The 71,791-nt window shown below is 33.3% G+C and overlaps 6 protein-coding genes across 6 annotated transcripts in view; 5 read left to right on the forward strand and 1 right to left on the reverse strand.

The window, feature by feature from the left end:
- Positions 1-1,328: 1,328 nt before the first annotated feature.
- LOC110714108 (DNA-directed RNA polymerases II, IV and V subunit 6A-like) lies at positions 1,329-5,408 on the reverse strand. The gene is made up of 6 exons (XM_021892582.1): positions 5,257-5,408; positions 3,011-3,044; positions 2,755-2,924; positions 2,612-2,663; positions 1,937-2,004; positions 1,329-1,829 (listed from the first exon to the last, which is right to left on the reverse strand). Exons 1-6 carry the CDS (start codon positions 5,289-5,291, stop codon positions 1,760-1,762), a joined length of 429 nt encoding a protein of 142 aa, XP_021748274.1. The 5' UTR covers positions 5,292-5,408; the 3' UTR covers positions 1,329-1,759.
- Positions 5,409-10,827: 5,419 nt separating this feature from the next.
- Positions 10,828-16,711, forward strand: LOC110714126 (probable methyltransferase PMT16). Its single transcript, XM_021892598.1, has 6 exons — positions 10,828-12,081; positions 14,282-14,492; positions 14,809-15,106; positions 15,239-15,631; positions 15,833-15,910; positions 16,010-16,711. Exons 1-6 carry the CDS (start codon positions 11,407-11,409, stop codon positions 16,239-16,241), a joined length of 1,887 nt encoding a protein of 628 aa, XP_021748290.1. The 5' UTR covers positions 10,828-11,406; the 3' UTR covers positions 16,242-16,711.
- A 653-nt stretch (positions 16,712-17,364) lies between these two features.
- On the forward strand, positions 17,365-23,253 carry LOC110713945 (COP9 signalosome complex subunit 1-like). Its single transcript, XM_021892396.1, has 6 exons — positions 17,365-17,912; positions 19,632-19,952; positions 20,520-20,636; positions 20,728-20,813; positions 22,361-22,595; positions 22,712-23,253. The coding sequence occupies exons 1-6, from the start codon at positions 17,517-17,519 to the stop codon at positions 22,886-22,888; spliced, it is 1,332 nt and encodes a 443-aa protein (XP_021748088.1). The 5' UTR covers positions 17,365-17,516; the 3' UTR covers positions 22,889-23,253.
- A 1,572-nt stretch (positions 23,254-24,825) lies between these two features.
- Positions 24,826-30,584, forward strand: LOC110713918 (probable methyltransferase PMT13). The gene is made up of 7 exons (XM_021892363.1): positions 24,826-25,550; positions 26,560-26,763; positions 26,855-27,065; positions 27,160-27,421; positions 27,654-28,028; positions 28,864-28,959; positions 30,107-30,584. The coding sequence occupies exons 1-7, from the start codon at positions 25,116-25,118 to the stop codon at positions 30,318-30,320; spliced, it is 1,797 nt and encodes a 598-aa protein (XP_021748055.1). The 5' UTR covers positions 24,826-25,115; the 3' UTR covers positions 30,321-30,584.
- An 8,202-nt stretch (positions 30,585-38,786) lies between these two features.
- Positions 38,787-45,243, forward strand: LOC110714638 (homeobox-leucine zipper protein ANTHOCYANINLESS 2-like). The gene is made up of 9 exons (XM_021893189.1): positions 38,787-39,710; positions 39,811-40,067; positions 40,194-40,311; positions 40,410-41,102; positions 41,208-41,309; positions 41,402-41,614; positions 42,973-43,147; positions 43,252-43,619; positions 44,205-45,243. The coding sequence occupies exons 1-9, from the start codon at positions 39,447-39,449 to the stop codon at positions 44,568-44,570; spliced, it is 2,556 nt and encodes an 851-aa protein (XP_021748881.1). The 5' UTR covers positions 38,787-39,446; the 3' UTR covers positions 44,571-45,243.
- An 18,022-nt stretch (positions 45,244-63,265) lies between these two features.
- Positions 63,266-71,791, forward strand: part of LOC110714645 (shaggy-related protein kinase eta-like) — an 8,967-nt gene continuing 441 nt past the window's right edge. The window contains exons 1-13 of the mRNA XM_021893198.1: positions 63,266-63,668; positions 66,475-66,729; positions 67,046-67,138; positions 68,524-68,583; positions 68,677-68,949; positions 69,041-69,115; positions 69,636-69,692; positions 69,776-69,916; positions 70,453-70,503; positions 70,599-70,694; positions 70,840-70,923; positions 71,444-71,546; positions 71,624-71,791. The exon at positions 71,624-71,791 is cut by the window's right edge and continues 441 nt beyond it. Coding sequence (XP_021748890.1) covers positions 63,609-63,668; positions 66,475-66,729; positions 67,046-67,138; positions 68,524-68,583; positions 68,677-68,949; positions 69,041-69,115; positions 69,636-69,692; positions 69,776-69,916; positions 70,453-70,503; positions 70,599-70,694; positions 70,840-70,923; positions 71,444-71,546; positions 71,624-71,685 — 1,410 coding nt within the window. The 5' untranslated portion in view covers positions 63,266-63,608 and the 3' untranslated portion in view covers positions 71,686-71,791. The remainder of the gene's footprint in view (positions 63,669-66,474; positions 66,730-67,045; positions 67,139-68,523; positions 68,584-68,676; positions 68,950-69,040; positions 69,116-69,635; positions 69,693-69,775; positions 69,917-70,452; positions 70,504-70,598; positions 70,695-70,839; positions 70,924-71,443; positions 71,547-71,623) is intronic.

Here is a 71,791-nt window from a genome sequence, read left to right on the forward strand (position 1 = left end):
CCAAAGTTTGTAGTCCTCAAGAGTACTAAAAAATCGTCTTCCTCAATACCCAATTCTTACAATTCATGATGCTTGAGCAAGTTCAAATAAGTGTCACTTTCATTATAAATTAATCGAAAACAAAATATTTGTGTCACAATCTAACAATAAGAGTAGGTCCAATTATAGCAAAAAGAAACAACAAACTTTATTATTATCACAAAGAAAACTTAGGGTTATGTATAACCAAGATCCCCAACCAACCAAACGTAACATACTTGTTAGAGTAATAAGCTTGTTGAAATGGATAAGTGGATATACAAGAATTCTAGTCAGAAGACTAATTGAGAGCCTTACCAAACATACAAGAGGCAAGCAACGTCTTCTCGTATCGAATCACAATCATACGATCTTTGAATTATTATGTATAGATTTTTATCCGTATACGTATACAAATTACAATTACGAGTAAGATGTGTGTAAATGAATTATTTTTTATATACAGCTAGTACAAACCTTATATTTTTTTGGTCTTGATTGATTATTGATTGAGTGAATTCAATAATAATAACAAGCTCTAACAATCGTTTAGAAATTGAATTCTTGAACAATAACAATCAATTGTTTGAGATAATAATTCTGAACAAGTGAACAACTTGTATATGCATAGTTACATTACTTACATAGTAACATTTTAAATAATATCATTCTGATTTCAACCTATCTTATCTCAATATCATTCAAGATTTTCTATCAAAAAACAATATAACATTCATGAGTAAATAAATCTTTTTTTATAATATTTTTATGTCTAAGTTTTCTCCTAAACAAATTATTGGATTTTACATTCAAATTACAGTGACCAAAGTCAAGGAACTCACTTCACTGAAGAACTCGTCAAAGAATGAATATACAAATGATTGCTCACGTTGTTTTTAGGGAGCTAGGCTGAAAGAAAAGAGGCTCATAATACTCAGATCAATACAAAGGCAAAGAGTCTGCACTTGAAGCCGGCTCGAAATATTTGATCTTAGGTGCATTCTCTACCCGCCTTACCTTCCCCCTCCAAAAAAGAAAAGAAAGACTTCAATGTAGTAGTGTATGCGTATTGATGCCAATTACGAGTATCATATTTGCACATCAATAATTGGTGCGTAAACAAAGTTGGATTGTTTTTGTCAATTGCTACACAGCCAACCAAATTTTATTTGGCAGTGTGGTATCCAAATGGTAATGTAGCCAAAATTCGGCCGACCTCGGACATTAAGCTCATTTAAAAATCTACAAAGATCTGATATAAGTGTATCTTATAAGTGTAGATCTAATTATAAGACCAACCCAATAATACATGCTACATATTTACTGCTTTCATTATCAAGCTACCTTGACATTCTAACGAAAATATATTTGCATCTCAAAATCAATAAACAAGAACGAACTGTCCATGTGAATATATGATATGATTGCAGGTTCACTCAGACTCCAATTCTTTGGTAGCTTGAGCACTTAGATAAGCACCATAGAATCCAGTCATCAAACTGTCCCCTTGCACTCAAATTGATCGCAAGGATCGATGATCTGATATCAGACCCAAACACGTTGATGGCAGCAGTAAATTATTAAGCTAATAAATCCACAGCTATTACATTGATCATCTTAAGTTAACAAAATATTCACAATAGCATTCCATGACTGATGTTTTTAATTCCATATATCCACAAGTCATCTCAGAGCTAATATTACCCGCACAGCAATGACTTCAAGAGTAGCTCTGCTCTCATCAGTCACCTCCCACCTGCCTCTTCCAAGAATCTTCGACAATTAATTCATCCACTCCCCAGTCTTCATAACTGTAGAATATTTACAAAGCGATCAAATTAACCATTCAATGTTTCTCAATTAAAAACAGGTGGGATAGCAAACAGAGATGACACATTGTATTCAATCAAAGATGTACCTTCCATCAGGCAAGTAACGACGAATAGTAAATGGTATCTTGCGTTGTCGTAGTTCCTTCATAGCAATCTGATTTCCCACAAGGAAAAAAGATATTAAACATCATCAATGCACAAAGAAATTTGATTGCATCTCAGTCCCCACAAAACAAAATTTAATGAAATGAAAAACTACATTTTGGGAAGAGATTATTCACGGTTTTGCATGATTTGAATTCTTATGAGAATATATTCCCTCTATACATAGCTTTAGCTAAGAATTCTGTTGGAAGAAGGAAAAAGAAACAACTGACTAACTGAATCCATACAGTGATACAACCAGAATAATCCCCTGGTCCTCCCATATCTCAGAGACAAGGACTTCGTATACAGAAAAGAAAGCAAGTTTAAACCACACTGAGAAGGCTGAAGGCTTATGCAAAGAATTTCCCACCCCACTAAATTCCTTGTTACAAGTCATTGCACCAAGAAGCAAAAACGCAATGCCAGGACCCCAACATGCAGAAATGGCTAACCATCACATCTCTGAATAATTTGTTGTAAATTGCCTTAAAAGTCGAGAGCTGAAAGCCTGAAAGAGCATTCCACCCCCACAGACTTTCATAATGTTTAGCCCTCAACCTTGGCATATGTTAGGGAAGTGACAAGAAACAATAAAGGGCTAAAAAAAAAATCACCTCGAGTGGGTCAGTTTCACCTTCCAATTCAACCATGACCGGGGCATTCATACTGCATAGCCATAAATATTCAATTGATCAGTAAATGCAGTGTCTCTATACCACATTTATTATTAATGAATTGACAGTCTAGTTCTACAAACCTGATCTGAAGTGCACGTGTCCCTAGAATTCTAGCTCGCTCATATTTTGTCATGTATTTAGATGTCTTCCTCTGCTGCTTCTCTTTTGCCTCCCCTTCTCTGTCTTCACCTTCTATAAGAGGATCATTCAAGTCATCATCTGGCTGTAAAGTCTCTTCTTCCTCCCCTTCCTAAATACAGTGGCAAATGAAGATGACTGGGCTATAAGCTATAATCATGAAACAAGAATTAGATCATATAGTTAAAGATCTTTTACCTCAATTTCAGGCTCTGGGGGCTCTTCCTCGTACCTGTAAAATCAAACCCACCATTTTTGTATCAGTGAACATGAAATTTTCAACTTTTGTTCAATATAGTCTTGAGCACAAACAAGAAATACATATCAATAGCCCCCAATTAATCCAAAACATCAAACTTCATTCATACAATAAGTGTATTTACTAATTAGCATTGCAATTGAACCTGATACATTACTATCCACTTGTTTCCCCTTTTTTAATTCTTATGCGGAGAATGGTGAGTGGTATGTGCAAATAAATACAACTCAAACAAAAGAAAACAACCACTTCTCAGATCTTCATGAGACCTCAAGGGCTGGGATACGATAATGTCAAATTAAAATCAACTCAAAAAAGAAAGAGGATACACAAGATCCTCTAATTTCATGTTAATGTGTTGGAGGAGATTTGTTTGTTATTTAGATAGAAAAACCAGGCAGACATTCACTTGATCAGATTATTGCAGCAATTTTGTGACTTGTTAAAATGAATTTCTTTGTACATTTCAAAGCTCAGACAAAATGAACAAGTATTTTCCCGGACCTACAAAAGATCTCAAAGAGCTGGGATTAGACATTTGTCATCATCGCAACACAAAATCAAATAAATAAAGGTTACTGACAGATATTAGTTTGTAGTTCCTGAGTAATGCTTGTTTGAAGATGTAAGCAAAAGATCGTTAATTTAATTGTAAAACCATGAAAGAATTCACATATTACCCTTTTCTACCAATTTTTCTTCTCTTACAAATATATACATTCTAAAGCTCAGACAAAATAAACATATCTATTTCCCGGACCTACAAAAGATCTCAAAGAGCTGGGATTAGAAATTTGTCATCATCGCATAATGATATCTAAAAAAACAACTAAAAATGAAGAGAGTTAGAGGACCGCCCTTTGCTAAATTTGTCTTCTAAAAAAGTGAGTAAAAGGTGTTTATTTAAACACAACTACTGAACATACATTACAAAAATAGTTTCTCTAATTGTTTCCCTCCAATTTTCATCTTTTGAGAAAAGGTATGTATCATTTTCGCAATTGGATACTTATTTAAAGCTCAGACAGAATGAACAAGGTATTTTCCCGGGTCTACAAAAGACCTCAAAGAGCTGGGGTTAGACATTTGTCATCATCGCATTGCAAAAAATAATCAGGAAACTAAGGCAACGAAAAGTCGAAAACAGATTAAAAGGATCTCCAATTTTGTAATGTTTGATCAATAAAAGGGGGGAGAGCAAGGAAAAAAAAAAAACTGACAAACACACATTTCAACAAGTGGGTTTCCCAATTCTTTTACTCTATTGCAAGGGAAATTGTGTGATTTGTAAAATGGATACATTCTATAGCTCAGACAAAATGAACATATGTATTTTCCCGGACCTACAAAAGGTCTCAAAGAGCTGGGATTAGACATTTATCATCATTGCTACTAAAATTGTCCACAACAGCTCAAGACTTAACAGCTCAAGACTTAAAGAAAAGATTGTGAAAAAGGTCTTCCTTGGCAAGTTTGTTCATTAGAAGGTGATATAAGAGGCAGTTACTATTATTACATAAACCATGAATTAAAAACACAATTCATTGATTCAACAACCTAAATTTCTTGCGTCTCGCAACAAATGGTGGTTCACAGATACGTCGAGCTGAAAAGGATAACTTCTAGCTTATATAAATTGAGGATAACAATGACCAACAAGTCTTCTTATTCTAATAAGAATTAACAAAACCAATTAATACGAAAACCGTTTATTGGCAGAGCTACTTCGGTCATTCCCATTGTGCAAATACTACTTCTAAATACTCCTGTACTCTCAAAACCACATCTTCTTCAATAATTTGTATACAACTGCTATAAGGTCAATAATCCCCCAAAAATTGTAGGTTTTACAACAAATTACAAAACAGACCTAAAAAAAAGTAAATATTGGGAAAAACAACTCTAATCGAAGTACAAATAAATCAACAAACACCAAAAGCAACATTACATTGTCGAATATAAATTAGCACACTCCAATTTCAGCTCAAGACTCGAACTATTATGGGAATTAACAACAAACAAATAACAGAATATATGATAATCAAACATTAAGAACAACAACATCCAATAAACTAATGCATTCAATTCACTCAAACCCTAAGCTAATAACTAACACGAATACATGCAATTAGAAGAAAAAACACGATAATTCGCGAAAATATAAATTGATTAAAGGAAAAATTACCCCATATCAATGTCATTGTAATCATCGTCCGCCATTGAAGATTGTTGAAGCTTGCCTGAAGCAAACACAAAAACCCTAAATTGGTTCTTGGTCGGAAGAGAGAGAAAGAGAAAGAGAAAGAGAAAGAGCAGAGAATTGGGAGTATGGAGAAAGAAGAGTATTTGTTGGGCTTTAATAATAACAAAAATAGTAAGACCGACCTAACCCTAAAAAAAGGAACTAATTTTATTCATTGGGCCTTTTTTATTTTATTTAATTTTGGGCTGGATTTGTGTTGTTTTAAACGGGCTTTTATAATAGTTTTTGTGTTTGGATTTGAAATATTGAATTCATGTCTAGTAAAAGGGACCATATTACGTTTGAATTTGATTTGGTGGAAATATTTTCAATTTTTAATTCAATTCAGCTCTAATTAGTTCTGTTCAGTTTTATTCCATCATAAACAGTACAGTTTAACTCAATTCAGCTCAGTAAATCATAACAGGCCCATAGCTATATGTGTAGTTGTTAGTTGTCGACTAACGATTATATGTGGAAATAAATAATAAAAGTATGAGTGTTTGGTAAAATAGCTATTACTTTTAGCTGTGAAATACTACAAAAATGATGAAGTATAAGAAAATTCCAAAAGCTAATAATATTAACTTTTCACAAAAGCTAATCCAACCACTAAATTATACACCATCACAATATTACCAAACACTAATATTTTTTTACTAAGTAATGGTTTGAATAAGTCAAACCACTAAAAGTTACACAAATGCTAGTGCCGAATACACTTTATATCACCCTTGATCATCCATTCATCCAAATATCCAATCAGTTTTAGCTTTCACCTCCTAAATTAAAGGTATTCTTAATAGTATATAACTTGATTATTATTTCTCTAATATATTATATATAAAAAGCTTAATTGCTCAAATGGTTTATGGTTAAATGGTTGCATCATACGAAGTATATAATATACAAAGGTTGTATATTTTATAATCGTCCCAACAAAATTCAATAAAATAAAATCCAATGTTTTACAAGGCTTATAGCTACATCCTAATTCCTAAATCGATCAAGTATATCCAAGATTTAATGACAAAGGAGGTATCACTCCTTATCAAACTAACATCTAGTTGTATGTTGTATTATCTACTTGTCCAAAGAATCACAATAATTATTCACTATATAAATACTACTCCGTACTTTGATAATGAGTTGATGATAGTCACACATCATAAAATTGCTCTTATTAGCTTTTTTTTTTTTTTGAATAGTTGCTTTTATTAGCTTATCTCACGTGAATTTATGCTCCTTATCTATTACCTCTGATCAATTGAATGATCCATTAATGCCTTATTTTAAAAACATAAAAATTAATTAACGAGGATTATCATTAATTCATGACATTTTGACATAAACATAATGAAATATTCTACTCTAACAAAAATAAAATTAGAACAAAATAATGTGAGCAATTTCCTAATTAAGTAATGGGACCCATTGTCACGTAAGAGATGGCCCACATTTATGCTTACCAAATGTCTTTTTCATCTTGGAAACATTCTTTGATTTCAAAGGAGACCTTCCAATGCAAAGATGCATAAATTCGAACCATGTTGGAAGAAAAGTATTTTCTTTTCAAGGGTAAATTTTATGAATGATTTTATAGTCTTGCTACTTGTAACTTTTGTGTTTAGGGAAATATAATAAGCAAATTGGAAATAAATGATCAATCAAATGATGTATTATTGCTCGAAACAACTTGAGTTGGGTAAATAGCTAGTCAATGTAGCAATCTCATTAATCAATGTCTAGCAATATGAAGTTTCGTGTAAGATTATCCACTAATTAGACTTTCAAGCAAAAGGAGAGAATGGTAAGGTTTGATGATAATTAGTCAAAATTGGAGTGAAATTGCGCAACTTTGCATGTGGAGGTATTGGAGTAGAAATGGTAATTCCAACTTGGGAAAAGTCACTACACAATTGACACTAATACTACACTAGTGAGATATTATTCCACAATATACTTTAATGTTTTTATTATTCACTTGTTATGTCGTGTATGTGACACAGTGATAGTAGTAATATAGTCTTAAACAAACGTTACACTCAAATATAATATATAATAATTTGATTTGCTATTTAATAAATCTTGTGAACGACTTTTTTTCACCAAGAGAAAAACTATTAGTAGCGTAATTTAAAGACTCAACTGGCTAAAAAGTTGGAGTTTATTTGCTTTGTTATGATGAGTATGATCCTACCATGTAAGAGATACAAAAACCTCTTGAGAAGCTATCCTAGATTCAAGAAGTGTGAAGTGTTTCAAAATTTTGATACGCGCGGACTTTTAAATGCGAACACGTAATATATGAGCTACTCTTAATATTCAGTAGAATTCCTAAAGCAAAAGCTACCTTACTTGTCTAGCTACTACTAGCTAGTAATATTATGTAGTCCTACTACTTAATCACTATCACGAGAAAAGACATGGGAATTTCTATTTTGATTTTACATGTTTTTGTTCTTATTGAATGTACATACTCCGTGTTAATCAATAAGTTGATACATGTTATGGGGTGTAATAATGGTGTATGTACATAAGACAGAACGGGATAATTGTCGAATGTTGCCAGTTTAAAATGCCAATGCAATATGATTTTGATTTAATTAGTATAAAAAAAAGTATGGATTTTTCATTGTTTCACAATGTTAATTTTTTAATGTTTTCAAAATTATCATAACTAGCATAGTGCCCGTGCGATGCACGGTTTATAAATCAAATTATTAAACCCGTAAGAAAAATAAAAACAAAAACAAAGGTAGTTCATTTACTATTAAAGGACTTGTACTAATGGTCAATAAAAAAAAATTAAAGGAACGTTATTTGAATAGTATTTTATGTTATTTGAATTTCTTTTAATTTTTTATAATATTATTTTATTAATTGAAAAATAATTAAATAATACTCCACATAACTATATAAGAAGTGGACTAATTTATTTATATCTCCCGTTGAGAAAAAACTAAATTTTTCTTATCATACCATCCTCATTAGTAACTACAATCAATCTAATATATACATGTTTTATTTACCCGTCGCACTGATTAAATCTATAGACACAATAATAACCTTATATTTGACCTACGAGAACATATATTTTCCTAAGTTAAGCATTGTGCCAAAAACTATATATTATATAATAGTCATATATATAACCAACAACTGATTAAATATAGTATATGACACAAATACTTTTTGTATATAGGTATGGATACTGATAGTTTTATATAAATAAAATATACGGAGTATATATTACTAAGATTTATCCCTAACTTAATTATAAAAAGGTTAACAAAACTCTTATAATAGTGCATGGACATTTATATATCTAAAAATGTTCTTGTTACATACATTTTCCCCCATTTAATTTTAAATGCCTTAAAATTGTCTCTTGAATTCGCTAAATTGATTTAAAAGGTTGTGTTTATTCAATATTTAAAGCCATTTACTATATTCATTTCCTTTTGTTTTAATTTTTCTATTTAGAATTTATTAGACTATTAGATTTCAAGATCGAAGTCAATATTTTTTTACCGTACAATCACTAAATCAAAGTCGCTCATTTAAAGTTTTGGACATTGCATAGCTACACAACATCCAACACATTTAATGATTACATGCAAATAATTTTAATAAAACTACGCATTCGATATAAGTTATTAAACAATTTAATTAACTATATATACATTTTGATAGGTTTATATATTTCATATTAACAAAAATTTACAAATGTTATTATCATATTTTGAAAAAAAAAAATTAGACTTTGGAATTTTGTATAAGATAGATAAAGTATAAGTTAATTCCCGTCATATATGCATTGAGTTTTGGGTGTTCTATCCGGTTCCCTTTGGGCTAATCCAGATTTGAGGATCAGTTCTAGGTTATTAGGTTCTACTCCCCTTTCGATTGTTGTTGCAGGGTGCACACAGGTCCTCCCTACCAAGTGTAGTCTCAATCACCACTACACCAACAACCAATTGGTGTAGTGGTGATTGGGACTACACTTGATATGGAGGACACGTGTTATAAAATATTATATTATATACATATACTTTTTTATATTATAAAAAATATTATATTATATACACATACTATTATAGTTAAAAGTATTATTATGTATAAAACAACATAAATTATTGCACATGATTGTTGTATATCTAGTATAGTACATGAGCAATGCACGATTTTTAAATCAAAATGTTAGTTTTTCTAAAAAAAATTCATAAGTAATAGCATTGTTAATTTAAAACATAAGTAATAGTTATAATACATTTTATATCTATCCCTTTTCCTTCAAATGTCTAATTCAATTTAACTTTTATTCTTCTTGTTTAGATTGGTTATTGGTTCAGTTTTTTTTTTTTTTTTTTTTTTTTAATGCAAGAAAAACAAAAGTTCATTGTAAAAAACATTGTATAGAAAATGAAAGGCCGATTAAAATTAAATTTATGTTCAAAATTATGTATTTTTTTCCAAGACAACATTTCGGCTCAACATTCAGTATTTGTCAAGGAGTACAACAAACGATAAAAGTAATTTTTACACTATTTTGTATCTTTATCAAAAACTTTTGTATTCATCCGATTACTTGAATTGAATTTAGGATAACTTGTAGACTATTCTGGGTAACTTTTATCAATAAAGCATAAATCACTTTCATTCATTACAGGGTAACTTTTATAATAGGTGCACAATATTTTATTGTACATCTGATTTTTTTTTTAAATGTTTGTATTGATTTCATAATTGACGTCAAACTAAATATTATCGATTTTATTTAATTTTCATAAAAAAAACAATATTAGCCTTTCAAAATACGAAATATTTGTTTTCTTAATTATGTCACTTTAAACATATTGCTTCAAATTAGTTATTATTCTGTAACTTAACTATAAATAAAGATTGGAAAGATTTTATGGATTATTTGTAGTATTGAAAAGTATATATTTATTATAAAAAATTAAATCAATATTTATGTTAGGAAATCATGAAAATCTTATGCATGTATAGAAACTTGCTTTTAATGTTTGTAGTTTAACAAAAATAACTATGCTTGGATATGTAAACAGTAATTATATAGATATATTTTATACATAAGATAAGCCAATGAGAGAGTGACATTTGTCATCCTCACATTGAGGCGCTTGTCTTTTAGTGTAATATATAGATAGATAGATAGATAGATTGGGCATTAAAACTAATAGCGTCATGTAATTAAATATATTGTTCTTTAATTAAGCATGAGAATTGGGCTTTTTTTTAATACATATTTCATATTTGGGTTTGTATAAAGATTATGAGGATTTTATTACCATTATTTGAAGATTATGAGGATTTTATTACCATTATTTTATATTAAAACATGTCTAATATGGAAGTAAATCATGCTATTTAACATAAATCCTTTATGCTGATAGCATACATCTAAGAATGAGATATTATTATTTTTTTTTTAAAAAAAAATATATATTAAGCAAATGCTAATTTATACTAATCACCCAAAGTAAAAATTATTCTCCAGACATTATTAATAAGTCATAAATTAAATCCAAATAAGAATTACGGGTACAAATTATTTTATACTCACATCTATAATAGGAAAAGCCGCGTTGTAATCTTGCAAATCTTGAATTCTTAATCACTCTTCTTTTCCTTCTCAGATAAATATACCTCCCCTAAAAGTTTAATAATTCGTAATTTCCATTTTTTATTTTAACATTAAGTCTCGTGCATAATATCTAACCAACTGTGCAGCAGATTATATGTTGCATCACTGGAGCCTATCAAAAAATAAATCCTTTTATAGATAGTACGTAGTATTTTGAAGAAAATTATTTTTTAACGTTTGTAAGATTTCTTCATTACAAAAAAAGACTTTTAATACGAAGTAAAATATACGGTATTATACTATTATTACATACTTACATTATCTGTATTTTAAAAAGAAAAAAAAATTCATTAAAAAATATAGCACAATCACACTTTTCATTTTGTCAAACCCACCAACAAAATAACATATACTCTTCCATATATATAAATATCCCCCCCATAAATTTCATTTCATTAATTTTCTCCCTCACTTCCAACACTATGGCACACCACCACCCTTACTACCACCTTAAACACAAACTCTTCCTCTTTTTTAGCCAAAAATTAAACCTTTATTACTTACTATCACTTCTCCTCCTTTGTACACTCTCATATCTCCTAGGCTCTTACCACCCTACCACCCCACCTTCGTCGCTTTTCCCCGTAAAACTCTCCACCTCATGTTTCACCTCCACCACCAACTCCACCAATCCGCTACTGATCCCCCTCGACTTCAAACCCCACCATGAGATCCCTTCACCAGCGCGTGTACCTCACTTCCCTCCATGCAACCCTAACTTATTCGAGTACACTCCATGTCACGATGTCGATCGTTCCCTACCATTCCCACGGGAACGCCTAGTGTACCGTGAACGTCACTGTCCCTTGGAAGAGAGTGAGTTTCTACGGTGTCGTATTCCTGCACCTAATGGTTATACGACGCCGTTTCGATGGCCGGAAAGTAGGGACATGGTATGGTACGCTAATGTTCCTCATAAATGGTTAACCGTCGAAAAAGCCGGTCAAAATTGGGTCCGGTTCGAAGGTGACCGGTTCACTTTTCCTGGTGGTGGTACCATGTTTCCTCGTGGTGCTGATGCTTATATTGATGAGATTGGAAGAGTTATTAACCTCGACGACGGATCGGTTCGAACCGCTATCGATACCGGTTGCGGGGTAAGTATTTCATTTTTAGACCGGCCGGTTCATTTTGTGTGGAATAGTGTTAACTCTTTAGAAGATGTGGTGTTAGGAATATTTAGGATATGCTTTGGTAGAAATTAGTATAACAAACAAACAAATCAACTTTATTCAATATTGACTAGTTTTAATTCGTACTACTTTTTTATATCCAAACACAGTACAACTCCGTAATCATAAACACGCAATAACACAAATGAAATAAGAAATCGAACTAAACTTGTTTTTGCAATGGATTTAATTTAAGCAACTACTTAAATTAATTTGGTACTTGAAACTTATAAAGCTAAGGCTTAGAGTAATTATTACGGACTAATTTAATTTCTAACTAATTAAAGTTTGAATTCTATAAAACCATCCAATTATTTATAAGACTTTATATTAAATATGATGTTTTTTCTATGGTTTTGAGTTTTGACGTGTGATATTCGTGGAGGCCTATACATGAAGTTTGGTTGACTTTTCAATGGAATAATGGAGTTACGTGTTTGGGTAAAAAAGTTGATCGGTTTAGTTGAACCGGGAATGAACCGGAATTTGAGATTTGAAATTAATTTTTTGGGATTTTTGGCGATCAGTTTTTTGGATTTTCTTAGGTAGGTGAAAGAGGGGTCAGCTCAGATTATGGTAAGTATGATTTTATGCAGCAAATAAGAGGATTCATAGTACTGTTTCCTTTTTGGTAGATCACAATAATATTAATTGCTGGCAAAAGTTGATAAATGCAACATTTCAAGTATAATAATTAATCTTATACTTTCATTCATTCAAAAAAAAAAAAACTTTTAATTGATTAATCAAAAAAAAAATCGCCATTATTGAATGAAGAATTACTCTGTATTATTTTTATTTAAGAAATAGAATTACAAAAGATAAATAATGTCGGGCAAATTTTAATACTTTGTATAAAGTTTTAGTACCATCGTCTATATTTTAACCAATTAAACTAATTGATATTCATAAAGTCATTATATTTGAAATATCATTTTGAGTTCGTTTAAAAAAAAAAAAAATCATTTTGAGTTACAAATTGTCAAATTTACAATGACCTTCTGGATGTCAATTAATTTAGATGATTAATATCTTAAGGATGGTCCAAGTCTCCAAGACTTGTCTAGCCTAGATCTCTTTTATTGAGTTTATATTCATTGATGATAAATTATTGGATGATAACAAATACCATTAAATTGTTAATATCGATCTTTTAATAATTTTAATGTACTCCATCTGTTGAATCAATAATCACAATACATATAATGTATTATCAAACAGAGTAATTATAAATTATCTAACAGAGTCCAACTTTAAATCATACCAAGTATCAAGTGATTATGAGAAGAAAATAAACTAAAATGCTTTGTAAATATATACATACAAGTATAGCATAATCATGAAAGGCATTACTAAATTTAATTATAATAATGTATTTTATGCTTTAAACAATGTTCTTTCTCCTTCACTTAATTAGATGTGAAAGTTATTAAAAAAAGAGAGATAATGTTGCTAAGAAAATGAGAGCTTAATAAATTAGAATGTTTAAAAAGAGATCTGTAAGTTTGTCATTGTCTTTCATGCGTTAGATATGTAAGGGGACCATAACTTGTCAGCAAAGTAAAGATTCCACCTCTGTTTGTGCATGTAATAGGGTAAATCGAACTTCACAAATTTTGCCATTTGTACACTTTTTAATTATAAATCAAAGATAAACTTAGAAAATTATGATAACTACAACAAAATTACGGCTAATAACTTTAATCAATTGTTAACATTGTCTTTTATATACATTGATGAACATTATTATAATGTATATTATAATATATCTTCCTTATAATTATTGTCAAATCTTGGAATTTAACCATTTATATTAGCTAACAAGTAACAACTCTTCACAAGATGTATAGACTATAATGTCGTTTAATGGCTTTGATTAAGGGAGAAGATTGAAGCAAAATATATCCCACAATCACATAGGAGTAGTTAGTAGCCTGACCTCATATGGTCCAGCTACAAATTATTATACTCCCTCTATTTTTTTTTTCACGTGATTTAACAAAAAATTGCCCATATATGTTACAAGATTTATAATATTTAAATAGTATGTAATTAAAGATATGGAGATTGTGCGAATTGTGAATAATGACTTATTGAGGATTACTTTTGGGTAATATATCTGAAGGTTGCAAGTTTTGGAGCTTACCTTTTGTCACGCAACATCCTAACAGTGTCATTTGCACCAAAAGACACACATGATGCACAGGTTCAATTTGCCCTTGAGAGAGCTGTACCGGCATTGATAGGGATCATGGCTACAACCCGCCTTCCTTACCCTTCGAGATCTTTTGACATGGCTCATTGTTCGCGCTGTCTCATCCCTTGGGGTCAATATGGTAACTTAACATCTTATTGTGTTCTGTTTTTATGAGCTGCATTATAAGACATCGAGGTTGTAAATAATTGTGATTCGTGTTTGTTTTAATGTTTTCATACCATAACATTATTAATTATTGTTACGGATGGAGTACATTATATGATTTTTGTCTATAATAATGTATTCATTTAACAGAACTTGCAATATGTGTCATGACACATAGCAAGTTCTGTTACTAATTGACGTTTATAATGTATATGTGTTTATTGAGTGTTCATGTTTTCATGAATTCTACACATTCACGAGCTAATTAGTCACTTGCTTTGAACGAGCAGACGGACTTTACTTGATTGAAGTGGACAGGATCCTACGGCCTGGAGGTTACTGGATCCTTTCCGGGCCACCCATCAACTGGGAGGGTCATTGGAAAGGTTGGGATAGAAGCAAGGAAGATTTGAGCTCTGAACAAAACACCATTGAAGCTGTTGCTAAAAGCCTTTGTTGGAAAAAACTGAAGCAAAGAGGCGATATTGCAGTATGGCAGAAGCCTTCTAATCATGAACACTGCAAGAAGAGCCGCAAGGTTTTTAAGAAACCGCGATTTTGTAATGCTCAAAATCCTGATCTTGCATGGTATGTATACAATCTTTTATCCTATAGTCTACCCTGTTACCTATAGTCATATACTCCCTCCGTTTCATTTTATTTACACACGAGTTTTTTTGAGTATTACTAAAGTTCATACAATTTGATTGGTTATTGTAGGTATACAAAAATGGAGGACTGTCTAACTCCACTCCCTTCAGTCTCTAACATAACTCAAACAGCAGGAGGGGAAAGAGCGAAATGGCCAACTAGACTAACATCAATTCCTCCAAGGGTGAGTAGTGGTAGCTTGGAGGGTATAACCCCTGATGTTTTCACAAAAGATACCGCGATTTGGAAGGAGAGGCTAGCATACTACAAGTCCTTGAACAATGCACTAAATGATTCAGGGAGGTATCGCAATCTCCTTGACATGAACGCGAAATTAGGAGGCTTTGCAGCTGCCCTTGTCAATGACCCTGTTTGGGTGATGAATGTTGTCCCTGTTGAGGCTAAGGTTAATACTCTTGGAGTAGTTTTCGAACGTGGTCTTATTGGTACATACCAAAGCTGGTAAGTCCATTATTATAGTTGGTTTTTGTAACAAAGTTTTCCTTCAAACTTCTTGCAACAACTAAAAACTTTGTCTCTTGCTTATATACTAGTAATCAAGTAATAACTACATATAAATGTACACAAATATTTGATTTACACTCCAAAAATTGCATAAAGTTCAATACTAATTAATGGTTTTATTTCGAATATTTCTGCTAGGTGTGAGGCAATGTCTACTTATCCAAGAACGTATGATTTGTTACATGCTGATTCTGTATTTAGCCTTTACGATGGCAGGTAATATATGTTTTTTCCCTTTATAATGATCCAATTAGCCTTCAAATTAACTGATTTAAGTAGCTGATTAAACTTCGTGATCACGAAAATATGCTGTAGGTGTAAGATGGAAGACATTCTACTAGAGATGGACAGGATTTTACGGCCTGAAGGTTGTGTAATATTCAGAGATGACATTGATGTTATAGTGAAGGTGAAAACTAACATCGACGAAATGCAATGGGATAGCATAATATATGATCATGAGGAAGGTCCAATGCAAAGAGAGAAGGTCATGGTTGCTGTTAAACAATATTGGACAGCTCCTTCACCTGCCCAAACTGATTCTTAAAGATTATTAAGGTCCAAATCTTAGGTTTTTTACCCCTTTTTTTTGTTCATTTTGGCAATCGATTCTTTTGTAAGCTCTTTTTTATTTAACATTTGAAGTAACCTTTCTTCGGAAACATACTTAAGTCTTTGGGTCGTCTTCTCTCAAGAGTCAAGACTCACCACTTCTTTGGTGAAATGTGAGTATTGGTGGAGGAAAAGGAAGATGCTACTACCATTATACTCACTAGCATTACCCCCGGTCTATTTTAGTTGAAATTTATAGACGATAAACATATAGTATATCTAATTCTTTTATTATTGTTGTAATTGATTGATTTATAGAGTTAAAAAAATCACAGGTAAAACATTTCTGTGATCATCTCATGTGTATGGAAATGTCAAACTATTAGAATTTTCTTTAAAATGATATATTATCTCTTGGATGTCTTGACAAGAATGAATTTGTTCATGAGCTATCTATTATTTGTCATTGACAATTTCGAAGAGAGTTTTTGACTATAAGTTCCCTCAATTTCTTTGCTATAAGTAGAAAATGCTTCTTGTAATAAAAATTTTCCATGTATGGGCTTCCTTCATAAGATAAATTGTCTCAACATCACCTATCCTTAATATTATAAAATGACAATTGATTAAGATAATTTTTCAAGAGTCCATTAATTTAACTAGTTACATTTCATCATAGATAATGATAATAATAATGATACTCTTTAACTTTTATAAATTCCTTGTAATTCCGGTTATAATTTTTATACAAATAAACTTCAGACGATTTGGATTTGTTTTAAATTTTGATAATTTATTAGGCTAATTTCAATATTCAATCTATACTTCGTATTGGATTATAGCTTGTCACAAGATTAGGTGTCAATACAGCTAATTAGGATGAATCAGGTCAAGTCTTGTTAGATCAAATCTAGTTTAGGTTTGAGTCGTACTAAATTATTACGTAAGTCTAAATCTAAATTGGGTTATTTTTAAATTAGGTTGAGATAGGTTAATTTTTGACGGATTTTGTATCAACTTGACTCGAAAAGGTTGGAAGTCTGACGTGGTGTAACCTTTCTACTCCGGCCCAAAGAACGCACCGTGTTTCTCCTCAATTATTCCAAGTAGAAGACTAGAAGTAGAACTCCACACTTTCTGTAAACAAAATAGAAAGAGAAAAATAAGAACACAGAAACTCAATTTTCGCTAAAACCCCTTTCTCTCTCATCCTCACCCCCAAATTGATCGCTAGGGTTTTTCTCATCCCAGAAAATCCCCAAATTCATCAATGGAGAACGACGAAGAAACGAGTTCAGGTCAGATGATGGACGAGATCTACGCCAACGGTGACGATAAGCAGCCTCACAAACCAATCATAAGCAGCGGAGAACAACTCGACGTTGAAGCCTACGCTTTTCTCTACTCTGGTAGGACGAAGATCATGCGGCTATTATTCATCGCTGATCGATGCGATACTAACCCTTCGATGCAACTCGAAGCCCTAAGAATGGCGTATGATGAAATCAAAAAGGGTGAGGATACTCAGTTGTTCAAGGAAGCGGCGCAGAGGATTGATAATCGATTAGGGCCTAATTATGGCTACGATTCTTCTTGGATTGAGGCTGTTGAGCGTCGTGCTGAGCAGAGGAAGGAGAAGCTTGATAATGAACTCAATGCTTATAGGGTATGATTATGTGTTTTTTGTTTTGGAATTGTGAATTGAATTTTTGATTGATGAATATGTTATGATTACTGATTAGGTTTATGTATTTGGAATGTTGAATTATAAATTTGTGTGATTGGGAATTTTGGGTTTGGAGAGAGTGTGTAGTGTGCTTAGAAGTTAATGTGTGACTGTGTGAGGTTGTAATGATGAAGTAATGGTTGTAATTCGATTCCCGGGACCTCGGTAGTGAGGGACTTAGGGTGGTTGTTGCGGTTTCTTAGTTGGTATGGTGGTATGCTTTGTGGTTGGTCAGGGTGTACAAAGTTTAGAATTACATAGAAGTAACCTATTACTTATATCTCAAGGAGGGATTGGAAAAATGCTTCTGGATGATAGGATAACGAGACTTTGTAATTACAAGCAATTGCGAGAAAAGCAGCCCTTGGGTTAGGGCTATAGATCTATAGTCTGTGGAGCTTTGGTATTTGTGGACCTTAGGTTTTTCCTGTGCAATACTTGTGTCAAAGGAGGTTTGATTGTGGTTATGAAGTTGGATTTTTATTATTTTGTTGAACTTGTAGTTGCGTCTTTTTCTTTTAGTTTCGTTGATAATTAGTTTTTGTTTTATTCCAGTTGCTAGTAGTTGCTGGTTTGATTTGAGGAGGTTCACAATTTAGCTCTTTAATTAGTAATGGGCTTACTGATTCCATAAAGCTTTTTGAAGAGGATGTGATAAAGTAGGGTTTTATTGCTGGTGGGATGGTGGAGGTTGGAGAAATGAGTGTGTGCCGTGTCCTCTATCTAGTTCCATCTGTCCATTTTTTATGGGCTTTTGTGAAGGGTGAAATCTCAACTAGTCAATTAATCTGAATCTAATAAGATGTTATTAATTATGTGGATCAGTTTTGAGCCCTTGTGTTATACCTTTTCTAATAAGTAACTATTAGTATTTTTTGTATTTTTGTCTTCTTTATATTTTGGCTTCTGTAAGTTTGTGAATCAATGGAGATCTAAGATTTTCTTATGCTTTTTCATTTGTTAATGCACCTTCCAGTCTCCGCCTTACATGCCCAAACCAACGTTCATGGTTTTCCCTTAGTTTGTCTTCAATGCCTGTCACAAAGTGGTTGTGGCAAAGGGAAAATCGCCTATGTTGGTTTGGGCGTGTAAGACAAAAATCAAAGGGTGCACCCGATACGAAGAGTGGAAGAGTGGGACTTTGGAGGGGTTAAACGAGGGAGAGAGAGACCGAAAATGACTTGGTTGGAAGGAGTTAGGAAGGATATGATATATATGGATTTGCATGAGCCTGAGACCTTTTTTTTTTTATGACAAAGGAGCATGAGACATTTGATCATAAAGGATGGAGGAGGAAGATTTTTGTGGATGACTGTATGGAACAATTATATTTGGCTCATGTAGCCGACCCCACTTATGGGATTAAGGCTTTGATTGATCGGTGTTTATAGCTTCGAACTTTATAAAAAATCTGGATGAAGTTTATAACTTTATATACTAGGACAGCTTGAAACAATGATTTGTTTTGTTTGATACAATTATTTTGTTGTATTGGTTATCCTGTTGACTTGCATTTAGATTTTTAATTCTTGTACAAAACTGATTTTAGTTCTCCAGGTGCACTTCTTTTATTAATGAGATCTTTATCTTATTACTGGCTAGTTAATTTGTTTCTTCCTTTTGGCGCTTATGCTAATTCTATAGCCTTTGTTTGTGCAGACAAATTTGATTAAAGAAAGCATTAGGATGGGATACAATGATTTTGGCGATTTCTATTATGCTCATGGACAGTTTGGGGATGCCTTCAAGAGTTATGTTCGCACTCGTGATTATTGCACCACTGCAAAACATATTATCACCATGTGTTTAAATGCGATTCTTGTTAGTATTGAGATGGGTCAGTTTTCACATGTTACCAGCTATATAAGCAAAGCAGAACAGACACCAGAGGCTCTAGACCCTGTCACTATTGCAAAACTTCGTTGCGCAGCTGGATTGGCTCACTTAGAGGCTAAAAAATACAAACTTGCTGCCCGCAAGGTTTGTTTACTCTAGTCTCTTTATTAAAAGGGAGCAATTGGTTTTGAAAGTTCTATTGCAGTACTGCTTATTTATTTAAACCTCTGCCTTCCATCACTCTGGATTTAGGAGGGATGTAGTTAGGGTATTCAAACAGTCACATGGAAAGATCTAGTTTAGCTATTCTTGGTTATAAAAATTGTGCTTATGGATGGATTAGAAGTGCCTAAATCTGAGGAATCTCATGTTAAGACAAGGAATACATCTGAGAGGTTTAGTGCGCTAGTATGTAAATCTGTGGTGTGCCAAGAAAAAATGGTCAATGTTGAAGTTTTGTTATGAATCATTATTATATTGCATAATTCATCTCTCTTCATTTCTTTCTGAAGTTTGTTCATTCTAAAGCAGATCTGTAATGTTTATATCAAGTTGTAATGTTCTTCTTCCTGCATTTGGTTTTGTCAACCTTGTCTGACATTCTGATTGCTATTTGCACACATGGAATTTTAGGTCTGATCATGCATATTTGGCAAAACTTTGCTGCTTGCTTAGCAAGTTCTCTAGATTGACGTGCTGATGTTTCTGCAGTTCTTAGAAGTTGGTCCTGAGTTGGGTAATAATTATTCTGAAGTGATTGCACCACAAGATGTTGCAACCTATGGTGGACTCTGTGCACTTGCTACATTTGATCGAACTGAACTCAAGGCATGTACTGAACATCTGTCTTTCTGATAATTCATGATTTCATGTTTGCTACTATATTAAAGTGTTACTTTTTATAATTGGTATTTTGCAGAATAAAGTTATTGACAACCTCAACTACAGAAATTTTTTGGAATTGGTTCCAGAGATTAGAGAGCTAATCAATGATTTCTACTCAAGGTAATTGAAAAAAAAAATAAAAAAATATATATACATTGTTATAGACTGAATTCTACTGATTTAATTAAGCATAATTAGTATTTAATTAAGGCTAAAAGCTTAAACATTTGATTGATTAAAGGTTGGATTACATAAGGATAGTCATAACTTGAGGTTATGAATCTCTCAGTAGCTTTAGGCTACAAATCTCTCTAGTAGCTTGAGGCTACAAGTCTCTCAAGAGGTTCACTCAATTTCTGCCTACCTTCTATGTTACACATACTAACTTACGTATACTAATGGTCAAGGTTGACCTTAAAGCTTACATGTGACTACTAAACGAAAATGGAAAAACCATAATAAAACATACTAAAAGCTGATTGCTTTCTTTCCTTCTCTTCTTCTTAATTAAATTTGTCTTTTACTTAATTACCCCCTAAAGTTGGTCTATTACATTACCGGCCCCCTAAAGTTCCACCTTGTCCTCAAGGTGGTTTGTAATCGGCACTTGAATCTGGGTCCCGGTAACGTTGATCTCTACTCCAATTCTTGTGGGCCAAGATTGAGAATGAGCTGCCATGAGGGTTGTTGACATTGGTAATTGTAACAGAAAAGCTCGGCAGTTTGCAATGAGAGATGATTGAATTTTGGGTGGAATAAGTGGTGCATGCCTTGAAACAGTACTTGTGCAAGTTAGGGAGAACTAAAGTGTAGCTTGGTAGGGAATAGAAGATGATGGGCTTAAAATGTGGGAATAGTTCATAATGTTCTGGTTGCTAAAGGATGGCAGGGTAGATATATATATATATATATATATATATATATATATATATATATATATATATATATATATATATATATATATATATATATATATATATATATATATATAATAAGCCCCTTTTATTCTCTTTATTATTACTGTGGAATGTTCTTCTTCCTCATTCATCTGTTGCTTCTTCGGGCTATCATTCAATTGGTCATTTATTATCTTAGTTGTTGAATGGGTGTGTGTGGTGATTTAATTTGTTTTGATAAGGATTGAAATATGATGCATTCTACTCCTCCACACACAACTACACACCAAAGCATGCAGCCTTTGGCCTGCCTGAGTGAGCTGGCTTTTATCTTGTGGTATTTGGTCGGACAGTATAGGATTATTATTTTCATCTCTTTTACAATATGCTAGTACTTGAACAATGGTACATATTGATAATTTGATATCAACAGGTAGTGTTCAGTTTGTGCTGGAATTTTTTGTTGATATCGTGTTTTGGGGTTATCTCACCCTCGCGGGAATTATGTTGTTACTCATTGTTCTGGTCTGTTGTGAGAAATACTGATTAAAAAGCATAGTATTTTTTTTAAGGGTTGGGTGGGGTATGTAATTTTTTTTTTAAAGATGAATGCAAATCACAATTTCAGTTGAGAAGCTCTAGAATCCAGATATGTAGTTTTAATTAGCGTCTTACTGGTTACCCTGAATTTCATGGCTAAGCTTTTCTAACCTCATTTTGTGATTCAATAATGTTGAAATTGTTGATAACCTAATATGCTTATTGTCCCAGCCGTTATGCATCTTGCCTCGACTATTTGGGAAATCTCAAAGCCAATCTTTTGCTTGACATTCATTTACATGACCATGTTGAGACTTTATACCAAGATATTCGTCACAAAGCGCTCATTCAATATACACTTCCTTTTGTGTCTGTGGATCTGAACATGATGGCAAATGCTTTCAAGACAAGTGTGTCAGGCTTACAGAAGGAGCTTGAGGCTTTGATTACAAGCAACCAAATACAGGTTAGGACTGAGAGTTTACGTGGAAAGTTTTAAAACTCGAGCATTCATATTTTATAAGCTGCCTAGTTTACATTACTTATGATGATTGGTATTGATCTTGTTAATGCTCTATGCAGGCTAGGATTGACTCCCATAACAAAATCTTGTATGCACGTCATGCAGACCAGAGAAATGCTACTTTCCAACGTGTACTACAGACAGGCACTGAATTTGATCGGGACGTTAAGGCAATGTTGCTCAGAGCAAATATAATTAAGCATGAATTTAATTTGAGGCAGACAAGAAAGATATGATCTAGCGTTTTTCAACATTTCTGGGGCCGTTAATGAAGAAGTATGGAATACAGAAGCATTTTTGAAGGGTATTCAACAATTGAGTTGAGATGTTTCTGCTTTGCACAGTTCTTATTTTGCTCATTTTGTGCATACTTGTACACTTAAAATTTAGTAGGCGAAGTTTAGATATTTGCTGGCACCCACCCTTCTGTTTCCGAGATCAGTAGGATGATATTATTATGGAAATAGAAGTGCTTATTCATGGAGATCATTTCTTTTGCTATCTTTGATTGATTTCGTGGCAGCCACTTCGCCCACTATACACTATCTGTTTTGAACTGTCCGTTGGATTATATAAATGAGAAAAACTGTCTTAATAGATACTTCGTAGCACTTGATGGGAGTTGCCATTGCCTTGGCTCTTAGTTTGATTGGTAGGTGTTGCACATCCCCATCCGAAATTTGCGAGGAAAAAAAAGATCTGAAAATGGTCATTAGAGAGTAGGGATGGCAATGGATCTGGACCCGACCCGGATCCGTGGATCCAGATCCCTTTTTCACGAATCTGGGTCTTCAAATTTTGGACCCGACGGATCCGGTCGGATCCGGGTCCTGCTGACAAAAACGGATCTGGATCTGGGTCTGGGCCCTAGACCCGGATCCGGATCTGTGGACCCGTTTTTTTATTTTTCCTATTTAAAAAAACTAAAATTGTTTGTTTCTTTATTAAAAATGTTGATAATTTAGTAATGATAAAGATTAACCCTTTCAATAGATGAATTTTGGATGCTCATATTATATACATCATCGTTGTTTTTTCACTAGTTCATATGTAACATCGTATTTTTTTTGTTGTTTATAATTTTAGTTCAAAATATGAGTGTATAAGTTGGTTAATTTGGGGTTGAACTTAATAACCAACAACGTAAGTTTGAAATAAATTTTTTGACCCGAACATTACATATATTGCAAAAAATTAGGCAAAATATATTGGACCCGTTTTGGACCCGGATCCGTTGGACCCGACGGATCCGGATTCGGGTCTTCATTTTCTAGACCCGACGGATCCGGGTCGGATCTGGATCCTATATACAAAAACGAATCTGAATCCGGGTTCATCCGAAACCGGTCCAAATCCGACCCGTTGCCATCCCTATTAGAGAGGTGTATCCATTGATGACTTTGTGATGATGTACTATGTTATACTTGTTCTTTATGTAATGCATCATTACACTACAGACTCCACATACCTCCCGTCTTCCTTAGGTCCAGCCCATCACTTTATTTGTGTGCAATGTTGGTGCATGGTGCATGTACATTGTGAAGCATGGACATGTTACCCCAAGTCCCAAGAGGTACTTGGTACTTAAATGAATTTATATGAACATGATATCGTTTTCGATACATTTTTTTTTTTTGGAGTAATTTCGATACAATTACTTCGTATGTAAATAGGTCTATTCTACTCTTAATTTAGCCATCTTTATATGACATTTTGACATGGGTTTTGACAAGAAAGCATAGTCATTTTTGATGTATTTTGCGCATGCTTCGCGAGATTATATTGTTTGAGTAGTAATTAAATGGATCGGATCCAACATAAGCTCACCAAGATTTTCATAGGTTATTTTAAATTTCATAGGTTAAATTAAAATATTTTCAAGTATTTTTTTTGATGAAAAAAATTTGTCAAGTTGCTCAAATGCTTGATTATTAAGTCTTAATTGAAAGTTATGTATTACCTATCAATATTTTAGTGAATCTATATACTTGTATTGCTTTATAGTTCAAGATGAAGCATTTCTTTAAATTATGAAAAAAAAAAACTATATTTTTTTAAGACATCTGTTTTTTTTAAATGTAATTTTTTTTTTTTTTAACAAGATCTTAGTTTTTTTTTTTTAAAAAAAAAAACAACAATTATTTATGGAGCTTTTTTTTTTTTTTTAATTATTATTATTAATTTTATCCTTTCTAAAATAAAAAAGATTCGAAAAGAAAAGAAAAAACCGGTTACCAGGAATAAGCTGCCGCCAATATCATCAGTTCTCTCTCATTTTCTCTTTCTCTCTCCTCTCCACTCTTCACACTCACTGCATCTCACCACTGCTAATCCCCCACTTTCTCCGCCATTTTCACACTTCAATTTTCCCCCAAATCTCATAAACCCTAAATCCCCTCATTATGCCCAATTAATCCTCAATTTCCCCAGATCTAGCTCAATCAATCCACCCCCATTTCAATTATGGGTCATCTAAATCTACCCTCCTCCAAAAAACCTGCTAAACAATGGAAACTTCTAGACTTAGTCACCGCCTTCTTCTTCGGAATCGTCATCCTCTTCTTCCTCCTCATCTTCACCCCTCTCGGCGATTCCCTCGCTGCTTCTGGTCGGCAAACGCTGCTTCGAGCCTCCGCTTCCGATCCCCGACAACGTAAGAAGCTTATTGTCTCCTTGGAGGAGACATCCTCCGGTGGTGGCCACATCATCGATACTTGTCCGGCTGAGTTTGTCGATTATATGCCTTGTGAAGATCCTAAGAGAAATAGTCAGTTGAGTAGAGAGATGAATTTTTACAGAGAACGTCATTGCCCGTTGCCTGAAGATTCTCCGCTTTGTTTGATCCCTCCTCCTGAGGGTTACAGAGTTCCTGTTCATTGGCCTCAAAGTTTGCATAAGGTTCATTTTCTCTCTCCTCCCAATTTTTGTTTTTGATTTGTTTATGTTTTGGGATGATTTGGTTTTATAATATTGTTGAACTGATTTTGTTTTGTTGTATAAAGATGGGGTTTTTGTAATGTGTTGTTTATGGATTTGGTTTTGATTTAGTAATTATTGGTGAATAATGGTGATCAAATTGTTTATGATTGGATATTGTAAGATACCCTCATTTGAATTGAATGATTTGGGGGGTTTTTGGAATAGACTAACTGATTACATAGGATCTTTAGTGAAATCGTAGGGTATTGTTAGTTATGAGAGATTAAGAGAATGTGAAAACATCTTAATTACCGGATTTATAAGAAATGAGTGAAACTCCATGGCATCCTTGGGGTGATCTTGTAGTTACTACGGGTAGAAATGATGAGGTCGGTCCATGGATTTCCCTTCCTTTTGCCTCTAAGGTAGACAGTGCATCAAGTTGTTCGCAAGGTCCAACTTGATCCTTTTTCCCAGGATCCAAGATTGGGGAACCCCTGCAGAGCCTTCGACTTCGACTACATTCTCACTGATACAATGACTGCTAGATTGAGAGTTATGGGGGAGTTGTTAGTGTAAAGTCATTGGTTACTGAGCCATACTTTCTAGATCATAAGGATATGGGTAGGCAAATTTGATCGGAGTATCGCACGTTACATGGGTGCCTGGTTGATACAATGCAGTGAATTGATGTAATGCATAGAGGTGTTGTTGCATAGTCGCTGGTTGTCACTACAATCATGATGATGAGTTGATGTCAACCTGGTATGATGGATCTCTTGAAGTCCAATTGTAGTTAATTTATAAACTAGTAGAGAGGTTTTTTTGAGGATCCTTGGTGAAAATAATGTGGACAAATGGTAAGTAGATGTAAGTGGTAGTTGAACATGTGATGAAACTAGTGCTATTGATGTTTGGACTCTTCTTTACTCATATGCATGTTTGCAGGTGATTTTCTAGTATTATTTATTGTATTGTTGTTTTGCAGATTTGGCACTCAAATATGCCTTACAACAAGATTGCTGATAGGAAAGGCCATCAGGGATGGATGAAGAGAGAAGGTGAATACTTTATCTTTCCTGGTGGGGGAACAATGTTTCCTGATGGAGCAGTACAATATATAGAGAAGCTTAAGCAGTATATTCCCATTTCTGGCGGATCCTTGAGGACAGCTCTTGACATGGGCTGCGGGGTACGATGCTTTTGATTGATTCATTCTTTCGATAAAATACGGGTACTTTTGTAGGTATGTTTAAGATTAAGCAGCTCTTTCTTTCTTACAGGTTGCTAGCTTTGGGGGCTACCTTCTGTCAGAAAACATTATGGCTCTCTCTTTTGCTCCCAGAGATTCACATAAATCTCAAATTCAATTTGCTTTAGAAAGAGGACTACCAGCTTTTGTTGCCATGCTTGGGACACGTAGACTACCATTTCCTGCCTTCTCATTTGACTTGGTGCACTGTTCGAGATGTTTGATCCCATTTACTGCATACAGTGAGTTCTATGTAACATGTCACCTAAGTCTATATACGCCCCTGTTTTTCCTTTCAGCAACCAACTGATCTAATGTGGTTGACTTGGTTTGTAGACGCATCTTACTTCATTGAAGTGGATCGCTTACTTCGCCCAGGGGGTTATTTTGTAGTCTCTGGCCCTCCTGTGCAGTGGGCCAAACAAGACAAGGAATGGGCTGATCTTCAGGCAGTGGCTAGGTCATTGTGTTATGAGCTTATTGCTGTTGATGGGAACACAGTCATCTGGAAGAAGCCTACAGGAGATGCATGCCTCCCTAATCAAAATGATTTTGGGATTGGTATGTGCGAGGAATCTGATGCTCCAAGTTATGCATGGTAATTTGACGAAGGCAATGTGTTAAATTTTGGAGTTCATGACTGAAAATAGATACTTCTTTTTACTATGATAAGCATTAAGCAGTGACAAAAACTAGAATGAAAAGAAAACCTTGTTGGGATCCATTCATCCATCCTTGAGTGGCGTACTTTTTTTCTGTCTTCACAGACCTTCAGGTAGTCTTTTCTTCTGGAAAAAAAAGTGATTCTGATGCACGTGGCCTTTCTGCAGGTACTTCAAACTGAAAAAATGTGTGAGCAGAATGTCTTCTATTAAAGGTGATATCAGTGTTGGGGCCATACCCAAATGGCCAAAGAGGCTGACAAAAGCTCCTACCCGTGTTACTCAAATTAAAAATGGCTTAGATGTATTTGAAGCTGATGCTAGGAGGTGGGCAAGGAGGGTTTCTTATTACAAAAATTCCTTAAACTTGAAGCTAGGGTCTTCAGCTGTACGCAACGTGATGGATATGAATGCATTCTTTGGTGGATTTGCGGCAGCTCTCGTATCTGACCCTGTGTGGGTAATGAATGTAGTGCCTCCACATAAACCTTCAACACTAGATGTGATATATGACAGAGGTCTTATTGGAGTATATCATGATTGGTGAGTCTTTGTGGCATATTTATGATGTAATGCATTATAAGTTCTGTTGCCTTTTAACTAGATGTATGAGTTGACTTCCCATGACTAGAAAGTTGGCGGTGATTGCTAAAATGAAAAGGGAAAGACAGATGAATGATGAAACTTGGTATAGATTCCTTATTTGCAAAAGATGCTATATGGCTTTGACATTATAGTTAGTAACAGGAACCCTTGATTTTAGATATTTTCAGTAGAATTTCCCCCCTAATTAGCATTGATGCTCTGGAAAATTGCAGAAGCTCACCCAGTAACTCATCCTACCTTCCTGAAAAGGTTTCGAACATGAATTATAGAATTTTAGACCATCACTTGATTTTTCTAGAATCTAAATAATGCAAAAATTACGTCTAAGTTAAACCATTTAGGTTGATTAATGGTGCAAAGCCATGCTTAAGTAAGGGAGTAAAGGCACATTATTAAGACTTATCTACTTATTAGACATAAAATGCAGATTATGTAAGTACTTGGACTTGTTTTAAGGTTCACTATAACTCTTGAGCTGCCGGATGCTTAAAGACTACTTCCTTAAGGTGGTTTTCCAATGCAAATATTTTGCAAATTGGTCATATCTTGTTTGTAGAAAGTTGTCAAGATTGTATTCCTCAACTTATTTGATTGCTGGCCAATTAGCAGAAGCTTTTTTTTTTAATGCACTCATTTGTACAAAATCTGTCCATGCATTAAATTTAGCAAGGATGATCCTTGTTTATGCAATAATGCTTCTTTTATCCAGTAAAATCCTTGTACACCTCTTTGGACCTTTTGAACTGATATACTTTTGTCTAATGAAAAACAGGTGTGAGCCTTTCTCAACTTATCCTCGAACTTATGATTTTCTCCATGTATCTGGTATTGAGTCACTATTAAAAGATTCAGCATCAGGCAAGCAAAGGTAGGGTCATTGGATGCTTTGTACTCTTGTGGTTTTTCATCCATTTCATTTTCAACTTATTCATGAATTTCATGCTGTTGATGTGTTGTTCGTTTTAAAGGTCATCATGGTTTACATAACCTTCAATGCTTCATGAAACATATTTGATTCCCTTTTTGTTTCTCTGCACATTCTTTCTAATTGAATTGACTATTATTGTTTGAACATTCATCCAAGATTTTCTGGGCATGAAGAATATACTTAAGATCTGAATTGTAGAATTGTATTTATGTTAAATTGCTAATTGGGTTGCTGTCAGTGGATATAATATGTGCTTACTGAATTATTCATTTGTGGACTTTATAGTATTTCTCCTGAATTTATTCCTATTAAACTTGGACCTTGTCAAACACTTCGACTAATGAAAATCCTGGTCAGACTATTTACACTATTTTGTTAGACTCTGAGGGTCCTGCAATTCTGCTAGGAGAGCTAGTGAGAGGGTTTTTAGATGGTGCTCCTATCCTGAACAGCACTGTACTCTTACCACCTTTACTCTACACCTTCCTCTCTCTTAATCTTCATGCCCTATCTCAATGTTGACGGGACGAAAAGAATATAATACAGATTTTGTAATTTTATTTGAGAGGTCCCAGAATTTTGAAAACATGGATGATAGATTGGCGGGGAAAAAAAAAGGTATTTTCTTACATTGTTTATAAGTTCTAGTCATGACTGGTTGATGTGATCTTAGTAGGCTATTGTTGGAAGATGTTTATGTCAACTAATTTCACTAATCTGCACAAGAGAATTTTAAAGATATTTTAGAAAATTCTAACTCAAATCTTGAATTTATTGCTGAACCTATGATGGGTTGGCCTTCTAAAATTGACTTCAGTAGTCAAAAACAGTGATTGATCTCTAATTTGGCTTGTTGTGTTCCTCTGTTTACACAGATGAAAGAAATTTCTAATGTTTGTTTTCAATATACATATGGTTGATTTTACATTGCTTCATGTGATATAAAGTGGTCTGTTGTCCTCTAGAAGCAATAATATGGAATTTGGCTTGTTATGTGTTCCTATGTTTACACAGAGGAAAAGGATACCTTGTTTATCAAAACTTTTAGGAAGCTGACAATTCGTCTTTTGCCATTGACCTGTTGCAGATGTCACCTAGTGGATGTGATGGTAGAGATGGATCGTATATTACGTCCAGAGGGAACGGTGGTGGTAAGGGACTCTCCAGAAGTCATCGACAAAGTAAACCGCATTGCTCATGCAATGAAATGGACTACCAGCATCCATGAAAAGGAGCCTGATTCAAGCGGGAGGGAGAGAATTCTCGTGGCCATCAAAAGCTTGTGGAAGGCAGATCATTGACACAGATATAGCAACTAGTCCCTGTAGTGTATCATTTTTTTTGAGAATTTTCTGTTTATTATGTATTTATATCTATCTATCTTATGGCAAACTTACATATCTATGCACAAAAGTGCATCCAGCCAACCTGACTACTAAACATTTTCGCATTTCTCCCTAAATTCTTTTTTTTTTTTCTCTGTTTAGTTAGTGTTATGTAGGATTATAATTGAAGGAAGATATATAGTCCCATTATACTGGAGAAAATTGTTACCTCTGTGTTCATACGCTGGTCTCTTTTGATCGATTATTTTAGACATTATATAATACTTCCACACTTTGTGTTAATTAAACTTGTAAAATTATGATCTTGGAAAAAATGGTTCAAGTTTGTACATATAGTAATTATACCCTTTAAGAAATTTAATGTTACATTTGAGTAATAATTCTACATTTATACTCAAATTTAACATTAATGTATGGAGATCTGTTGTTTAGAAGAAGTGTGAATACTAATTAGGCTTATTTAGACAAAATGATGTACTCCCAATTAAGTCCGAATGATATTTTGAAGTAGGGCAATTTGGTTCCCCTTCTCGTCATCCCCTTTCAAAGACTCCGCTAACTTAGATTGGGTTGATCCGTACAGGGTTTCGACCTAGTCAGAGTCTCCTCTTTACATACCAATATACGGAGTATAATGTATATAATGAATAAGTCAACATTGAAAAGTTGAATAAAGAGTACTTAGAAAGAAGAAGAAAAAAAATCAAAACGGTCTTAGAATAAATCCACTCCGAAAGAGTAGTCAAGTCTTTCTCAAAAGGTATGTGTTTGAACAATCTAAATGAAGTTCATTTACAAGCGTCAACATCGTTATCGCTTCGATTTCATTCTCCAAGCCTCCATGTCTCAAATGGGACCATTCGTAGTAAATTTTCATGTCCCTAAAAATGAGTTCATTCATCATTTTCAGGTAATTTTATGTCAAATTTATGAACCACTACTCCAAACCTCTTGTTACTACAAAGCCAAGTCGTGGTCTATCCTATCCCCTATCATTTTGAATTTTGATATATACCATGTGACTGGTTTGGGATAAACTTAGCTAATCTAATGGGATGTTCCTACTACAATCTAACATGCCTTTGTTCTTCTCTTATATATACATCGCTATGGTTTGATATGAATTGAATTGTCCTAAATTGATTCTATACTCGCCGATATTTTGATAATTAAGTTCTTTAGATTGAGATTGCCCTTCAATGTTACACATCTTAGGTTTGCTAGCACAATCAAAGTTTGTTGAATGGTACAAGTTGAGCCAATTTCCGGCATAGTAACATGCATAAGACGCTTACATGTTATATGAAAATCTTGATTACGTGCTGTCTGAATGTATGTATATCTGATATCGAATGAACTGTTTAACATTATTGTTAATTTTCATGGTTATATATTGAAATAAAAGAGTCAATAATATCTTTATTCTTAACTAGTATTCCTAATCAATTCTCAATTTTTGTGAATTTCCTCAAAATTTATACTCATTCAAAATTCTTGACTTGGAAAGGGTCTATATCATTCAACTCGACGTAGAAACAAACAAACAAGCAGTCAACTTCTTATGAATTTTTATTTTAATTTATTGTATTTATTGTTAACTCAATTTTTGGCAAGGACTTGTCATGAAAAATAATCGAAACAGATTGATTTCTGCCATTTATTGTGAAATCTGAATTAATGCACTGCTTGAGACATCTCTAATCAGTGTTATTTTCAATGGACAAATAGTTTATTTAATTCTTCTTTCTTAAAAAGAACCCAAAAAAAGGAAAGATTGGACAATTGTCTCACCAAAAATAAAAATAAAAAATAAAATAAAAATAAAAAACGAGTACAACACAAGTTTAGAGCACCCTGGTTGCAGGGACAAATACCCGCTTGTCATGGAACATTTTCCTTGATATTAAGATATCTCCCTAATTTTAATGCATGATCATCAATTTTAATGCATGGTAATCATCAAGACTTTGAATTTTGGAATAAGATTTTTAAAAAACATGGTAATAATTCTTTATTATTACAAATTTCTAAACAATCATTATTATTATCCTCAACTTAAGCTCACTAATAATTATGTAAAGTGGCTTCTTGTATACCTTGCATTTATGTAATAATGTGAGTATATTATACTTAGGTTATGTATGTTCTTCGGAGCAAAACTAAAATGATCAAATTGAAATAGAATATGAAAAGAGTTGAACAGATTGTATGGTGGTTATTACGGTTATTATGTTTTTATCCATCGTAATAAGATACAGAGTACTTATCTAAAAGACGGTGTTTCCCTATTCTCATCTCGTCTGATCAACATCCTTAGCTTACTTTATACGAGTACTTCGTATATGTAAGACGGAAAATGTGGCAAAGTTAGGTAACCGTAAACATATGTTTGAATTTAATCATTTATATCAACTGAATGGAATTAAATAAAGGAAAATAAGTGGATTAATAAGTGAAAATTAAGAGAGAAAAGAATTAAGGGAGTAAAAGGCAAAAGATTCGAAAAGCTGTATGCAATAGATTCCAACTATATTGAATATTCCTCGGTTGAGCCGTTATTAAACTCGTAATTAATTAGTGGTAAAAGTATAGTTAAGTACACTGCTAATAATTACTCTATCCAGCTGTCAACCTTCAAAACACAAACATTAATGCTCCTAAATTTTGAAATTAATGGGATTAGAGCCTATTTAGTGAACTAATGACTAGTTGTATTAATGACCCTTATTTACAAATTCATCTGTCAACTCTCAAAGTTTGTGAGACTCGTATTAATGAAGAAGCTTCTCTTTTAAGATCCATATGTAATATGCAAAGTTTTAATGTCTCAACCCTAAAAAATTGCTGCTGTAATTTAATCTCAAAGCTACTTACTTCAATTCATATTAATTACAAAGTATTTTCTTTGTGTCTTAATGATTGTTTGATTCGACTTTATAAAGTTTTTTAAGACTCATCTTACTAAATATCTTTGTTTCTAAACATGCCTTAGGGCCTGTTCTCCTCAGCTGAATTTCAATTCAATTCAGTTCAGCCCTAATCAGTTCAGTTTTTAATTTTCTTCTCTTATAAAATAATCATTTTATTTCAGTTCGGTTCAATTTATTTGAATATTTCAAGTTATCCAAGTATATATTTGATGTAAATTATTGTAGTGTAATCTTTAAGGGAAGAAGGGAGTGATAATGGTACTAGTCATGAGTTTGGGAGGCTTTGAATTTATGCAAGATCTTTTACATCGAGGTTGGTGAAACTACATCATTGGCTGCATGTGATCATTTAGCTCAAAGTTACAAAGTCACAGTGTAGTTGTTGTAAGAGACCTTTTAAAGATCGAGTCTTTAATTTGCATCATATATTCATTTATTTGATTAAGGTTATTTCTCTAGTTCTTTATTTTGTCTCCTTGATCTAAACCAATTCAATTTGAATCCCCTTGCGGAACCGTTATAACAATGTTTATACATGTTGTTGGCCCTCATCTTCTCTATTGATAATTAATCCGTAGTTACGTTCTTATATGAATCATTAATTTAATACTCGTAGATAGACGTACAATAACAACATAAATGAGTAAGAAGAATCCAATTTAGTCACTGAATAACAAACATTAATTAGTATGTCTTTTCTAAATTGATTGTACATATTAATCGTTATTCGTATGTAAGTATTCAATTAACGTTTAAGATGTTGTATATCATACACCTCTTACAATTAGGATTTAAAAGATCAATAGCGCATGCATCCTTTGTACCTTTATTGTACTTGGTCAAAGCAAAGTTGCATTACAGAGTTGCACATGGTTGTATTAAGGATCAAATTAGCAAGGCTATTATCAATAATCTAGTAGCTAGAGAAGCATGCAAAAGGAAATTAATGCTTACATAAAGTATATTATTATATAATCTTTATATAATATCATATGGGTTAGGCACATTGTTAGCTAGCTGCCCTCTGGCCCAAACTTGCTATACAAGGTTTTCTCAATATTTTTTTAATTTGTAATAAAAAAATAAAAAAAATAATAAAAAAGTAATAATATAAAAAAAAAAACTATAAAATGATTGTATAGGGATTTGGAATAATAATTATCCTGTTTGAACCTCTTATGATCTTTCTATACCGGATTACTTCTATGTTCAATTTTGATGCTTGAATAATTCTAGGGATCTGAAATTTGAGTAAATACTTTGTTAAGAGTTTTGGTCCTACAAATTAATGAGTCAAACTAAAGTCCTTCAAAGATTCTTAATTATCGCTACACCCAAAACACACAATTTTTTGTACTTGTGTACTTTGTGTTTTAGTTTTTACTTAATTAGTTTTACTTTTACACATATAATCCCTCTAGTCTTGAAAGCAATAGTTCGCGTTTGTTAATATATTACTGTAATTATAAACAATGTTAATTGCATATTAGTAAAAATATATAATAATGGAATATCATATCAATAAACTACTGAAAATGATCAAATAAGACTTAACATGGCTAATCTATGTTGTACGTAGTGGTGCCAATATATTTCAAATAAGAAAGAAAAAAAAGGGATGGAATAATTAATATGGTCTTGCTATTTAAGGTATTAATTAACTTTAATAGTTGAAAGAACAGTGTTGCTTTGTATTATGTATTTTGGTGTTTTGGACTCTAAAGTTTGTCTCTTTTCAATTTGTAGAAGATTCAATTGTTTATGAAAATATTCTTGCTTTTAAAGCTATGTTTGTAGTTCAATGGATACATAATTTCAGAGTACTATGGTGGATGATCACAATATTGATTAATTTAAAATGACAACTATTTCAATCTTTCAGTAATTTAAGCGATAATACTATATCCTATTACAATAAAATTGGTTAATTACACCTTTAATTTGTTAAAGTCTAATGGATCCAATTTCGAATCCCTCATATGAATTTTACCAAGTAGATGCGAATCAAGATGCCTTCTAGCTTTTAATAATTTCTTAGTCATAAATTCGATATTTGACAAACTCAAATTAAAATGTTAATGTATTATGAAATTGATGAGAAAATAGTTATTATCTAGGAGATTTGAGTAAGAATAATATAATACAAGTATACTTGTCAAAAAAAGTCATTGAAAGAAAGAAAAATAATAGAGGTGTTTAATTTGTTCACAAAACTCATGTGAAAGAAAGACTAAAGATTCATCTTCAACGTCCTCCCCCCAACCAATAACTCCTTACAAACCCTTTATTGTTCTTTGTCAAATTTTTTTTATTTTCAAATAATTCATTTGTCCCTTAATAGTGAACGTGAATAATTAGATTTAATACATCATTTCCGACATGAAAGCATTGTGGTAAAGACCGGTACCCTAATTAATAAGCTTGTGTTCGCGAAACATATTCAAAATAATACTGTAATCTATACGGAGTATATAATAATACATGTTTTGACAATTGATTGATTGTTAAATCTATTACAATTAATTAAATATTCTCATTGCTAATCATCAAATCATTTGGACATAATTTGACCTAATTATTAAGTGCTACAAGCCTAAGCTAAGCACACCCCACTCTTTAATACTGGTATCTCTCATATTTATACTGCATGAAATAATTGTCTCAAAGACATAATAAAAGAACAAAGTGTGAACAAACAATAATCAATCCATTCATGCATGAAAAAAATTAATGAAAATATTTATAAAATATCCCGTATTAAAAGTTAAAAGACACAATTAATATGGATACATAGAAATATCAACAAGATTACAAAAGTAGCGTTGTCAAAATTATTAGAGTAGATCATTGTCCCATCAATAAAAATGGGAACACACAAATTGATGTTCCGTGACATTTTTTCCCCTTTTTTCATGGGAGCCTAGATTTTAATTCAATTAATAATTACAAGTTTATTTTGCTAGTCTATTTTATTCTTTTCATTATATCTTTAATGGAGTATTATTATTATTATTATTATTATTATTATTATTATTATTATTATTATTTGTTCCTAGGTCAAACCTCAAATAAACAAATTAAAAAGATATCTAGTATCATAATATCAAAAGGTTAATGACGATCATTTGTTGTGTTAAGTGCACCCCATAGATGCAAGCCGTGCTACTAGTGTCGCACACTATGTGATGACAAGGCGGGATTATGTTATGTACAAAGCTTAAAGTAAAACAAATGCTACTAGTGTTAAATATCGGTCACACTACATTTGTACAATGTATCCTCACTAATACTCCGTATTATGTAACAAAAAATGTTTTTAAAAAAAAAAAAAAAGGTTCATCTAATCAACAATAACTCTATTACAGTATAAAATAAAAAAGTGTGAAATTGAGCGATTAATAAAGTATTCTTATGCGGAATACATCGAGATCTATATTTAATACGAAAAGCTTATTATGGTCCCAAAAGCCCAACCCGTATAGAGCATATTAGCAAGTTTGGGTATGACTTTTTGGACTAAAACTGGATCAATATTTGATAAGTAAAACAAATACAGAGTACATTGTGAAATTTGAATTGACTTGGCTTAAAAATTATTCACCCCTCAACAATACATTGAAAACAGTTGAATTTGTTTTCACTATTTCCCTATTGGTGTAAGATATGGATAAAGGAAGACCTATCTGATTCATCCCTCTTTGTAACACCCAGGTTTCCTTACTATTTTAAGCTTTTAGCCTAGAATTTCTTGTCATCTCGTGTAAAAAGTTTTTCAGAAAAATCACTACACATTTTCAACTCAAATTGACTCTCATTTGCTCAATGTTTTTGTTTCACTCAAATCCACTTAATTTAATTCTCCTTTTCCAGTTTTTTTTTCTTTTTCTTTTCAAAAAATGATAAATTCACTGTACAATTGATAATAATGTTCTCCAATTCCAGATTACCAAAAATGGCTGATCGATCTTTTCAATTGCACCAGTACACCACTCAATCTTCTGCGAAAACTCGGTACGATTTTATGTTTTATTTACTTATTTCATTATTGATTGATTAAATTAATGATATTTTGTGAAATTGAAGATTAACTTTTATCAGAATGTAAAATTATACGGTTGTATTTTAGGGAAATCTGAAAGAAAGAGCATTGGAAGAAATGATTTTGGTGTCCTGTCATGTCTACTTGTCTTATCTTTACAACATTGATTTTCCCCATACCTTTTACGGAGTACCAATTTCGTGTCATTATTTTATTTTATTTTTTTTAAAATTTTTTTTTTTTTTGGTTCACTTAATTTGCCACACTAGATTTCTTCAATTACAGAGGTAAATTTGGTTAGAACTTGGAACCAAGTTATGGTGATCGGGAATTAGTCATAAATTGAGTCGGGCCGATTTTAAAATTAGATGTTTGATTATTTGTATTTTGAAAATATTAGACTAATTGGCCGATTTAAGGCCAATCTTTGCTAAACTACCAAGTTATAGGATATTAGGTCGATTGAGGCTTATTAGTACTCGGCCCAAACTCCTCATATTATGCTTGAAATCAATAGAGTGTACAAATTTATATTAATGATTTATACATTAAGACCGACTTAATTGATTGTTATCAAATTAAATTAAATGAAAAGAAAGATAAACAAATACACAATTTGAATATTTGGGACCATAAGTTTGATTAAATATTATGCTTAGTAAATACTAGATCAACTCGACCTCTTTAAAAATTATTGGGCCTTTCATTTATAGCTAGTTTAGCCTAAATGTTGTTTAGAACAGGCCAAATTTCGAAATTTTGTTATTGGAGTTTTTTTTTTTTTTTTTACTCCGTATTATTAAAATTTTGAAACTTCAAAAATATTTTCATTCCTTAATTGTCAAAACCTATGTTAAAAAAACTCTTAATTTTCAGTTGATTATTTAGGATGAGACAAAACATAAAAGAATATATGTATACATATCTACAATGCTTTTTTTAATAAACCAATTAATGTACTATCTTCGATTCTTAGGGTCTGTTCTCATACGTTTATTTTCAGTTCAGTTCAGTTTAGTTTAGCTCTTAATTTCTTTCTCTTATAAAATATTCATTTTAATTCAGTTTAGTTCAGCTGAGTTCAGTCAATGAGACACAGACCCTTATTATTTACAACTTTGAAATGTTGCATAAATTGTTAAGCAAAATTGTGTGTAAGTGTAAAATGAATACTGTAGAGAGAGATATATAGGTGTAATGTGTATTTGATGAGAAGTTACAAAGGATTTTTTTTTAATAAGTAATACTCGTATTTAATTAATTTTTTTCGATAAGTATTGCAAATAATATCAAATAGAGATATAAAAAAGTTTGATAGGTTTAGGTTTAGGTGTTAGTGATAGAAGTAACTTTTTACAAGTACTTAAACAAGAAATGATTTTAACTTTTGCAACACATAATAGAGGAGAGAGAAATGAAAGAGAGAGTGAGTGAGAGGGAAAAAGTAGGAAAAATAGTCAACCGACGCTTTTGTTAAATAATCTAAATTTTTGGAGGCAACTATTTGTAAGGCTTCGAACACTCCACATACACCCACTGTCCTTTTATCTTCTCCTTCTTCTTCCCTTCTCCTTTCTCCTCTCTTTTCTCTTCTTTTTTTCTCTCTCCTCTTTTTTTTCCTATCCCCACCTAAAAAAGTCCCTTTTTATTCATTTCTCTCCCTTTTTTTTTTCTTTTCCATTTCATATAAATTTATAGGTCTTTTTATCTCATCATTCCATTAAAAAATGAGAACTCCAACTTCTGATTTTCATTTTTCAAACCATCATGCACAAAATTGACACTCTTTCTCCTTTTTAGGGTTCTTCTTCTTTTCCTTTTTTTTTTGTTGGGTTTTTTTTTTTTTTTTTTAAATTATAAATAAGAGTTAGAGAGAGAGTTTGAGAAAGATAGGCTAAGCTAAAAACTGCCCTTCTTTCTCCTTCTTTCTCTCTCTTTTATTGAGAGGAATTGTAGACAATCTGGGTTCATTTTCTCTTACCCTATTGTCTTCTCTCTCCTCTCTTTCTCTCTATTTCATCATTTTTCTTCATAATTTATTTTATTAAACTACTTACACTCAAATTTATTCAACTATAAGAAGAAAAAAAAAGTGGGATATTTTCATTTTTGATGAATTTTGGAGGATTTCTTGATAGTAGCGGTGTTGGAGCTGACGGTGGTGGGAGCGGGAGCGGAGGTGGCAGTGCAAGGTTATCATCAGACATTCAATATCACAACAACAGCAACAACAACAACAACACTATGCCTCCGGGTGCCATTACTCATCAGCAACAGCAACAACACCAGCAACAACAACAACAACAACAACATTTAGTGGGTCCCAACTCCATTAACAAGTCCTTCTTCAACACCCCTGGCCTCTCCCTTGCTCTTGTACTTTCTCTCTCCTCTTATTTATTTATTTTATTATTACGATAAATAATTATAATATATGGAGTAATAAATGATTTTGTTTGTGTTGTTGGAATATTAGCAAACGGGGATGGAGGGGCATGGAGAGGTAACAGCAAGAGTAACAGGAGATCAAAATTATGATGGAAATGGTAACAATAATGGTGCTGGAGTTAGTAGTATTGGAGTAAGGCGAAGTCGAGAAGACGAACACGAGAGTAGATCTGGTAGTGATAATTTGGATGGTGCTTCTGGTGATGAACAAGATATTGCTGACCTTCCTCCCCGGAAGAAGCGTTACCACCGACACACCCCTCAGCAAATCCAAGAACTCGAAGCGTATGCTTTGCTTTGCCAACTTCTCCTTTCTCATTTACATCTTAGATAACGTTTCGTTGTTATGTATGTGTCGTAATTGTTTTGGTCGACAATAACAATATATATATTTTTTTTTAACGAATTTAGTGTGTTCAAGGAGTGCCCTCATCCTGATGAGAAGCAACGATTGGAGCTTAGCAAGAAGCTTTGCCTTGAGACTAGACAAGTCAAGTTTTGGTTCCAAAATCGCCGTACTCAAATGAAAGTATGTGCAATACTAATCATATACTCATTCGTATCCATTTTCGTGCAACCGTATTAGGATAACTAATGATATTTTTTTTTTAATTTGGTTTATTGTAGACTCAATTGGAGAGACATGAGAATTCAATCTTAAGACAAGAGAATGATAAGCTGAGAGCAGAAAACATGTCAATAAGAGAAGCGATGAGGAACCCAATGTGTACAAATTGTGGTGGTCCGGCAATGATAGGTGATATCTCAATGGAAGAACAGCATCTTCGGATTGAAAATGCTCGTCTTAAAGACGAGTTAGACCGAGTTTGTGCATTAGCAAGCAAGTTTCTAGGCCGACCGGTGTCATCTTTATCAACGTTATCAGCCCCGCCCATGCCCAACTCTTCCTTAGAGCTCGCGGTAGGGAACAATGGTTACGGTCACTTGACAACCGTGACCACCTCATCTTTGCCCTTAGGTGATTTCGGAAGTGGGATATCTAATGCTATGCCTGTTGTTTCACCTACAAAGTCGACCGCGAATGTAACGGGAATGGAGAGATCTTTTGAAAGATCCATGTATTTGGAGCTTGCTTTGGCTGCAATGGATGAACTGGTTAAGTTAGCTCAGACCGATGAGCCGCTTTGGTTAAGGAGTATGGATGCCGGAGGGCGGGAAGTATTGAATCATGAAGAGTATAATAGATCTATTACATCTTGTATTGGTTTAAAGCCTAATGGTTTTGTCCCTGAAGCTACTAGGGAGAATGGTATGGTCATCATTAACAGTTTAGCCCTCGTCGAAACCTTAATGGACGCGGTGAGCCCTTACTTAAATTACTCGCATTTGTAAGTTATAACATTTGTTTTGAGTACAGTGTGATCGTTAGTTGAGGACTAATAATAAGCTCGGATTTGTTGATAGAATCGATGGGCGGAGATGTTTCCTGGCATGATTGCTAGGGCGTCAACAACTGATGTTATATCTAGTGGAATGGGAGGAACTCGAAATGGTGCACTTCAAGTGGTAATTAGACTAATTACCATTGTTAATCTAACTGCTTAATGTAGTATATTAGTAGTAGAAATTGAGATTTTAATATATTTTATTTTGGTTAGATGCATGCTGAGCTTCAAGTGCTATCACCATTGGTGCCGGTTAGGGTGGTGAACTTCCTACGGTTCTGCAAGCAGCACGCCGAGGGGGTGTGGGCGGTTGTCGATGTGTCGATCGACTGCATCCGAGAAAGTTCCGGTTCACCGACATATGTTAACTGCAGGAGGCTTCCCTCAGGGTGTGTTGTACAAGATATGCCAAACGGGTATTCTAAGGTACCCACTATACTAATAGTAGTAGTAATGATATTATTACGCCTTAATTAATCACAATTTCACACAGCATCTAATTGTGTTCCTTAACATGATGATTGAAATACAAGTATAGAAGTTAATTACAATATTGATTGAGTTGATCCCAAGTTGGGTGTCCTTTCCACTTTAGCTTTTAATGATACTTAGTTGCAACTGCAATTTCGGATTTCATGCTGGTTGAACCATCTATTAATTGTTGAAAGCAACGTACACATGTAGTCATTATCGATTCATGATAGTTATATTTGCATTCCCGAGCTTAAGTTGGAGTTCATGCATCTATGGATCTTGTTTGTCGGGTGATTAATCGCTTAAACACCAGGGCCTTGATCACGGTTTTCGTTCCGAGGAATTAATTAATCAAGGTTCTTCTTATTTAAATAAGAGTTAGATGCTTCTTTTGTGCCATATATATTGCTATCATCAAGTTTCGACAACTCCTTGTTTAATGCTTAAACATGATTATTACTATTTTACACGAATTCGTACGTCAGCAGATCGAGGTTACAGGCATTGTTTAATGAATAGAAGCCTCTATTTATCCGTATTTTCTGAACCTTGAACACATTAATTTCTTTATATCCTATACATATTAATGCCTTGTAATCCACAAACATAGGGTCATTAAACTATACATTTGATGTTTCTATTCTGATTCCCTTGATTATTTTTATAATACAAGCTTTAATTTCTGTGTTGTTTTAGCTGCTTACTGAAGACTTTGTAGTCAAAACTACAAGACTGTCTACTTTGTTCTCATCTTACTATACTATTTATCTGCTGCTTAATGCTTAAATTATGTCCAAATCTCAATGACAACCTGTTCTTCGGCTCGAATCGCCTTGATTTTCTTTATTCTTGTATTATACAGAGACGAATCTTAAGCTATATCCAAGATTTTAGCATAATATATTGTCTTATCATATCTTTATTTTAATATCCAATTGCCCTTATATTGTTTTTTTGAATAATGTACTTTGTAGTTTGTAGTGATATTATTTTTTAAGTGTTTGATAAATTTGAATTATCAAATTCTTCTATTCCACTGCTTCTCCCTCACTTGCGCCGTCTCTAGTGTTTCTTCTGTCAGAAGTCTGACTGCATCGCATTGAACCATATTTTGTCCCTTTCAACTTCGTAATTTGACTCTAATTCTACGCTTAAGCTAATTAAATAAGTGATTAGCTTACTGCAAACTTGTCTCCGTAGGCACGATAATTAACTGGTGTTTAACAGTCTTTATTAGCTTGATATGCAAGATGGTTATGATTTTTCATTTATTAACTCGTCGATAAATGATGGTTTAATTTGTAACACAGGTTACATGGGTGGAGCATGCAGAATATGATGAGAGTAGCGTCCACCTGCTCTTCCGGTCATTAGTTAGCTCGGGTATGGGCTTTGGTGCTCAAAGATGGATCACCACCCTTCAACGACAATGCGAGTGCCTTGCTATTCTCATGTCCTCTAACATACCATCAGGAGAACACACTGGTATAGCACAAGAGTGCCATTATCTATTTGGTGTAATTATTATCATAATTATCATTTAATCTTATTTACAAAGTGTTGACCATTATTTATGAATAAAATGACAGCTATAACGGCGAGTGGGCGTAGGAGCATGTTGAAGTTAGCACAAAGGATGACCAACAATTTTTGCGCGGGTGTTTGTGCATCCACGGTGCACAAATGGAACAAGCTCAACATAGGCAACGTCGATGAGGACGTCCGGGTTATGACTCGAAAGAGCATCGATGACCCGGGTGAGCCCCCGGGTATAGTACTGAGTGCTGCAACTTCAGTATGGCTACCTGTTTCCCCTCAGAGACTGTTTGATTTCCTGCGTGATGAACGGTTGAGGAGCGAGTGGGACATTTTATCCAACGGTGGACCCATGCAAGAAATGGCCCACATTGCCAAAGGCCAAGATCAAGGCAACTGCGTCTCTCTACTCCGCGCTGGTGTATGTCCCCTCTCTTTCCCTTCGCCTCTAAATATTATTCTTACTTTGACGGTAATTATCTCATAAAAAAATTCTAGTTATGGAGTGGTGCTTTTTTTTTACTTTGGGTATGCATAGAAGTATAGTGTATGATCATAATGCTGCAAAATTTTGCATGGTACGTTGAGATCTGGAATTGTGCCTGTGTCTTGGAGTGAAAGGTCAAAAAAGGAGATTTGTCATTTGTATGGTAAAAAGGTGTATTTGGATCATAAAATTGGAAGCATATGATAAAGGACATGTTACTTTGAGACAGATATAGGGACCAGCTTTTTTAATCTATACATATACACTTCATTTTTTTTTATTTTATGAGAAAAGTCAAAATGTTTGGACTTTTTTTTTTCCTTGTTTTATTTCATGTTTTTATGTGGGACCACTTTATGACTATTGGCCATTCAATTTTGACTCTCTTTTCATGCAGTAGAGTAACTAGTACGGAGTAAATGTTGTTTTGATGAAATTCCTAACTTTAGTATAGTGGCATTGTTATGTAAATATGATAAAATTTGATTGAGGGTATTTTTGTCTTTTGTTGGTTTACAGGCAATGAATCCCAATCAGAGTAGCATGTTGATCTTACAAGAGACATGCACAGACTCATCAGGGTCGCTTGTAGTGTACGCGCCAGTCGATATCCCGGCAATGCATGTGGTGATGAATGGTGGGGACTCGGCCTACGTGGCGCTTTTGCCGTCGGGTTTCGCTATTGTCCCCGACGGCCCAGGATCACGTGGGCCCTCGAATGGGGGCCCACAAAGGGTAGGAGGGTCCCTCCTTACAGTTGCATTTCAAATCCTTGTGAATAGCCTTCCTACAGCCAAGCTCACGGTAGAATCTGTTGAGACAGTAAACAATCTCATATCATGTACGGTTCAGAAGATCAAGGCCGCTCTTAACTGCGAAAGCTAGGCTGATCCAACGGTGGTAAATCATTCAATCATGGAACTATGGCAGTGGTTATTTGAGTTGCTGTACAAATAAATTTTTTGGTGTTTTTTTTTTTTTTTTGTTGGAAATTACGCTTTTGTAAGGGGTGATCATAAGGGACGGTGAAAATATGAGGGTAAAAATGGAGAAAACTCAAAGAGGTGGGGTGTGAGTCAAGAACGAACCGCGCGTGTTGTGCAAAATCCTTGCTACGAAGGTGGTGGTGAGACGAACCAGCTTGGAGTAAGGGTGGTGGTTCGGGTATTGACTCAAGGTTTTTACCCATATGAGTTTTTGAACTTTTGTTTAGCTGAATTGTAATGGTGTAATTTTGTTATGTTGTCAATGATCAAAAAATGTTCATTGTTACTCTAAGTATGTCAAGGGGTATATTTTATTTTTTATTTTAGAAAATTAAATAGTAGTGAATTCACTAACTATTTTCTCTGATCTTTTTTGTTCTTTTTAATTGGAATCTTTTTACGGGATAAAAAGGTCAAAGTGGAAAGAACAAAAATGATCAGGGTGAATAGTTTGTGATGTGCACTTAACTATGGGATGTTTTGTGTGTATGTAATGCAATTTTACCCCGATTTAGCTTGTATTTTTGGTAAAGTAAATATATTATGGCAAATGATTTTGGGTTGTTTGCAAATTTTTGATGTAAATTGACTCAATTGTGACTTGCTAACCAAATTGGATGAATATTTGAATAATCGCAAATTATTATTATTAATTGAGCTCATGTTTGAGAAATTCAAGCTCACTAGATAGTGAAATTTATTTAAATGATCCTCGCATATGAAAGATTTACAAAATTTTTAAGTCAGGAGTTAACATTGATTTAATAAATGATAGAAGACGTCTAATTAGGAGAAAGATTTGTTCTCTTTGACAAACCTTTCAAAATCTATTACATGTCTCTCCCCTACCTCCATTGCCCTATACTTTTCAATTCATCAATGTGAATAAAAGTCTCTTGTTGAAAAACCCTAACCGTCCCATCAACCAGGGGTGAATGGGTGATCAATCGATCATGGTCGTTGTAGACCAACTTGTATGTAGTGGTTGAAACCGGATATCAAAATAGAAAAATTCGAAGCAAATAAGATCTACTTTATACAATTTTGTATATTCTATGTTACTCACTTACTCTTTGCATACGATTGGTACTACAAACGTGATTCACACATACACACAGATCTAAAATTCATTGACACGCTACCTAGGCCATTTGAACTCTACATCAAAAATTGTTAGTCCCACCATGACACAATTGAGAATTCACAAGTTGAATGGACAAAAATACAAAATGATTATTTAATCTCTGATTTAAGCATGAATGTAGCTTAGTACTCTTATATATAGAGTCATAGACCATAGTCCAATAGGGCATATAGGTAGTAAAATGAGACTAGTACTAGTATACCTAAAACTTGAAACTCTAGTGTGTTAATGATATATTCTTTCTTCATTCCCTTGTAAACTTGTTACTTGTAAGTGGGCACAAGCACAAGTAGCAAATTGCTAGGAATAAGAAACTACTAGTCGTAGTAACAAATAATCCCATAATATAATAATTTATTCATTACAACATTTTGGTAGGAAAATAATTGAAAGGGTAATACTCAAAAATGGGTGGAGTTGATAAAAAGGAAGGAAAAAAAGAGCATTAAATGAAGAGAGAAGATAAAATGGCAACAGATTTGTTAGGACAGCATTTATTGCAATGGCCCTTTATTTTATATTTATTTATTTATTTTAAAAAAAGTGTGGTACTACTAGCTAGTCTAGAATATAGTAGTGAGATGCACAGAAATAGCATGGGAAAAAAGAGACAAAGAGTGTCAGTTTATATGCCCTGTGATGCATTCTTTGGCCGCTCTTAAGGAATGACTGGTGCGCAGCTGCTTTACTTACACACCAACAGGAGTACGTACGTAGCTTTGTAGGAGAGAGAATTGTGAAGCAGTAGCCTACATGGTTAGCCTGCTGTTTCATTTGGGCTCTCCCTCTTATCTTGCAGCCAAACTAAGGTTGTGACTTGTGAACGATTTTGATGGCAGTGAGCCATGCCATGATACTATCAGACCCCTTTGTAATTGATCTTTAACTTGTTAACTAGAGTTGTTTGTTACTTTGATTATACCTCCATATAGACCCATGCATTTTACATGCTAAGGTGTTATGTATGTTATTGACATAGAGTTTAGTATATACATGTCTGTTAATGACTCTATTTTAACCTTTTATGTATTTATAATAAACTTATAATCTTAAAATAATAAGATATGATAAACGGGTCTGGCCCACACTTGACACATCTGTCCACTTTACACGACCAAGGAGGTTCCACCTCAAAACCATATGGCAATGAGGGGTAAGTAGCCCCTTAGCCTTATAAAGTGGACACAACTTTCTTATTTAATTTCTTCAATGTGGGATACACATCCCAATACAATTATACAAACTTTAACTTATAAACTAAACCAATGTGGGACAACACACAACTCACATATGGGTTTTCTAATGGGCTTTACACAATAAACTTTATTTTATTAATACCTAATTAGCAACATATTTCATGATTAAATTTGTTTATAACATGTTACTTAAAGAAAAGGTAAGGTGTTGGGACTTGTTCTCTTCAACTTAATTTCAGTCCAGTTTTTAATATCCTTCTCTTATCAACAATTTATTTCAGTTCTATTCAATTCAGTTCAACTCCAATCAATTCAATTCAGCTCAGAAGAGACCTGTGGTCCTAGCGTCCAGCCTTAATTTGTATTTCACAACTAATATCATTAAAATTCAGCCTTATATATAACATCATACTTGATCATACATTCATACTTAATTAGAATAGAAAGGAAAAAAAAAAAAAACCAATAAGATGCCAAATGTGATAAAATTAAAATTGAATTGGATTGGAGTTAGTCCGATAAATTTCAGCAACTCAAATTCATTTTACATCGTATACTCCATTTAGTATAAAAGTTGAAAATAATAAGCAAGATGGTTAAACAATCCTCTTGAAAAAAAAAGGCTTACTCCATTAAACGAGTTGCCTAGATAAGAACTTTTTCACATCATTTTCATACACTATTTTCAGATGGTTATTGTTAAACAAACCATAAAGTACCTAATACGGAGTATTTAATTTGCCGCCATATGCTTTAGTCACTATTTGAGAAATAGAATATTTGGGTTATTAACTTATTATTCATTGTATGAAGATGCTTTATAATTACAGTATAATGAAATTCAACATCAAGTCTACCCATGCCCTACCTTTATTCTTCGTACCACCTTTTATTTTATTTTTTACAAGATTCTTCGTACCACCTTAGAGAAATGACGTTCAAGAATTATGAGTATACATATGACAACTAAATTCGAATGGTTGGAGGTTATATTTTGAACATAGCACAAACATAGGAAGTGTATATTGGTACAATGTATTTAAATAATGTCCCAGTCTTAAATTCATTAAATTTTTGGTACGCCGTAATAATGGAGCATGATAAATTTGATAATCTTTGTGAAAGCGAGTACATTATAATTATGAAATATGGTGTATTTTGTTGTCTGTTAAGTGGTAGGCAATGACAATCAGTAGTCTCTTGAGATTATAGCTACTCAATAATTCCATCAAGTCTTTAAAGTTAGTTTTCAACTAAAAGGTGATGTATACATGAATTTTGGTATGCTAGAATTGTAACTGATATTTAGGGCTATCGAGATTAAAAGTTTGACAACCAAATTAAACAACTGCTATATATTACTCGGTACTTGTTCTTGTTAGCTGTATACACGCATAGCTTTTAGGTTGCATTTACCAATCTTATACATATATTACGGAGTATTTGGTAAGCAGAAGACCCATCATACAAGGAGAGAATTTCCTCATAGAATGATATTGTTGAAATTCGACCCTTAACTTGGTCATCATACATTTGAAAGTTGGAGAACTAGCTAATAATTGATTTGGCCTCCGATCCTATCTCAAGCATAACTTCTATTAATTACACCTTGTTTTACTTAAAAAAAAAAAAAAAAAAAAAAATACTATGCATAAGATAAAAAAAAAGTAATGATAATTTTGTATAAAAAGTACTAACCACTCTAATCAATTAAGTTCGTTAAAATTTAGTTATCAATAGCCTTCTACGCATAGGAGTACCACTTTACCGGACATGTGACCTTTTTTTTTTCTTGTATAGAGAGCCATAAAGAGCCGTGATGATAGTGTGAATTGTTTAGCATAGTCGTGATTTTGTGAATTTCTTAAACCGTTTAAGTAGCGGTGATGATTATGTAAATTCATTCTAAACCTTTAATTAGCATTGATTCAATCCAATAAATTAAAATCTTTAAATGACACGAGCTTTAATTTGAAGAATCTACAAAAACATAATTGTAAGCTTACTTGCTAGTTGCTACTTTATCTGTCCTTAAATATAACTTTCTTATCTCATTTGATTTTGGCCCACTACATACATGATTTGTAATTTTGGATAAAAATAAAAAAAATTGAATAAAGAAGCTAAGATCCAATATTTTTTTTCCAACCTAATAAATCATATGTCTGTAGTAAACTAGCAATGAACAAAACTCCACTACCACCATTTTATCTTAAAAGGTTTGAGCACAAGAGAAATAACTGTGGACAAAGGGATTAATAGTGCAAATACACACTCTCACCTAGAAGTGCTAATTAAGCTAATTCGAGACAAATTAAATTTGGGTTGATCAAGTTGAATTGGTCTTTTTACTTTAGCATTCTAACTAATTATCTTAATCTTAGGGCCTATTCCGATTTACTGAAAACAATTGAATTGAACTGAATAGAGTTGAAATAAATTATTTATGAGAGAAGGAAATTAGGAACTGAACAGCTGAACTTAACTGAGCTGAATAAAACTGAATTGAACTAAAATTAAGTTAAACATAACGGGCCCTTAAACTTAATTTTTTTTAAAAAATCAATTCTTGAAGTTCAACTTCTCATAAAACTCAACTCGAGTTAAAAAAATTAATTTAGGTTTTAACATGTTATAGTTATATTTGTTTTGATTTTATAAGTTTTTCATGATTTTTTCTTTCAACCGAATAATAATCTTAAAGTTACTTCGTATGTATTTTTGTAAGAAAAAACGAGCTTGTTCATGAGAGTTTAGTCGAGTGTTGTGTTTGTAGTGCTAATTGCCTTAGCTAGTTTGTCTTAAAAATTTCAAGATGAGCTAGAATAATTTACGAAGTAGCTAGCTAAGCTACTAGCTACCCCCCAACTAAGGGCATGTTCTCTTCCGTTGAAATTCAGTTCACTTCAGCTCTTAATTTATGTCTAATGATATTGCTAATGATATAAAGCCAAATTTCATTCTTTTAAACAACGACGACGACGACAACAACAACAACAACAATAATAATCAATAAGTAATAAATAATAATAATAATAATAAGTAATAAATAATAATAATAATAATCAATAAATAATAGTAATAATAATAATAACAATAATAATTGAAATAATAATACTAATAACAATAATCAATAAATAATAATAATAATCATCAATAAATAATAATAATAACAATAATAATAATAATAATAATAATAATAATAATAATCAATAAATAATAATAATAATTATAATAATAATAATCAATATGTGTTTAAAATGTTTAGAGGTTTCAAGTTTTTAATATATTTTCCATAAATTTTATAATTATATAGTATATTTTTCGTAAATATTTTAATATGTACATTTGTATATACACATATGTATAGTAATAAATAATCAAAGATCACTAATCCGTAGTTAAAAATCACTAATTAATAAGTTCAGTTCAGTTCAGCTGAGTTCAGTCAATCGAAACAGGCCCTAAGTAAGATAAAAAAAAAATCAAGTATTGAACCCAACGGATGACAATTAGGGAGCAGATTTGAATTTAATTAATAGTGACAACAATTTAGAAGAGATGGGAGAGAGAGAGAAAAATGATGATTGATTAAAGATTGAAGATTGAAGGTATTACTCCATCACATGTGAGGAAGTGGTATCACTCACAGGTATCTCCATGCAGTTAGGTGTGGACGATGCTAATAAAGTCAAGACAATGAAATGCTATCCGTATTACACCATTTTGTAGCTGGCCTTAGCCTTGTGAAAGAGACTATGATCGAAAACGATATTGTTTTTCCTTCTGGATGTGTAGCTTGTACTCAGGGATGGTTCTCAGCATGTGCAGGGTAGTCGATCGATCAGGTGACATTTTCTTATGCAAAGTAAAGAGAAAACTTGTTAATCAATAATCTATTCTTCAATCTTATCATAAGATTTTTAAACAAGTAAAATGTTTTTCCTCACAGAAACAATTTTAGGACTCGATTTAAGAAAATTGAATCAGGTCATTTTCAGTATTAGCATTCATAGCCCCGTCTCTACTAGGACTAACACGCATACAGTATTAATTAGCGCCTGATGTCTTAATTTTGTTTTAGGATTATTACGTGGGCCCGGGGGTCCATGATGTATTTGCATCTTACCGTATTTTTTTTGGACCTTAGTATATTGCTCCCAAAAACACCCTAATTTCCTAGTCACAATACTTCTACCAATTGGTATGTATGATCAATTGATCACAAAAATAAACCAAAACCCCCCTTTCCTTCTTCTTCGTCTTCTTCACATGCAAAAGGGCCCACTACCCATCTAATAGATCATCCTTTCTCATTCAATACTATTCATGCATTTTAGATTGCTTGCCTTTGCAAGTTAAGCTAATTCCTAGCTTTAATTTTGTCAGTCTTCATCTTCAATAATGGTTTTCTAACAAGAATTGTAAGGTTACATACAATTTAATTTATACACAACTACTATCTTTTGTGTAGTCCTTATTGTAAGTTATGGCTTTAATTTTAATTTTCAATTACATCTTTATTGCACTAATTAATGATTTATATTGCAAGTCAATATGTGCATTTAAGTTGTGTTTAACAACAATTGTGAAAAAAAATAGTTGTATTTGATTAATTCGGTGTAATTAAAAGATAGCTGACTCGGCTGATTGACAATTAGCTGAAATTGATACACTACATCTACCTGCATGAAATCATTGATACAAGTGGTTCGCCTAAGAAAGTAGATACTTCAATTTAACCCTAGTCGGTAGATTATTACTGACTTTTGAAAATTGAATTGATAATGAGGGTGATGAACAACTCTCGTGATTTGAGTCAAAAGAAGTAATTAATTATTAGGAAACATGTTGTACATATAATAAAGATAATATATACTACGTAATAATTTCTTAAGAAATCAAAAGCGATTATATGCAAAGGTGCTATATAAAAACAATTTGTCACAAATGTTTATTAATAATAAATTAGATAATTAAATTATCAATATATAGTGAAAGTTCTCCTATCCTATTCTAATGTTAGTTTTATTATATTAAGTAAACTTACAGTTTTATACAGTACACCTTTATCGTGTTTCTAGTAATTATTAGTAAAATGTGAGAAATTATTTGATTCAGAGATTTCAAAATCTAAACAAACGGATCAGCTTAAAACCAACCAGATAAAAATCAAATTCGGATTTTGATTTGTATGGACACACATCTTCCTTTAATTATTTTCCTCATAATTTTCCCCTACTTGCTAATTTCCTTTTAGCTCATTAAATTACGTTCATTATTTATTTCAATTAAGCATGCATGCCCTTCAATAATATAGTGGTTTAGATCTTTTGCTTAATTGAGTGGAGTATTTCAGCCATTGGTAGATGGCACGATCAAGATTCAAGAGCACAAGGGAATTTCAAACAAGCATGTGATTAGCAAGTAGAAACTCATTCTTTCTTATATATTTTCTATTGATGAATTGTCATTTTCAAATTTTCAATTAGAGTCTGAATGCTTGAAAATTAGTAATTAAGGATACACCTTTAATTATACGTCAATACTACTCTCAAAAGATCATATCTACTCCAATTAGACAATTAGTGTTTGTTACAATTTTTCTAATCATCGTTGCAACGAATTTTCCCCAATTTAATACATGTAATAAACGGACATCATATACAATTTAAATTATAATCCTACGTATTTTTAGTAAAATTATCGATCATATATAATCATTGAAGACTTGAGTGAGATATATATAATCAATTAATCATATATACTGACTACAGAATACTCATTTATAATAAATCCACTACTCTGTATATAATGTCAAAACAAACTTTTAAGCTATCAATGTTGTTACTATTTTGGATGTGACAATTCTATAAAACTAAGGAGAAAATATCTCATGAATTGGAATAAGATTGTACACACTAAACAATATTCACACTACTTCCGTTAGTTTCGTTTGCTACCTTAAAATGTAATACCATGAAAGTCAATCAAAATTGTTCTAAAATTGCAAAAATTATATGGAGTATTCCATATTGTTGATTTAATTCTAGTGCAAAGAATTAATTGTCCATCGAATTTAGTACAAATTTTACTTTAATCAACATCAAGATAAGTATCTAATCGTTTTTTGTCACATAATAGGACATTGATCTAATCAGCCGACACTATACCGTACCATGTAAAATGTAATCATAACAACCTTTTTGAAATGATGTAAGAATAAACTTTACATTACTTGATAGTGGTTGAAAATGAGATTACCTTAGAATATAATAAAGGAAACAAAATAGGAATGTTAATTAAAATCTATACATTTTGATTACTCAATATAATGTCATTTATCTAAGAAATTTCAATATATATATATATATATATATATATATATATATATATATATATATATAATTTTTATTTTATTTTTTGTTGTTTAGAGAGCCACAAGGGCGGAGGTGAGAATCGATCCCAAGATCTCCTGGAATCGGGAGAGAAACTCTAACCACTTGAGTTATCCCTCACTCTCAGCATAATATAATATATGTCAGACCTATATACATACACGATTTAGATGCGTAAACTCAGCATAAGAATATATATGACATTAGTATGGGAAAACATTATACTTAAGAAGGATTGAAAACAACTAATTATGTATTCTTTATTATTTTAGATGAATGACATTAAATTATTTAAGAGTTGGCTTGTATAATATAGAGGATTACCTATATAAACTATAGTTGGTCTTGTATGGACCCGGTCTACAATAAATTATTGTAAACCTAAAATTTAACGCTTTCAAATAATATAATCACATTCTTGATGATATAATCACAATTTTAAATGATATAATTATTTTTTTGTGAGTCATATTTTAAAGGAAATTTTGCAAAAAACCACATTTTAAATCTTGTTTTTTGCATTTAACCACCTTTTAAAAAAAATGTTGCAAAAAACCACCAATTTTAAAAAGTTTGTTGCAACTTACCACCAATTCAATGTAAAACAATTGATAAATTTGGCTAAAAAAGTGGTAGTTTGCAACAAAATTTTTAAAATTGGTGGTCTTTTGCAACATTTTTTTTAAAAGGTGGTTATTTGCAAAAAAAAAGATTTAAAAGGTTGTTTTTTTTTGCAAAATTTCCTATTTTAAATTATATAATCTCATAGTAAATCATTTAATGAGATGATATAAGTATCTTTAGGATGATAAAATTTTAAAATCATCTTTTGAATGATGTAATTTAATATTTGATACTTTTTATAATGATAAATTCACTTTTTGAGTGATACATTTACATAATAGTTTTAGAATGATATAATCACATTTGTAGTAATATAATCACATTTCGTAAGATATAATCACATTTCGTAAGATATAATCACATTCATATGGTATATTAGAAGGTTGAGTCTACAATAAGTTATTATAGACCGGGTCTATTCTAGTCTTTACCTATAAACTATGTGACAGTGGATAAAATATTGTCACAAGTTCACCACACAAGTATATCATAATTGCTAATCGATTAATATGAACTTATTTGAACTGATTTAAGTTATAATTTGAACTTAAATAGTCCTTAATCACAATTTATCTGAACTTATTTTTTCTAAACTTATATGAACTTATTAACCCTTATTTGAACTTATAGAACTTATCATAAGAGGACCTAATTTACATTTAACATCATTGAATTGATGAGATGGAATAATCGAAAGAGTAGAGAAAAACATTAACTAAAAAACTAATGATTCCTTTTCTTTCTCATCTTGTTGTACAATCAAATACGTTACCAATATGCAATGACTCTTGCAAGCCTTAAAAGCTTCATAGAAACTTTGCCAAGTTAGTAGGAGTACTATATAGTACCAACGTTTTAATTGGCCACCATTTGATAGATTGTAAAAGGACCCTCCCAAAGATTTCACTATCAATCAATCAAAGAGATCCATTGAAACTACTTGATAAAAGGAAAAGGCATGGAGTTGGTGATTTAATTTGCTATCTACTATATGTTCGTACTTTGTAGATTATTTCAAGTTGTTGAATGAGTATATGAGTTAATGTGGAATAATTATTTTATTATTTGGATTCCGGCAAAAATATCAAATTTAAAGAAAAACCACAATGTTTTTATTGAAATTAATTCACAATAATAAAAAAAAAAAAAATTAAATCACAATAAAGATTCCTTGATTGAATCATTAGTGTAGTACCTTTTGCTTCATATTTAGCATGATTCCTCAATATTACTTAAAATCAATGTTACACTATAGCTAATACTAAGATAGTACAAGGAATAATATAGAAATAATAGATCCCAAGTAATTAAGTAGTATTCGTATTGTTTTCAAAAAAAGTAGTACTCGTATTTGATATAATGATAAGGATTCTATCCCACAACTTTAAGGTTGCGGTGGAAAAATTGTGAGATTAATTCAATCAGATAAAAAATACTTCGGGGGTGTGAATTCTACCATCATTTCTTTCTACTCCTTGCAATGTTGTCTACTTACTAATCCGAGTTGAGTAGCCATGTGTGAATTTCTGATTCAATAGCACTCATTGTTCTTAAAAAAAAACATTTATATAATTATACAATAATAATTACAATAACAATAATTACTACATAAACTTTTAAAGAGGTGGAGCCAAGCAAATATAGAAGGTGAGAGCTCAAAAATCTATGGTGCATTAAATAATGGAAAAAGAAGGGTAGCAAGGTAGGGCCAAAAACAAGACCAAAATGATGGACCAATTTCCATAAAGAAAGGGATGAGATACTTACCTTCAATTAAATTTCTATCACTTGTAAAGTGTAAACATCGAGGATTTTTTACGAAACTGAGCCTAATTGAAAAACAATTTACGAAAATAGACGCGTGGCAAAACTATTTACGAAACTGAGCTTCAGAGGTAAAACGCTGACTCGATCAGCGTTTTATTCCTTTTTATTTTTTTTTAAATTTCGTATTTTAAAATGCCAAATTAAAAAAACATGAAATACAATGAAACGCTGACTGAGGCAGCGTTTTTAGGTAGGTCCTAAAACGCTGCCTCAGGCAGCGTTTCATTAACAAGGGAAATACACTGCCTCAGTCAGCGGTTTTCGCTGATATATTTCCATAAAAAACCGCGACATCACATTATTCACTCTACTTCAAACTCTCTCAAACTTGCTCAAACTCTCTAAAACGGATATTCCGTCGTTGTACTAGGCCTCCACGCCACCGGAAAGTGTGCTGCTGCCGCCGCCGTCGCCGCCTTGTTGGTACTCTCTCTCAAACTCTCCTCTTCATTTAATGACATTGTTGGTACTTCTCTTTGTTTTTAAAATTTTAAAACCTAGGTTAGTTTGATAATTATATAGTACATTGTTTTAATTTGATAATGTTGTTGATTATTCTAAGTTAGTTTGATGTAAATTGATAATTATGTTGATAATTCTAAGTTAGTTTGTTGTAATTTGATAATACTTTAGTATAAATGCCCTAAATTGATGTTAGTTTAGTAAGAAAGTTTATGATGAAATTGTGGAAATGTTTGGTAAAAATGTTGAAAATGTTGATGAAATTGTTGATATTGTTGATGAAATTGTTGTTTTAATTTGATTAAATAGCCTACATTGTCGTTTAATTACGAAAATTATGTTATGTAGAATACGTTGGTTGTTAGTGTGAATATGTTCGTTGTGTACTTTGTTTTGGTTGTTATGTGAATTGGAACAATGATGGTTAATTATGTTTGTAGTGTGAATTTCTTGGTTGTTATTGTGCGAATTGGTGGAGATTGCATGCAATTAAGATGTGTTTATGGTTGTTGTATAGAATATGGCTGCACAAAACGCAACTTTGTTATGCCGATGGGGGGGTGAATTTGTGTCTGATGGACCGAATGTCTAGTATAGTGGTGGAAATATGGAACCATTGCCACTTGGACCAGACATGACTTTCAACGATCTGATGAACGAGGTTCATAGCATTATTGGCTTAAACCGAATGAATGTACAACTTAACATTCAAATGAGGTTTGAGACTAATAATGCGGTTCAAGTGTTACCTTGTTCTAACAATAGACATTTGAAAGCTTTGAGGAGCGCTGTTTTAATGAGGGGTTATCCACATGAGATATATGTAAAAATAGTGTCTACGTGTACGCAACAAAGTACTCGACCAGGGAATTATCACTGATAGAAGGGAATTATCTCAGGCTAGATCTGAACAGGGACTTGCATACTCCCCCAAAGTCACTTCCATTATGGAGAAAAACATTGCAAAGGCTAGATATCACAAAGTGGAAGCGTATGAAGCTGATTTAGTTGCTGCCATGCCCTTGATCGACTGACCGAGGATCAGGTGAAATCTTTAATTTGTTTATGAAATTGTTATTTATTATGTATACTCTTAACATATTTAATATGCACTAACATGTTTATTATGTTACTTTTTATGTGTTATCGCAGATGACATGGGACCCGTATGAAGCTGATTTAGTTGCTTCCATGCCTCCACATCTGCTAGATCATCAGGCGCAGTGGCGTTCTAGGGTCCCCCTGATCTGTTTTGAGGTCGTCGAGGGTCACCTACCAGATCGAGTCATGCGACAGTTTGGACTACGATAGACTGTCCCCCAGCAGTGTGACACTAGTGCCCGGTTGCACCGCATTGACCGTCGGGGAAAGAGCGACAGGAACTGGCGGACGGAGCATGCCCAGTACATTGACTTGTGGCATCAACGGTTGGAGTTCATCGTCACTGGTGACCCCATCCACGGCGTTATGGATCCATACGATCCATACATGGAGTCGTACATGCAGATTACACGGCGTTTCATCAACCCCAGCTACACACCGCCATCCGCACATTACCATCCATCCTTTGACGTGATCAGGGGATATGTAAGTGTATTTGATTAACTTATTTTTATCAATTTTAAATTTGTATATCATTCAATTAACTCATCCTTAATTACTGCAGGCGTTGGATATGACGGCGATGGTTGACGCACTATCGGACGTCCTTCCAGGCATACCTGAGCCGCCCAGAGCACAGGTCGAGCGGGTGCGAGATATGGGCATGGCTACCTTGCAGAGATATGGTCACGCCTATCTCGTCCACCCCTGGGACGATCATGGCGGCCACTCTAGTCACTCACAGTTCGAGGCTGGCCAGAGTAGCTGTGGGGGTGATCCTTCGTCATTCACGGGCGCAGAGGAGTACGACATTCGCAGTTCCGCGCCCCTACGTCATCCTGATGACCCATCTTCTAGCCAGCTAACTCCGCCAGTACGCCCGAACCCATTTACCACGGTCCGTCACTACAGCCGTCGTCAAAGGCCGAGAGTGGACATACAGGATAGAGAGTCGTTACACCAAATTGATGAGTCGGAATAGGATAGAATTATCTGATTTATTTGCTGTAATGACCTTCTCTAGTTTGTTGTACATAACACTTACATTACATTATTATTTTAATAATTATTTGAATGAATTTATGTCTTGTTTGAATTTCAAATTCCTTATTTGTCCACGTTTGACTCATTTCGTTCAAAATAAATTGTGGATGTGGAGGTGGTGGATGTGGAGGAGGATAGGTGGTGGAGGTGGTGGATGTGGAGGAGGAGGGTGGTGGAGGTGTTGGAGGATGTGGAGGAGGAGGGTGATGGTGGTGGTGGTGGATGTGGAGGAGGAGGGTGGTGGTGGTGGTGCTGGATGTGGAGGAGGAGGGTGATGGTGGTGGTGGATGTGGAGGAGGGTGGTGGAGGTGTTGGAGGATGTGGAGGAGGAGGGTGATGGTGGTGGTGGTGGATGTGGAGGAGGAGGGTGGTGGTGGTGGTGCTGGATGTGGAGGAGGAGGGTGATGGTGGTGGTGGATGTGGAGGAGGAGGGTGGTGGTGGATGTGGAGGAGGAGGGTGGTGGATGTGGTGGATTTGGAGGAGGAGGGTGGTGGATATGGAGGAGGAAGGTGGTGGTGGTGGTGGTGGATGTGGAGGAGGAGGGTGATGGTGGTGGTGGATGTGGAGGAGGAGGAGGAGGGTGGTGGATGTGGTGGATTTGGAGGAGAAGGGTGGTGGAGGTGGTGGATTTGGAGGAGGAGTGTGGTGGAGGTGGAGGAGGAGGGTGGTGGTGGTGGTGCATGTGGAGGAGGAGGGTGGTGGAGGAGGAGGGTGGTGGTGTTGGTGGATGTGGAGAGGGTGGTGGATGTGGAAGGGGGCTGCACTGGCTGCTGTTGGGGGCCTGCTGTTGCTGCCTTCAGCCAGCAGATAAAACGCTGACTGAGGCAGCGTTTTATGCTTAGGTGTAAAACGCTGACTCAGTCAGCGTTTTTCTCTGTTATGGATACAAGAAAAACGCTGGCTGAGTCAGCGTTTTACTGTATTTCCATTTTTTTTTTTTAAATTTGTATTTCACATAATACGAAATTTTATAAAAAATAATAATAACCAAAGGTAAAACGTTGACCGAGGCAACGTTTTATGTCAGAAGCTCAGTTTCGTAAATAGTTTGGCCATGCGTCTAGATTGGTAAATTGTTTGCCAATTAAGCTTACTTTCGTAAAAAATCCAAACATCGGAGTGACAAAATAAAAGTCACAAAAGGCAAAGAAGAAGGTAGAATAGTAAGTTAAGTACAAAGAATATTTAAACCTTGCAAGGCACATTGTTGGGTTTTATACCTTTCTTCATTTATTACCAAAGCCAATATATAAATTGATATAGGTCAATTAAACATAAAAAGTAGGGTGGTGTTTTTATTTTTTTTATTTATTTTATTTTATTTATTTTTTATTAAGAAAAATGTTATTGTTATTATTATTCCTTTTTTGAAATTTTGAGTCATAGAATGTCAAATTGTCTACGACTTTTCATGCCAACAATGTCATATTAGAGACTTTAGAGTTCCTCTTCCCCTCTTTGGTTGCAATACATATGACAAATGTTTTAAACAATTAGTATTTTTTATTAAAGGAAAGAGTAGTACTTATGAAGGCACAAATTTTATAGATTTATGTTTCGACAATTTATTCCTTTTTTAATGAGATGGAAAAATATATTGAACACCTTCATGACGTACCTTTGGGTATAACTCTACTAATTAAGGACATACTATCGATAATTGCTTAATTTTTTATTAAGCATATGCCTTTTTTTTTTTTTTAGGAATAGAAAAAAGTCTTCGGGAAAAATTGAGAATTCGATTTATATAGGGTGAGAATGAAACCCGGCCCCTCTCACGAAAATAGAAAGAGGGCCTTCAATTGCTATATCTTGATTCTCAAAATTATAAAGTCTATATATTGATAAACATATGTTAATGCACGGAGTAGAAACTAGTAAAGAGTATTAACGTACATTGTATATGTATATAGCCAGTCACCAACTCACCATCTAGCCATTAATCACTTTGAAATACACTTTCTTGTATGTTCGTCTATTTTTCTTTCCTTGTCTCTATTATACTACTCACAATGTATTATAAGTGAATTTGGACGAATACCAATTGTATTTAGTTTGTATTACTCTTTTCATGTTTAAGTAAATGAAACGTTTTGACTTTTGCCACTATTAATCTAATCAACTTTGACTAATGTTTGTGATTTATACATAAGAATAGATATATTCTTGTGGGTAACGTGCTTGTTGGAATCATCTCAATACATAGTTAGTATTTAGTTGTTATAATCTTTTATTGATGATTAAAGATATTATTAATCAATTTTTTTGCATTGGCATACATGCACAAGAAAAACGTTTTACTTATTTAAAAACAAATTGAGAGTATAAGTTTTGCTTCATTAAAATTGAAGTAAAAGTAAATATAATTTTATGAGATTGTAATTTTTAAAATATATCTAGCTGTATCTTATAAAATCCAATAGTAAACAAAATAAATATTTTCTAAAATTAAGAGCTACTCAAATAAACTTTCAAAAACAAATACTTTGGTCCAATGTAATAAAGTAATCATAATTTGATAATCATTTTAAAGAAACACATGATATATAGACAGTAGCCATATTCCAGAATTATTAAACCTACTACTGACTTTTGTCTCAATTATTTACATGATCTTTGTGACATGCATAAGTTATTTGCCCATTTCTGAATGCGATAATTGATATCTCTATTATTGTATTTGTTTTTTGTATTATTTGGGTTATATGATGACATGTAATCTATCTTTTAGTTTACCAAATGACTGAAATAAGTCATCCCCTCTTTTGCTCTCTACTATATAATTTTGGTATAGTGGACCTACTATATGTATATATACTTGTTTTGTTAATGCAAAAATAATAATGTACAAAATTTCTTTTTTTGTACACCTAAATCTTATTATTCTCTGAACAATTTATCATGTTGTAGACATGTTCATATTACCAATTATATTGTCAAAACTTGTATCTACACATTCTGATTGTGATCACATGAGGTGAGTCAGTTAGGCCAGCAATAAAGAAGTTGGACTTTTAAGGAGCAATGTTGATATGAATTTCATTCCTATGATAACTTTGGCGAAAATTGATTTAATTTATGTTAATAAAATCCGCTGGTTTGTTTCATAAAAAGGATAACTTGTTTCGATTTTGTACGTGTCAATAATCTGGTACATACTTTTATCAAATGTTTAATTATACAACACACGCCTCCTAAACATAATTAGATTTTTGTGTATTGTAATGATAATGTCATTTACATGCATGGATAGGGAAATTGTTTTGTTATTTAATCATGGATGGTTATCGGTCTTATCACTACGTCTACAAGTACATTCTAGTAGTAATTCTTGACATACATACTAATTTTCTCTGCATTTAACATATTTTATCATGATTATTTTCTTTCTCGATGCCTTATTTTTCGTTAAAATGTTCTATATATCACAATCATTTCTATTTCTTTGCGATGATTAGCGATACTCGAATGCCTTATTCTTTTGAGCTAAATTAAGTTGAAATAAGTTCAATTAACAAGGCATATTCTCTAGTTAATTAAACCAGTCCTCTTCAAAATTTGTTTGTTTTTTTTTTTTTTTTAATCTTAATTCGTTTCTGAAATAGTTCTTTGGATTGATTAGTGGGCAGCTCTATTTTTAGTCTTACGATTGCTTGGGATATGGGAATTGATTTCTTTGTAGCCTACGAGTTGGATGTGTATACAAAGGCCTCAGAATGTGGGCTTTGTTCCAATGTTATAGGCCCAAAAGCCCATTTTTGTATCTTCTAAGGCCCAGCACATGTTCCTTTTTTTAGGTTGATTTGACGTCTAGCAGCCCAAAAAAAAGTCTTGTGTTTGGTTTTTGTAAAGCCTATAATAGTACTTTGTGTAGGTACATCTTTCATTTTTGAAAAGCCTATAAGACATAAAACAATCATTATCCAAGATAAGATAAACTTAAATCTTATATTTCGTATTTAGTTCAATACATGACTCAATTATCAAATGTTCTAATACAAACCAGTAATATGTATTGTACTACGTAATAAAAAGAATTGATAAGAACAAACTATATCTTATTAATATAAAATATAATAATAAAGTTAATTAAAAAACCCAATGAAAGACGTGTTTTTGTAATTGAGAAATTAGAAGGAATAGTATGACAAAAGACCTATTCCTCCTCTAATCCACCCAAAAAGATCCACCTCTCCCATATTATCCATTTTGCCTAAATAAGTAAATATAGCCAACCATCAATCCTACTAATTACAATCAATCAATCCATTTTTTCCTCTATTATTAATTTCATCATCAATTAATACTTCAATTTTTTTTGAAAGAAATTAATACTTCATAAATAAAGTAAAAAAAAAAAATGTAATAAATTAAATACTACGAATACTAAATAAGCATTAAATTTACTCTTGAAAATTGTATAAAATTAGGAATTCATCGTGACAAAAATACGCGTAAATCAGTGTAATAAGTGTTTATATTTTCATGATTTCTTAACTTGTTACGATTTTCAAGTGTAAATTTAATGTTTATATTCCTAAGGGATATGTATAACATTTTCCAAATAAAATTTATTCCCTCATTTAGGAATATACCAAAAATCTACGGTCCTAAAATTCATTTTTTTTCCTTTTTTTTCACCATTTATTAATTTTCATGTACTTTGTAATAAAAAACACGACAAAAATAAACCCACATTGATTCTGCACCGTCAGATCAAAATTGAATCCAACGGTGGAGAAGTTAAAGTTTGACTGATCAGGTGAAAAATGAGAAAAAAAACAAACAGTTGAGGCTCGCCATGATTGGAGCTTTGACCAGGAGGAGAGAGAAAATCAAAGTTTTCCCCAAATTTTTTGAGGAGAGAGAAAATCAATTAACCTCCCCTTCGTTTTCGGGAGGAGAGAGAAAATATTTCATAAAATTTCTCTAAATTTTTATGTTTTTAATTTAGATTTTTTGGTGTTCGAATTTCCCCTCTTTTGATTTTTTGTCTGAATTTTCAGAGGAGAGAGATTTTTCTCTCTTTCTCTCTCTATCTTCTTCTCTTTCTCCAGAAAAATTGATTTGATTTCAATTGATTTTTTAGGGTTTGTGGTGTGGGAGATTGGGGAAATAAGAGGAGAGAGAAAGTTAAAAGATGAATGTGATGCGTCGTCTTAAAAGCATTGCTTCTGGGCGTACTTCTATATCTGATCTCGTATGTTTTTCTTCCCCCTTTTTTTTTATTTTTATTTTTTAAAATTTTGTTTATGATTTTGTTGTTGGAAATTAGAAATTGATTTGGGGGTTTGAATAATTTTCATATGTAATTTGAGTATTAACTGATTATTATTGGTGTTGATTGATGGGTTTTTTAATTATAAAAGTATAGTTTGTAGAATCATGAAGTTTCGATTACATGATTTTGTGAAAATGTGTGATAATGATTAGAAATTAGCTGTAATATTTTTATTGGAAATTTTATTAGTAGCAAATTTTATTGTTATTTCGGTGAAAAGTTTCAATTTTTTTCTTTCGGAATATTATTGTTTAAAAAAAATAAACTTGTGAGGATATGTGAATTTAACTGTTTAGGCATTATCTTACAACTAAGGAAAATCTGGCCTTTTTAATAATGTCAAATGTTCTTATATGAGAAGATATTTAGGATCCAATTAGACAAGTTAAATTTTTGATGTCAATGTAGAAATCACAATGTCATGCACTCATGTAGAGCTTCTAGTAGGTGTCAATCTATAAAACACAATGTCATGTAGAGCTTCTAGTAGGTACACCCGAGGGCCGAGGCCATTTGCGTGCCCCCAATTGGTGTTGGGGATGGGGGGCGGGGAGGATGATTCACAAGGGCTGCTTTCGCAGCCTTTGAATTGTAGCTATATTGGTTTGGGGATTATGATTTTTTGGGTCCTTTTAGCTGGAGGAGTTTGAAATTCAATTCATCTCTCGTCATTTCTGTTACAAGAAATCTCTTTTAGCATTGTCCTTCTGCTCTTTTCATTCCTGTGCATTCTTGTAGATTAGTCTATGATATTCATTCATGTAGCCGACCCCACTTATAGGATTAAGACTTTTATTGATTCATTCAAATGTGCACACAAGTACAAGTTTTATTTGCTGTACCTCTTGCCGGTGTATTTATATATATTCTGTTCTCCTATTGCTGAATTCTAATACATCTATTCTCTTCAATGGGAAATGCTCACTTCTTCTTCCACGCCATCTTTAGTTGCTATTTTGATTGTGCTGTACGGAATTTTTGTGAGGGGGTAGAATAAGGAATGACCACCTCATTCTCTTTAGACATCTGAAAGCTTGAACTTGATGGTTACTTAGACTCAATTTTTGATGTCTGATGGCTTTGGATTTTGGTCAGAAATTTTCTTTTATTATTCATGCTGATATAAGTTGACTGATTTACTAATTTAAGAGTTAAGAATTATACTTAATTGTTTGAGGATGTTATTCACGTGTTTGGGGTTTGTTTGTATATGCAATGCCCAGATTTTGACATAACCATACATATGTATCATTCTAATACCTTTAACGAGGCTCTGCCTAGTTTGCGTAAAGCGTTTGTCTCCTGAACCAAAATTCTACCTGCTGCTTTAGGTAGGAATGAAACATTTGCTGTTTTGTAAGCTATTTAGTTTAGTCTGTGATAATCCAAAGAAAAATTACTATTGCTGAATTACCTTTACTTGGTTAATTTAAAAACAATATGCTTGAGCACTATAGTGTATTACTGTATTAGGTCCAATAGCAGAAAGTAGTGAACAAATGCTCCGTATATTTATAGCTAATCGGAAGAATTAACATGACTCATGGGTCTATAAAATCAATTCTGAGGTGTACTGATGCTAGGTTTTTGAGAGTTTTTTTTTCCAGCTGTCTTTTTGATCTAGTACAGTTTAGATATTGGGAATGTAATTGTGTATTGAGGATCAGGTGGTTTTTTAATTGACTGGTGATTGGAGAAGAAGTTAAATATTTGAAGAAACTTTTGTGTGTTATGATGAGTCTAGAGACTGGAACTGGATGCAATGGTTTTTTTTAAAAGAGAATGCATGATTCTATCTGGTGGATGCTGAAAGCTGCAAATTCTTGTCACTGGCCTCACTGCCGCCTCTCTCTCTTATGGAGTTCACACCACTTTGCTGTGTTGCAATTTTATGTCCTTTCCCAGCTCATCTATTCCAACTCAAGTTCGTAACCAGAGTATTGACCTTCCATTGTTTAAACCTGTTCTTCTGGTAAATCTTTGTCGATATCGACCTTTGCTATTAATTGCTGCCCTTCTTGACCTTTGGATGTGCCTGAGGGTATCTGGAAATGATTAGCCTCTTTATTGTGCTGAATTATTCTATTTTATAATTCCACTGAAATGTTGTAGGATTAGGAAAACTATGAAAGGTTGGACTCTCTTGGGAGCAGCCAACCGGACCTCTGAGGCTTTGTACTCTTTGTTCAGCCTGTCAGCCTATTTGCCTGTTTGGTTTCATTTGCTCGGGTTTCTGATTTATTGCACTGAAATGTCATTGTTGTTGAAGAGGCCTGAGTATCTTACATTTTTACAAGCCAACCTACTTAAGAGTAGTCCTCTTGCAAGAATTGAAATGGTAAATTCTATACGGAAGTTCTTTTGAGGTTTCAAACAAATATTGATTGTGTGGTTAAACAGTTTGATAGTCTTTCGTTGACACTAATTTTCTGCGTGTGGTGTTTTCGTCAGAGTGATGATTATAATTGGTTAGTTCTTATCAACTGGTTTAATTGGAATCTGAACACTCACATGCTTTATTCAATAATCAAGATCCGTTTTATTTTTAATCTGGTTCATCTCGTCCATCTTCCTTATAACTTCTTCACCATTTTTTTTATTTCGTTAAATTTCTACAAAATTGGGCGGATTTGGAGTTTGATTTCTTCATAATAGATTGTGATGTAGTTTCGAGCATTTTTATATCATGTGGATTTATTGCAAAGTGCAATTGATGTTTATTTAGGATGGGGATGGTAGCACCAAGAGGGCCAAAGTTGAGCAAGAAACAGAGGGAAGTTTCACAGATGAATCACACACGGATGAGAGATGTACTACAGAAGTAGAACACCGTGTAGCTTCAACATCCATGGAGGCTGTTCCAAGCTCATCTGATGGGAATCCTATTGATAGGACACAGAGAGCTGATTATGATAAGCTTCCTACAGAAATGCATGGAATGAAAATCCAGGATAGCAAAGCAGATAAAGGTGATGATAAGGTAACTTTGAGGGCAATTAGAACTTCGTGGATTGGGCAAAGGGTTTTCTTCACATTAGTGGCTATTAGAATTCCAGTTTTGAGTTCAAGTTTTGCCGTGGAGGAATTCACTTTTGATGACTTCCCGCTCAATCAACTATATAGTATTAACACATAAACTTTTGCTTTTGTTTTATATGAATGATTTATTTGTAAATGGACTATATAATCCTTTGGAATGGTGACTTTTTAAGTTTTTAGAATCTTCTGTTCTCATCTTTACATACTTATGTTTATAGCATTAATTCATTTTTTTTTCATACCCTGGAAATATTTAGGACATGGAAGCTGCTGTTGTGAGTGGCAGTGGCACTGAAGCAGGGCAGATAATTACTACTACAATGGGTGGTAGGAATGGGCAGCCAAAACAGGTTATTTTTTAATTTGTGTGTTGGTCTTCTGATTATATACGATGAATAAATAGCATAATTGTTTTGGCTTTTGCCAAAATCTTTTGAATTAATTGTTTTGCGCTTATTTTGGGGATTTTTTTTTTGGTGGGGTTGGGGGGGGGGGGTGGAGGGGGGGTTCAAATGAAGGTTATATGTGGATTCTTCTCTACTGATCCGGGCCTATCATGTATATGCTGTCTTAAAGATGGTATACTGAGAAGGTAATGGCTGCAATTACATGTTTGAAGCTAAAAAGAAGTTGTGATAACATTAAAGAATATCAAAGGAAATTGCACTCTTGCTTGTTGTGTCATGGCTACATTATGTCTAGGAATAGGGTCATCATACAGGTTTTAGGAGTTTCTGGTTGAATGACCTACACGTATGATCCAAGGCTGTTCGGTGGTTGTTATTGATTTTTTTTTGGTTGCAGAAATATGTCTGAATGTCTGATTATATGTCCAGGTAAGAAGGTATATTGGCTGATAAACTCAAGTGGCAGTGGTGTGATGGCATTATAGGCGATATTCAACTGGAGTTGTTGAATTGTTTAGAATTTTTGTTTTTTTATTTTTTTTTGTTTTTTATTTTTATTTGGGAGAGGTTTGTTTATTAAATTAGCTATCTAATCCAAGGTTTGGGACTAGGGTGGCATTGTGATAATGTATTGTTCTTGGGGTGATAGTATTTTGGTTGTCGCTCAAAATAGTGATAGCCATTTTATCTTTTGGGTTGGCACTGTTGCATAATCATCTGGTAGGTTGGGTTAGCCAAAGCTGTTTTTAGGATTATCTTGTGTGACTTAGACTGCTGCAAATTGCTTGAAAAAAAGATCATCTTTTGATTTTATTGGTCATACTGCTGTTATCATGGTATTAAATGTCGTCCGTGTTATGCATCCTGCTTCATTGTAAAGGAATTCAATTTTAGCAAGATTAATATATGCCGCAACTGCCACAAACCACTTGTTTGGTCAGAGACACTTACAGCGATCTTGAACACATCCGAGATGTATCTATATTTCAGTTGTGTACATCATGTTATTGCTAATTTTTGAGGGTCTTGTGTCCTGAGTGGTTTCAGGTTTGAGTTGGGAATTTGATATATCGTGAACTTTTTTTTTTTTGACAAAAATCGTGAACTTGATAATTGGATAGGTTGTCAACTTGTTGATTTTTTTGCTTTGGATTGATTGGCAAATTTAATGTTATAATGGTTGCTTTGCATATCAATTCATTATGGTGTTTATTAAAGGGGCTGATTTATTGTCCGTGATGTTTTTTGCTTTAGAAATCTATTTGTTTTTAGTCCTCTGTGTTACATGACTGTTTTTGATTATCAGTATATTGTTTAATCTGTCTCAGACTGTTTCTTACATGGCGGAACGTGTGGTTGGCACTGGGTCATTTGGTGTAGTCTTTCAGGTAAAGTGATTGGGATCACTGTCTTTGTATTTGGCTTTGGCATTTGAGTACATTACTACATTCTAATGTATCCATGTTCCTCACAATATTTAGGCAAAGTGCTTGGAAACTGGTGAACAAGTTGCGATTAAAAAGGTGTTACAAGATAAGCGATACAAGAATAGAGAACTCTCAATCATGCGCTTACTAGAGCATCCAAATGTTGTTTTACTAAGGCATTGTTTTTATTCAACAACTGAAAAGGATGAGGTGTATCTTAACCTCGTCCTAGAGTATGTTCCTGAAACTATCTACCGGGTTTTGAAGCACCATAATAGGATGAATCAGCACATGCCAATGATCTATGTACAATTGTATACTTATCAGGTAATCTTGACTTCTATTTTTGATGTAAAATGTTTCATACGAGTAGCTGATCTCATTGATGTATATAAGCACTTTTTGTCTTCTTTTGTAGATTTGTCGCTCGCTCAATTATATACACAATGTTATCGGTGTTTGCCATCGTGACATCAAGCCCCAAAATATACTTGTGAGTTTTTTGTTGAGTTTTCTTTTAATTTATAGTATTGTGCATTTATGGAGTTCCCTTTTGTTTGGTATGGTCTGTATCGGCATTTGGCATGTTGGTAGGACTAGAAAGAAAATGTCCTCCATATTAAAAGTGATCAGCTAGTGAATCATGCAAATATCTTTTGTTGTATGTGTGTATATATATGTGTGTGTGTGTATACATATATATTTTTGGTGGGGGTTGGTTGTTGAAACTTTTTTCTTTCCCCTTTCTTCTATTGTGGGGTGTGTGTGTGTGTGGGTTGGGGTTGGGTGGGGGGGGGGGCGGGGAGGTGGTTTGACATATTTTATCTTTTCTTAAACATTTTTCTCATTTTCTGTATGGGGTTGAAGCTTTTTTCTTTCTTTCTGTTTATTCTTTGTGTGGAGGCTTGAGATCCATTTGGTATGTGGCTGTACGAATCTTTACTTCCTAGAGCTAGTCTGGCCGTCTCTCAGTGTCGTTTTCATTCCACTGAGATTGTTCATGGTCTTTTCAGGTTAACCCACACACTCATCAAGTAAAGCTCTGTGACTTTGGGAGTGCAAAAATGCTGGTATGCCATTTTTACAGTGCAGGATTATGTTATATATTTTTTTGATCTGTCATGCAAGGTTTAAGTTTGATATCCAACTGTAGGTACCTGGTGAACCTAACATTTCATACATTTGTTCCCGGTATTATCGTGCTCCCGAATTGATATTTGGAGCTACCGAGTACACAACTGCAATCGATATGTGGTCTGTGGGTTGCGTAATGGCTGAGCTTCTCTTGGGGCAGGTTAGTATTTGCAATTTTAACTAAAATGCAATATTTTATGATGAGGGGGCCTTAATTTATGCAAGCACTTTGAAGCTGGATTTTGCTCATATTCTCTATATTTTATTTAAGCGCTTTGAAGTTGTTCAAGGGATTGGGGTTAGTTATTACTTGTTTTGATCGAGAATTGAGAACTGGAAACAATACCTGAACCTAAATTTACGACACTGTTCAAATGATTGTCAAGCTGGTGTACATGTTGGATGCTATGAAAAATTATACTTGTACTTCATATTAAGAGCTGGCTATTGGTTAATCCCCCAAGCGGAGGACTATTACAGTATTAGCTGTGTCTTAAACTGTTTTTTTCCCCCTATACTACCCTCCCGTGAGCAGTTCTTGTTTATAGACTTGACTTATTGTTTACTACAAGATACTAATTATTTTTAAAATTTTAGGCAATTGTTTATATGTTTTATAATCAAATAATTTTATTAATATGATGACATATGGCTATGTGGTGGCTTTCTTCAGTTCTGATTGTTTTGTATGTGCAGCCTTTGTTTCCTGGTGAAAATGGTGTTGATCAACTGGTGGAGATCATCAAGGTGTGCCTTGAAACTGTTTTCCTGTTTACAGTTTTATCTGCCTTCTGCCTCTGGACTGTATTGACATGCTTCTTCTACATTGTTTTGTTATTCAGATTTTGGGAACACCAACGAGAGAAGAAATAAAGTGTATGAATCCAAATTACAGCGAGTTCAAGTTTCCCCAGATCAAGGCTCATCCGTGGCACAAGGTCTTGTTAGATCCCCTCTCTCTCTCTTTCTCTCTCACTGCAAAACACACACATACGCAATTGCATGCTCACAGAGTTAGATTCTCTTTAGTTTATACCAAAGTTTAATTTTTGCTCTTCTAAACAAATTGATATCTTATTTCAGGTGTTTCATAAGCGTATGCCTCCTGAAGCTGTGGATCTCGTGTCAAGATTGCTCCAGTATTCACCTAAGCTTCGTTGCTCAGCTGTAAGAATCTCTTTTTTATTTTATTTTTTCTGTCTGTAATTTTAGACCAACTCCTAATAGTACATTGCTAATCCATTTTGGTCTTTATGACTGTGACATTCTGTTTACTGTACTTGTTTACAGACTTCTGACTGTATTATTGTTGGTCATGCATCCATTTAATCCAATCGTGTAATGTTTGTGAAATTTTTTGCTTTGATTAACATTGGGCTGCTGCGAAGTTGAGGATATATAGGTTCTACAGTGTGGACTGTACCACACTTTCACCCTCTTATTTTGGGCTGAAATAGTATATTGTTACTGGAGAAATTTTTGTTGTGTTGGAGTAGCACCCCTCCCTCCAAAAGAAAACGAGGGGGGTAAATGGGTGATATAATGATCCCACAACTGTGTTTGTCACTTCCTCCTGCCCTGCCAGTGCATATATTAGTCCCTTGACCTCAGTCGTGCCTTGTATAAATCAAATTAACTTTCTTGCTAAATTTTAAAATTTTAATACTTATATCCAATGTACTCTCAGCTGGAAGCTTGTGCGCATCATTTCTTTGATGATCTGAGAGACCCAAATGCAAGCTTGCCTAATGGAAGACCTCTTCCTCCTCTATTTAACTTCACCCCTGAAGGTATGTTTTGTTCTCTTTTCGTCATTTATGGTAACCTCATCCTCCAATTTTACTCAATTTTCGGGTAATATTTTCAGAGTTGGCTCATGCAACACCTGAACTACGTCAACACCTGATCCTTGACTCAACAAAGAAGTGAGTTTCAAGGCAATGGTTGTGACATTTTCTCCTGGTTTGCTAACTTGCACACAAGTATCTTGAATTGTGAGTTCTCGTGAAGCTTGTCATCCTCATTCAAGTGTTAT

Source organism: Chenopodium quinoa, unplaced genomic scaffold (assembly GCF_001683475.1).
Source record: "Chenopodium quinoa cultivar QQ74 unplaced genomic scaffold, ASM168347v1, whole genome shotgun sequence".
Taxonomy (NCBI): domain Eukaryota; kingdom Viridiplantae; phylum Streptophyta; class Magnoliopsida; order Caryophyllales; family Amaranthaceae; genus Chenopodium; species Chenopodium quinoa.

What these genes read in the sequence shown, in the direction of transcription:
- LOC110714108 (XM_021892582.1), bottom strand. Translation starts at nt 5,291, where the DNA reads ATGGCGGACGATGATTACAATGACATTGATATGGG. An exon ending in TACAATGACATTGATATGGG is followed by an intron (nt 3,045 to 5,256) that starts GTAATTTTTCCT and finishes TTGATTTTACAG; the next exon opens with GTACGAGGAAGAGCCCCCAG. An exon ending in CCCCAGAGCCTGAAATTGAG is followed by an intron (nt 2,925 to 3,010) that starts GTAAAAGATCTT and finishes CACTGTATTTAG; the next exon opens with GAAGGGGAGGAAGAAGAGAC.
- LOC110714126 (XM_021892598.1), top strand. Translation starts at nt 11,407, where the DNA reads ATGGCACACCACCACCCTTACTACCACCTTAAACACAAACTCTTCCTC. An exon ending in CAAAATCCTGATCTTGCATG is followed by an intron (nt 15,107 to 15,238) that starts GTATGTATACAA and finishes TGGTTATTGTAG; the next exon opens with GTATACAAAAATGGAGGACT. An exon ending in TTTAGCCTTTACGATGGCAG is followed by an intron (nt 15,911 to 16,009) that starts GTAATATATGTT and finishes AATATGCTGTAG; the next exon opens with GTGTAAGATGGAAGACATTC.
- LOC110713945 (XM_021892396.1), top strand. Translation starts at nt 17,517, where the DNA reads ATGGAGAACGACGAAGAAACGAGTTCAGGTCAGATGATGGACGAGATC. An exon ending in ACAAACTTGCTGCCCGCAAG is followed by an intron (nt 19,953 to 20,519) that starts GTTTGTTTACTC and finishes ATGTTTCTGCAG; the next exon opens with TTCTTAGAAGTTGGTCCTGA. An exon ending in TTGATCGAACTGAACTCAAG is followed by an intron (nt 20,637 to 20,727) that starts GCATGTACTGAA and finishes GGTATTTTGCAG; the next exon opens with AATAAAGTTATTGACAACCT.
- LOC110713918 (XM_021892363.1), top strand. Translation starts at nt 25,116, where the DNA reads ATGGGTCATCTAAATCTACCCTCCTCCAAAAAACCTGCTAAACAATGG. An exon ending in ATTGGAGTATATCATGATTG is followed by an intron (nt 28,029 to 28,863) that starts GTGAGTCTTTGT and finishes AATGAAAAACAG; the next exon opens with GTGTGAGCCTTTCTCAACTT. An exon ending in TCAGCATCAGGCAAGCAAAG is followed by an intron (nt 28,960 to 30,106) that starts GTAGGGTCATTG and finishes GACCTGTTGCAG; the next exon opens with ATGTCACCTAGTGGATGTGA.
- LOC110714638 (XM_021893189.1), top strand. Translation starts at nt 39,447, where the DNA reads ATGAATTTTGGAGGATTTCTTGATAGTAGCGGTGTTGGAGCTGACGGT. An exon ending in CAAATCCAAGAACTCGAAGC is followed by an intron (nt 40,068 to 40,193) that starts GTATGCTTTGCT and finishes TAACGAATTTAG; the next exon opens with TGTGTTCAAGGAGTGCCCTC. An exon ending in ATCGCCGTACTCAAATGAAA is followed by an intron (nt 40,312 to 40,409) that starts GTATGTGCAATA and finishes GGTTTATTGTAG; the next exon opens with ACTCAATTGGAGAGACATGA.